The 72,089-nt window shown below is 37.5% G+C and overlaps 2 protein-coding genes across 12 annotated transcripts, besides 1 other annotated feature; one reads left to right on the forward strand and one right to left on the reverse strand.

The window, feature by feature from the left end:
* Positions 16,514–17,098: an enhancer, noted in NCBI's record as "NANOG-H3K27ac hESC enhancer chr4:164238175-164238759 (GRCh37/hg19 assembly coordinates)". NCBI's record gives its function as "activates a minimal SCP1, AML or CMV promoter by ChIP-STARR-seq in naive and primed H9 embryonic stem cells {active_cell/tissue: H9 hESC(naive and primed)}" and the evidence as "EXISTENCE:reporter gene assay evidence [ECO:0000049][PMID:30033119]".
* Positions 23,453–44,180, reverse strand: NPY1R (neuropeptide Y receptor Y1). 3 transcript variants are annotated; one of them, XM_005263031.5, is made up of 3 exons: positions 43,796–44,180; positions 25,347–26,196; positions 23,453–25,249 (listed from the first exon to the last, which is right to left on the reverse strand). In XM_005263031.5, the coding sequence occupies exons 2-3, from the start codon at positions 26,043–26,045 to the stop codon at positions 24,794–24,796; spliced, it is 1,155 nt and encodes a 384-aa protein (XP_005263088.1). In that variant the 5' UTR covers positions 26,046–26,196; positions 43,796–44,180; the 3' UTR covers positions 23,453–24,793. The 3 variants fall into 3 exon arrangements, with proteins under 3 accessions (XP_005263088.1, NP_000900.1, XP_011530312.1); NM_000909.6 differs by lacking the exon at positions 43,796–44,180 and adding an exon at positions 31,973–32,087; XM_011532010.4 differs by lacking the exon at positions 43,796–44,180 and adding an exon at positions 30,191–32,087.
* NPY5R (neuropeptide Y receptor Y5) lies at positions 43,383–51,894 on the forward strand. 9 transcript variants are annotated; one of them, XM_017008256.2, is made up of 6 exons: positions 43,383–43,491; positions 45,205–45,244; positions 46,728–46,855; positions 46,943–47,013; positions 48,789–48,828; positions 49,756–51,425. In XM_017008256.2, exons 5-6 carry the CDS (start codon positions 48,817–48,819, stop codon positions 51,100–51,102), a joined length of 1,359 nt encoding a protein of 452 aa, XP_016863745.1. In that variant the 5' UTR covers positions 43,383–43,491; positions 45,205–45,244; positions 46,728–46,855; positions 46,943–47,013; positions 48,789–48,816; the 3' UTR covers positions 51,103–51,425. The 9 variants fall into 9 exon arrangements, with proteins under 9 accessions (XP_016863745.1, XP_011530319.1, NP_001304021.1 ...); XM_047415745.1 differs by lacking the exon at positions 43,383–43,491 and adding an exon at positions 43,593–44,994; XM_011532017.3 differs by lacking the exon at positions 48,789–48,828 and having other exon boundaries at positions 49,753–51,894.
* Positions 51,895–72,089: the final 20,195 nt, after the last annotated feature.

A 72,089-nucleotide genomic window follows, 5' to 3' on the forward strand; every position in this document is an offset into this window, starting at 1 on the left:
GGATGTTATCAGCAGAAGCACAGTTTCATTTATTTGAAAGGATTAAACTGATATGCTCGAGGCATCAATGCTAGCCTGGATGATGGACAAGAGAATCTTTTCAGCTATGACCATCTGGCTTAGCCATGTCCCTGACCTTTGCACACTCCAGGCTAAGCAGTCTTTGCTAGGCTATGAGCTATGTCAGGACATGAGCAACAACAAATTATAATTCCACTGCTCAGTTGTGAAAGATCTAGGATAATGGATAATGTGACGTGCAATGGGAACATGAGATTGGAGTTAGACCTTGGTTTAAATGCTGACCCACCTCGTACCAGCTTATGTTTATAAATAGATAAGTGGATCTGGCCGGAAGGAGAACCAGGGTAGGTGAACTCTGAACAGAAATCTAAGAACAGGCACAGAGATGGTTTTACTCTCTGCTCCATTTTAAACTGCCTGGACAGAGGTGCTCCTGGACCCAGAGGTGTGATTTCCAGCCAGCCAGAAGCCAGAGGCCTGAGAGCGAATCCTACCCTTAAAAAGTGAAGTCAAGACAGGAAAGGATGACCTCACAGCAGCTGGATACAAGCAATTAGCACAAATGAGTGTCAGAATCATAGACCTTCAGATTTGGGAGAAAACTAACTGATGTAATTCTCAGTATCCTACAATATCCTGACCAGTGATGGTCTATTCTCTGCTTCGGTATGCCCAGTGGTGGATAATTCATCCTCTCCCAGGAAAACAAAAACAAAAACAAACAAACAAAAAAACAAACTTTAATTTTTTTTGCCTTCTGAAATGCATTATTTTCTGAGGACTGTTTAACTTTCTTATGTTTTTCTCGTGCAAGGGTTTGAGTAGGAAGTATAAGAAAGAATGGAAGAAAAAAAACAATAGCATCTATTGCTGAAACTTGGCCTGATGGGTTGCTAGTATCACAGTTTCATTTGTTTTATTTTCAGGAATAATTTAACCTCAGAATCCATGAATTGCTATGGAGAAGCAAATCTTTGTGAGCATTTTCTTTGGACTTATTTTGAATTTCATCACTTTAGAGAGAACAATTTTATATTGCTTAAAAATTCAAATTATTGTGACCAAGTTTTGGAAAAATGCCAGAACAAATGGTTTCTTTTTTATATCTATTTCAAATACATAGTTTGATGTTTTCTCTAAGCTCTTGCTTAAAGTGTGAAATTGTTCCCATGGCTCTGGTAATGCTTCTTAAATTTCTTATTAAAAACAAAGTGCAGAAATATACTGCATGGAAAAAAAAACTACCTTTAATAAAAATAGCTAATCTTACATAGAATCAGACCTACAGTGTCTATATAATATTTACAACCTTCCAGAATAGTTAATGGGAATCATTTTCATTTTTCCTCAAACTGGAGTGCTCTTTAACATTATTTTCTCTTTTCTTAAGTATATAGGGCTTATATTTGATGGTAATTAGAACTATTAGAAATGCAGTAACTGTATTTCATAGGAATAATTTGTGCTCTCTACAACCCAATTGCCACTATATTTTAATATCTAATACACAGTCAGTAGAAACTTGCTTTCACTATTCAATTATTCAGTTTTTATACCCCAGAAAGAGCAAACACTATTAATTCTTCCATGTATGCAGTTATGAAACAGGATTATAATGAGGTTGAAGGGTCTTACTCTTTTTCTTTTTTTTAGATGAAGCCTTGCTCTGTTGCCCAGGCTGGAGTGCAGTGGTGCGATCTTGGCTCACTGCAACCTCCACCTCCCGGGTTCAAGAGATTCTTCTGCCTCAGCCTCCCAAGTAGCTGGGACTGAAGGTGCACGCCACCATGCCCGGCTAATTTTTGTAATTTTAGTAAAGATGGGGTTTCACCATATTGGCCAGGCTGGTCTCGAACTCCTGACCTCGTGATCTGCCCGCCTCAGCCTCCCAAAGTGCTGGGGTTACAGGCATGAAGCCACTATGCCAGTCAGTTCTGACTCTTAAGGAATCATCCATCCAGGAAATTAAAAGGATTTCAAGAGGAATATTTATGCATACCAGTCTAAACAGTGCCATTTATCATCAAGTCATACAAAAACCTACCATTTGAATCTGACTAATTTTTTCTAACAAAAGTGATGAATTTTAAGACAGGAAAACAAAGCAGTGTAGTGTTTGAGAGGGCAGACTCTGGAGCCAGATGGCTCTGAATTTGGATTTTGTCTTCATTATAACTACCTACAATGACCATGAGCAAGCTATTTGGATATAACCTAAGCATTTAATTATACACTTAAAGATAAGCCTAATAAGAATTTTTAACCTCATTAAGTTCTTGTGAAGAATAAATAAGATAATACATACAAAATATCTTCTATGGCACCTAACACAGAGTAGATGCAATAAATATTAAGTGCTATATTGCTCTATTTTTATGCTGCTAATAAAGACACACTCAAGACTGGGTAATTTATAAAGGAAAGAGGTTTAATTGACTCAGTTCTGCAGGGCTAAAGAGGCCTCAGGAAACTTACAGTCATGGGTGAAGGGGAAGCAAACACGTCCTTCTTTATGGGGCGGCAGGACAAAGAAGAGCCGAGAAAAAGGGGGAAAGCCCCTTATAAAACCATCGGAGTTCATGAGAACTCACTCACTATCATGAGAACAGCATGAAGGGAACTGCCCCCAGGATTAAATTACCTCTCACCAGGTTCCTCCCATAACACATGGGGATTATGGGAACTACTATACATATCAAGATGAGATTTGGGTGGGGACACAGCAAAACCATATCAATGCTATTATGGGATTGCTTAATCCTGCATTCCAGAATGATATATTGTAACTGCTATATTCCAGGCCTTGTGAAAGTACTGGGCATATGAATATTCAAAATTCCTGGTTTTATTGGTTCTCAAAATCTAGAAGAGATGAAAGAAACATAAATAAACAGGAGTATAATGAGAAAAATGCAGTGGCAAAGGGACATGGGTATATTGCCTTTGGGAACCGAGAGAGACATCACTCATAAGATTATGTTAAGATGCAGAATTTTAGAAACATTTCTGATCCTTTTCTAGCTATGGCAAAGGCTCTATGGATAAGATTTCTGGGAATAAATCATATGTTTCTAAAATCTACTATAATTTCTTCAGGCTTTTAAGGATGCTGTCCAGGCATTATTCTAGAGATTATCATCAAAGCACAGCATTCACAGCATTTCCAGAAGTGTCAGGAAATTCTATAGAATCTCTTGGGTCCCTTAGCTGATGGGAGGACAATTGTCATCTTATATGATGTAGTGGGTTAAGTGTGGCCTCTGGAATCAGACTCCTGGGGTTGAATTTTGACTCTTCCACAAGTACCAGTTTGCTGTATGCAAAATACTCAGCTTCTCTACACCTCAGTTTCTTCTTCTTCAAAATGGGGAAGCAGAATAACAATTTTATAAAATTTTGTGAGGATTGAAGAATAATATAGGTAAGTCACTTTCAGATGTTAAGGGATAAATGGATGTTAGCTTTTATTGCATATGATGAAAGAGCTAAAAACTACTCTCATTTCAGGAAAGTTGTCATTTTTTGTTTGGTTTGGTTGGACCATGACCCACTAATCAGAATAAAAAGATGCAACTCCTGGTGAAAAGGAAAAATCTAGAGGTGCTAGAAGGAACACCTCTATTTGTTATTCTGTTCTGTCCTATTTCCCTAGATGGTGAAGGGTGAAGGGTTCTGTAAGTGTCAAATAAGATAAGGGGCTAGTTTCCATTTACATTGTTGTGATAGCTCTATTTTCTGTGTGCTCATTCATAATGTTCTTATTTAATGTGTCAATATGTTTTAGTCCTGACATAGCGTGCTCTTGGTTTTATGACCAAATCTGTAGCCATGCTGTCCATAGTTTTGTTTTTCATATTTTAATAAGGATCCATTAGTTTATCCTTTCATCAGGCTCTTCTTGTGAAAAGATTCATGTAAGAATCAGCCAGAGCTAAATAAACAACCCCCTAGCTACCCAAGTCAATAAAAAAAGAAAGCACCAATGTCTTGGAAAGGAAGATATGTCATCCATAGAAATATTAATAATAAACTCTGAACACAGGAAGTGGTGGGAGTGTAATTCATACTAAAATAAACATACTGATTAATTAAAATCTCAGTCACCATGCCCTGCCTGCAGGCACTTCATTGTTAGTGTTACCAGGAGCAAAGCTGTATTGTTATTCTCTGATTTCTAGAGATTATCATATGGGATGTCTTATTATAATTTGAAAAGCAGCTCCAGAATCACCAACTGCTCCACACCACATGAAAATGAAAAAACACACAAACACATTTGATGCGTACTATTATATATATATAATATATAATATATATATATACCATTTCAGCAGTAGACCGAACTTATTTCATTTATCCCATTTATCCTTGTTATTTCTTAACACTAAATATTTACTATACTCAAATTTGATAGTAATAAACGTTTCACAGGAGGTTTTCTGCTTAAGCAGACTTTTTAAAACCTGTTCAGTATTGTGAGATATAACACAAATACAAAAAAAGTATAAAGCATGGTTGAAGAATACAATGAAAAGTATAAAGAGAACACCCAATATGAGAAATAAAATATTGCTACATTCAAAGAGGTTTTCTATATCACTGTGTGTCTCTTCCAGATTCTATTCCTCCTTCCTTCCCACTTGAGACAGCAATTGCCTTGCTTTTACAGCAACCATTTTCTCTATAGTTTCCCAACTATGTGCACATCCCTAGTAATGTAGTTGAATTTTGCATTTAAAAAAATTAATTTGGGCTGGGTGCGGTGGCTCACGCCTGTTATCCCAGCACTTTGGGAGGCTGAGGCGGGCGGATCAAAAGGTCAGGAGATCGAGACCATCCTGGCTAACACGGTGAAACCCCGTCTCTACTAAAAATACAAAAAAATTAGCCGGGCGTGGTGGCGGGCGCCTGTAGTCCCAGCTACTCCGGAGGCTGAGGCAGGAGAATGGTGTGAACCCAGGAGGCGGAGCTTGCAGTGAGCTGAGATCGCGCCACTGCACTCCAGCCTGGGCGACAGAGCGAGATTCCGTCTCAAAACAAACAAACAAACAAAAAACAAAAAAGCAAAAAAATTAATTTGAGTGGATACATGCAAAATGTATTATTATATGTTCTGGTTTCATTTATTCAATATCATATTGGAAGATTGCAGAATACGGCCAGGGTTTATTTTATTTTATTGCTATAAAAGTTCCAATCTATGAATACATGATATTACTTAACCATTCTACTGTCTTTGGACATTTGGATTGTTTCCAGTTCGGGATAATTAGAAGAAATGATGCTATAGACATTCTTTTGCATGTCGTATATTCTGATCCACATAGGAGGAGATTGTATGAGTTTTATTCCAGGGTTTGAAATTGTAGGATGATAAGACATGCATATTTTCAGTTTTACTAGCTAATTCCAAACTGTTTTCCAAAATGGCTGTACCAATTTACACTCCTACTAGCAGTGTATGCAACTCATACTGTTCCCATCTTTCTCAGTCTTATGGCTCTGCAAGGGTGTCATATTGCAGTTTTAATGTGCCTTTTCCTGATTACTAATAATGTTAAACACCTCTTATATGTTTCACAACCATTTGAATTTCCTTTCTTCTGAAGTTCCTGTTCAAATATTTTGTCAATTTTTCTACTGGATTTTCTTCCTTTTTCTTATTGTTTGTTCTAAAGTCTCTGTACTAGTCCTTTGTTATTTATTTAACAAACTTTTTTTCAATTCTGTGACTTGTATTTTTACTCTATTGATGATGTCTTTTGATAAAGGAGTTCTTATTTTAATGTAGTCAAATTTAATAATTTATTTCTTAAATGTGCTTTTTTTGTGTCTCATTTAAGAAATATTTTCCTAACCCCAAGGTTATGATGATAGTCTTCTATAGTATCTTCTAAAATCGTTCTAATTTTATCTTTTACATGTAAGTTTACATCCCACTTGGAGCTACTGTTTTTATATGGTCTAAGGCTAGAGAATAATTTTTTTCTTTCTTAAATCTAGAACCACTTTTTCATATCATTAACTATAGTGAGAAGACCATCCCTCATTCATTTTTCTGTAGAGTAACCTCTCCCATAACAATAATGGCAATAATAATAATAGCAATGACAATAATGATATCAAATATGGTGCTCATTGTATATAGTCAAATATACTAATTTAATAAAAACGTGGCTATCTCTGGGCTCTCTCTTTTGTTCCACTGGTGTATTTGTCTGTGTGTTTATTTATTTCAGCACCAATGTTTTAATTGTAATAACTTTATCTGTGCTTAAGATGTTTTAAGTGATTATAATATTACAACATATTGAGGGTATTATAAGATAGTAAAAAACTAGATATCTCTTTGGTAAGTTTCATAATTGTTAATGATCAACTTGATGATCAGAATCCATGTAAACCAATAATTCTTTTTTTTTTTTTTTTTTCTTTGAGATGGTGTCTCGCTCTGTCGCCAGGCTGGAGTGCAGTGGCGCGAGCTCGGCTCACTGCAACCTCTGCCTCCCGGGTTCAAGCGATTCTCCTGCCTCAGCGTCAGGAGTAGCTGGGACTACAGGCATGGGCCACCACACCCAGCTAATTTTTGTATTTTTATTAGAGACGGGGTTTCACCATGTTGGCCAGGATGGTCTCAATCTCTTGACCTCGTGATCCACCTGCCTCGGCCTCCCAAAGTGCTGGGATTACAGGCATGAGCCACTGCACCTGGCCAATGATTCATTTTTAAAAGATGGTAAATGATTCTTAATGATCCAACTCTAGTTTGAGAAGATAATATGTAATAAAGAAGCAAATGAGGAAGCAGAGTATCTTAACCAGGGGTGCACATTAGAATAAATTGAGGAGGCTTTCAAAGTTCAAATGTTTTACTAGTCTCAAAGAAGTATAAGATACAGGATAGATGTGTATTTTGAGAAAGCTCCATAGGTGATTCCAATGATATTCTTGTTGATAATTACTCCAAAGAGTAACTTTCTGACAATGTTAATTTTAAGTGCCAAATCTACCATACATTAGTTTATGACTTCGAAGATGTTACAGAAACGTTTAGTTTTCTCAACTGTAAAATAGGGATGAATGACACCTACCTGACAGGGTTTATGAAGACTAGCAGGCATCACTAAATCTTATTTCTCATTCTCCTTTAATCTGGGTTTTCTGGCCTGTAAAATTGAACTAATAATTACTTAGTACAAAGAGCGGCCGAAAATATCTAAATAAAGCAAACTATATGGAAGCAGTTAATGAATTGCAAAATATTATTTAAATATAAGTTATTTTCCTCTAAAGAGCTATCAGGTCAAGGAATACCTGGGAACAAGAGATACTGAATTACTTAGTACAAGGAATGAGTGCAAACTTTCAGGGACTTAGTGTCAGTTTCTATTAGAAACTGAAAATGGTGTCCTGTGCGCCTTCTGAGGCACCATCTTCTTGTCAGTGTGGCCATTTATCAGGTAATATAAATGGCAGTGGGAGATATGTGCATGTTCTGTTCCTTTCCTTTCCTTTCCTTGCCTTTCCTTTCCTGTTCTCTTTTCTTCTCTTCTCTTCACTTCTCTTGTTTTCTTTCTTTTCTTTTCTTTTGAGACAGGATCTCACTCTGTCATCCAGGCTGGAGTGCAGTGGCATGATCTTACCTCACTGCAACCTTCACCTCCCAGGCTCAAGAGATCCTCCCACCTCAGCCTTCTGAGTAGCTAAGACTACAGGTGCATGCTACCATGCACAGCCAATTTATTTTTATTTTTGTTTTTGTTTTTGTTTTTATTTTTTGTAGAGATGGGTTTCACCATGTTGCCCAGGCTGGTCTCGAACTCCTGGGCTCAAGTGATCTGCTTGTCTTGGCCTCCCAAAGTGCTGAGATTACAGGTGTGAGCCACTGAGCCAGGCCGTGATATTCCTTTAGCCCTAATATCAAGTCAACCATTCTATTGGTCGCCCCAGTGCAACTAACTTATAGTGTCTGCCCACTTGAACTTCACCTAGTTTACTTGGTTATTATTTAGCAAACAAAGTGGCTTGGACAGCAAATTGGAATGGAAAAGACTTGTTGAGCAAAGCTGGGTGCAAATCAAGATTATTAGAAAAAATAACCTGCTTCGTACTCACACAGATCCCCAAGAGAGCCTCTTCATTCTGACTAATAAACTGGCGTCTGTTTTCAAGTCTGATTGTTTGAATAAAAAAGAATTTCTGCTTGAAGAAAATGAAAGTGTACTTGGGTATCACATGTACCTCACCTTCAAATATCTAACTTACACAATAGACACCCATAATAATACATCTTCCTCAATCAACCTAAATATATTAAACTGGAGTTTCCAGCACTGGCCTAGGTGTTATTCAGGTGCCAATAGCTGTATTCAAGGAAGAAACAGTCCTTAAATAACTGAACTTAGAACCAAAAAGCTAAAAAAAAAGCATGATTCTTAAATGTGGTAATTATTTTTCTAGCACTATGAATAGTAGCCAACATTTTGTTTACACTTATCTTTGATTAATGTTAGTTCCTTCCTTAGCTAAAATCTTTCTAGTTTTATTGTGTTTAAAAATAACTTTTGATGTGAATGCATAAATTATGTATAACATAGGCAAACAAAAAACAAGCAAAAACTCTAATAATTTTGTTGTATGTTATATGAACTGGACAGATTAAGGTTCTCTATGATTTTTTCTGTCAAGTAATTGTAATTCTACCTTGTTTTCGAGGTTTGGTTCAGGTGTTTTCAAGAAGCTTCCTTCAGTCCTGTCTGAGCTAAGAACCTCTGAGAATGCTGTGAATATACATTTAGGGTTATGTTCACCATATGCTACATGCGAAATGATATATTTCTGTATATTTTCCCCACTGAATTTAGTGTCTGTCCAAAGTAAGGACAGTCTCATTTTACTGCCATCATCTTCCGCAGAACTTGGCACCAGCTGGTTTACACCTTAAATGTCAGTTGAATGAACCTGAACTGATACTACCTCTTGCTGTAATCCATTCTTCTCTCATATAAACTGAGAGTGAGATGAACATATTCTACTAAATAAAGATGGGATGAGAATTCTTAACTTCATACTTTGCTGTTTTTCCCTTACCGACCCTCCAGCCAAGAAAACTGTGTTAAACTGTTCAGAAACCCAGCAAATCTGGCTGGAAAGAGAACATTATGTCCAAGCCACAGGAAGCATGAAAAGGAAATAAAAGAATTTCTCTGGAAGTATAAAGTTAGAAGTGTTAAGATGCCTTGGAAGCCAGGAACAATTGAAATATTTTCAAAGCACAAAGTTTCTGATTTCCTCAAAGGCAAAATATTTGAGTAAGACTTAACTATATTCTAGCTTCTAATATATTAGCTTATTTTATTTTCACCCTGTATTTGGCTGACTTAGGTGCAGACATTCTAGTAATAATGAGATATTTGGAGTATTAGCATGGCTATTTAATTATAATTTGTATTTTCTCTCAAGATGTGACTTTTTAAAGCTTTTATACAGTGCTTAATCATATTAGGTACATGTTTTCCCCTAAAGAAATACCCACATAAAAAATTTGCAGAAAAACTTGCACTTTTTTCCAAAAGTATTTTGTGTTCTTTATTTAGTGTTAAATATAGGCTAACCACAGTATCTTGAGATTGATTATTTTAAAAATAGACTAGTATTATGGATGTGCTCAAGCAGAAAGCTACGGATGCAATTTTAAAAATTCCATTTGGCTGTCATTGGAAAGCGTAATACTCTAGTTTTTAAGTAGACATGCTTTGGAGTCACCCAGATGTGGGATTAAATTCAACTTCTGCAGATTAATAAGTGAGACTTTGGGGATTCTATGTAATCTCTTTGAGCTGCATCTTTCTCACCTATAAAATAATAACACTGTATACATATGGCATGTTTTGAGGTTTTAAATTCTCAATTGGTAGCTATTCATATACCCTCTATGAAATAGTTTTTTTTTTTTTTAAACTATTCACTTGATGTCAAGGGATTTGTCTACTTTCCAATTGGGTATTTTCTAATTTCCAACCTATTATAGGAAAGACAGATCACTGTCTTCATTTTACTAACTGTCTTACTAACTGCCATGTTTTCTATTTCCTTCTACCTCACCACAAACTCCTGGTCTCTATGATTCCATGCATAGTATAATCATTGAATGTGAATTTCACCTTTCATATAGAGTCTGGCTAATTTGCTTTCCTCTACTTCATTCATATCCATATACATTTATGAACATCATGTTCTCTTTCCAGTTGCAAAATGTCCTTTATATGGCCTTTAAATGTATTGTCCATTTTGAAAATTAGGTGCACTTTCCCAGGCAGCTCCTCCACACCCTCCGCTCCTTCCAGCCTGCCTCAGTCTTACATATGTTCAGCCAGACTTGGTTCTCTTTGACCACAATTTCACCTCCATTTTCCCTAGTCTGTCCTTGTATAAGTCACAGAGTTCTTCTTATTTTGCTATACCACGCCTTTATATGTTTATTATTTATTGATTTTTGAGACAGAGTCTCGCTCTGTGACCCGGGCTGGAATGCAGTGGTGCGATCTAGGCTCACTGCAACTTCTGCCTCCTGGGTTCAAGTGATTGTTGTGCCTCAGCCTCCCGAGTAGCTGGGATTACAGGTGTGTGTTACCACGCCTGGCTAATTTTTGTATTTTTAGTAGATACAAGCTTTCACCATGTTGTCCAGGCTGGTCTCAAACTCCAGACCTCAAGTGATCTGCCTGCCTCAGCCTTCCAAAGTGCTGGGATTACAGGTGTAAGCCACCACACCCAGCCTTTGTCTTTATTTTTCAGGACACTTTCTCTTACATGATTTGTTGTAAGTAGAATATTTGGAATGAAGTTTGGAATGCTGTTTAATCTGTCCAAAACTGTTTCCTTATCTGTGAAATTAGGATAGAGAAGTGACTTTACAGATGTTTCATGAAGATCAAATGAGATGACATACATGAAATTTTCGGCATATAGTAGGTGCTCAAATTTTAGTAGTTTTCTGGCCTTCTGTACCTTTTTCTCCCCTGTAGAAATCATTGTGAAAATAAAATTCATTTTTTATGATAATTAAATGCCTCTTACGTAAGTTTTCCTCCTAGGAACTTATATTTTAAAATTAAATTATAAAAGGCAACCCAAAGAATAAGAGAAAATATGTGCAAAGCATACGTCTAATAAAAGACTATTATCCAAAATATATAAAGAACTCTTAGAACTCAAAAATATCAAAAAAATAACCCTATTGAAAATGGGCAAAGGACTTTAATAGATGTTTCCCCAAAGAAGATATACAAATGTTCATTAAGCATGTGAAACTATGCTCAATGACATTAGTCACTAGGGAGATGAAAATTAACATCATGCTGAGGTGATAAGCACTTCACACCCACAAGGATGAGCATAATCAAAATGACAGACAATAGTGGAGAAATTGGAACCCTCATGCATTGCTGGTAGGAATGTAAAATGTGCAGCTGCTTTGTAAAATGGTTTGGCAGTTCTTCAAAAATCTAAACATAGAGTTAGCAGACAACCTGGCAATTTCACTTCTAGGTATATATCCAAGAGAAAGGAAAACATATGTCCACAAAAAAAAAGTATGCAAGAAGGTTCATAGCACCATTATTCATAATAGCTGACAAAGTGACAACAATCCAAATGTCCATCAACATATGAAAGGTTAAACAAAATATGGTGCATCCATACATAGAAATATTATTTGTAATAAAAAAGGAATGAAATATTGATATATGTTACCACATGGATGAACCTTGTGAATATTATGCTACGCAAAGTGAGGTAAGTTACAAAAGATCACATATTATATTATTCCATTTATAGGAAATGTCTAGAATAGGCAAATGCGTAGAGACAAAAATAGGACTAGTGGTTGCCAGGAGGTGGAGGGGAAGAAGAATCAGAAGCCATTGCTAGTGGATATATTATTGTTTGTTGGTTTTTGTGAATAGATTTTTTTTTTTTTTACTTATTTTACTGTTTTTGATTTTTTTATTTTTTGTAGAAACAGGATCTCACTGTATTGCCCTGGCTGTTCTGAACTCCTGGCTTCAAGCTATCCTCCTGTCCCAACCTCCCAAAGTGCTGGGAGTACAGGCATGAGCCACCACACCTGGCCTAGACTATTTTTTAGTGCAGGTTTAGGTTCACAGCAAAATGAAGTGCAAAGTACAGAAATTTCCCATTTACCCCTTGCCACCCCCATACACACAGGTCTACCACTATGAAAATCCCACACCAGAGTGGAACATTTGTTACAATTGGTGAAACTACATTAACATATCATTATCACCCAAAGTCCATAGTATACATCACAGTTCACTCTTGGTGTTGTACATTCTATGAGTCTTGACAAATGTATAATGACATGTATCCACCATCATAGTATCTTACAGAGTAGTTTCACTGCCCTAAAAATACTCTGCACTCTGTCTATTTGTCCCTCATTCCCTTTGCCACTGGAAAACACTGAATTCTTTCCAGTTGCCATTATTTTGCTTTCTTCACAATGTCATATAGTTGGAATCATACAGTATAAAGCTTTTTCACATTGGCTTCTTTCATTTAGTAAAATGCATTTAAGGTTTCTTCACATCTTTTAATGGTTTGATAGTTCATTTCTTTTTAGCACTAAATAATATTCTATTGATATAGATATCACTATATCTATATCACTAAATAATATAGCACTAAATAATATAGCACTAAATAATATATCTATTGACATAGATATATCACTGTTTATCCATTCACCTTCTGAAGAACATCATGGTTGCTTCCAAGTTTTGGCAAGTAGGACTAAAGCTGCTATAAACATCCATGTGCAAGCTTTGTGTAGACATAAGTTTTTAACTCATTTGGGTAAATACCAAGGAGTGTGATTTTTGGATCATATGGTAAGAGTATGTTCAGTATTATAAGAATTTCCAAACTATCTTCCAATGTGATTGTACCCTTGTGAATTCCCACTAGAAATGAATGAGAGTTCCTTTTGCCCCCCATCCTTGCCAGCATTTGGTGTTGTTAGTCTTTTGGCCATTCTAATGATATGTGGTAGTATCTCTTTGTTATTTTAACTTTCAATTCTCTAATGACATATGATATTGAGCAACTTTTCATATGCTTATTTAACTTCTGTGCAACTTTTTTGGTGAAACATCTGTTCAAGTATTTTATACATTTTACATTGTGTTATTACTTTTCTTGTTGTTGAGTTTTCAAATTTCTTTATATATTTTTGATTACAGCCTCTTATCAGATATGTCTTTTTTAAAAAATTTATTTTAAGTCCTGGAATCCACGTGCAGAATGTGCGGGTTTGTTACATAGGTGAACATGTGCCATGGTGGTTTGCTGCACCTGTCAACCCATCACCTAGGTATTAAGCCCAACATGTATTAGCCATTTATCCTGATTCTCTTCCTCCCCTGACCCCCTGCCAGCAGGCCCTAGTGTGTGTTGTTCCCCTCCCTGTGTCCATGTGTTCTCATTGTTCAGCTCCCACTTATGAGTGAGAAGATACAGTGTTTGGATTTTTGTTCCTGTGTTAGTTTGCTGAGGATAATGGCTTCCAGCTCCATCCATGTCCCTGCAAAGGACATGATCTCATTCCTCTTTATGGCTATATAGTATTCCATGGTATGTGTGTACCACATTTTCTTTATTCAGGCTATGATTGATGGGCATTTGCGTTGATTCCATGTCTATGCTATTGTGAATAGTGTTGCAATAAACATACATGTGCATGTATCTTTATAATAGAATGATTTACATTCCTTTGGGTATATACCCAGTAATGGGATTGCTGGGTCAAATGGTATTTCAAAGTGGGCAAAGAACATGAACAGGAACTTCTCAAAAGAAGACATTTATGCAGCCAACAAACATATGAAAAAAAGCTCAGCATCACTGATCATTAGAGAAATGCAAATCAAAACCACAATGAGATACCACCTCATGCCAATCAGAATGGCAATTATTAAAAAGTCAAGAATCAACAGATCCTGGTGAGACTGTAGAGAAATAGAAACACTTTTACTCTGTTGGTGGGAATGTAAATTAGTTCAACCATTATAGAAGACAGTATGGCAATTCCTCAAGGATCTAGAACCAGATATGTCTTTTGAAAATATTTTCTCCTAGGTCTGTGGCTTCTCTTCTCATTCCCTCTTCGCATTTTTAACTTTTATTTTAGGTTCAGGGAGTACATGTGCAGGTTTGTTACATGGGTAAATTTCATGTCACTGATGCTTGATGTATGAATGATCCCATCACCTAGGTAGCGAATGTAGCATAAGTAGCCTTCCAACTCATGCCTCCTTCCCACCCTCCCCCATCAAGTAGTTCCCAGTGTCTGTTGTTCCCATCTTTGTGTCTATGTGTATTCAATGTTTAGCTTCCACTTGTAAGTGAGAACATGTGGTATTTGGTTTTCTATTCCTCTATTAGTTGGCTTTGCTGAGAGTTTTTATTATAAATGGATGGTAGATTTTTTTCAAATGTTTTTTCTGCATCCGTTAACATGATCATGTGATTTTTTTAGCCTGTTGATGTGATAAATTACATTAATTGATATTCAATTATACCCAGTTGATTGATGGTATTGTTGAGTTCAACTATGCCCTTACTGAATTTTTGCCTGCTGTATCTGTCCATTTCTAATCAAGGGATGTTGAAATCTTCAACTATAATAGTGGATTCATCTATTTCTCCTTGTAGTTAAATCAGTTTTTACCTCACATATTATGCTACTCTTTTGTTAGTCATTTAAATGTTAATGTTTTTATGTCTTCTTGGAGAACCGACATTTATCATTATATAATGGCCCATTTTATGTCTGATAACTTTCCTTCCTTTGAATTCTGTTCTGTCTGAAATTATCATAGCTACTCCTGCTTTACTTTGATTAGTATTAGCATTGTATATCATTCTCTATCCATGTACTTTTCATCTATGCATCTTTATATTTAAAATGGTTTCTTGTAGACAACAAATAGTTGGATCTTGTTTTTTGCCCACTCTAACAATCTCCATATTTTAACTGGTGCATTTAGATCATTGATGTTCAAAGTCATTCTTGATATTGTTGGATTAATATTTGTCATAATTGCTACCATTTTCAGCTTGTTGCCCTTATTCTTTGTTCCAATTTTTTCCACTTTTATTTGCCTTCGTGGTTTTAATTATTCATTTCGCATAATACCATTTTATCCTTTCTCAGTATGTCAGTTATGATGTTTTAATTTTTTTAGTGGGTTTTTAAAACTGTTTTTAGTATTGTAGTTTTTTTTTACTATTATAATATTTTTTCTAGAGTTTGTAATACACATTTACAACTAATCTAAGCCCACTTTCAGAAACACTATATCACTTGTATTAGTCCATTCCTGCATTGCTATAAAGAAATATCCAAGACTAGGTAATTTATAAAGAAAAGAGGTTTAATTGGGTCACAGTTTTGCACATTGTACAGGAAGCATAATGGCTTCTGCCTCTGGGGAAGCCTCAGGAGGCTTTTACACATGGCAGGAGGCAAAAGGGGAGTGATGCACTTCTTACATGGCAAGAGCAGGACTTGTGGGGGAAAAGTGCTCCACACTTTTAAACAACCAGATCTTCTAATAACTCATTCACTATCACAAGAAGAGCACCAAGAGGGTGGTGCTAAACCATTAATGAGAACGGCACCCACATGATCCAATCATCTCCTCCCAGGCCCCACCTCCAACACTGTGGATTACAATTCAAAATGAGATTTGAGTGGAGACACAGATTAAAACCATGTGATTCCACCCCTAGCACCTCCAAAATCTCATGTCCTTCTCACATTGCAAAATACAGTCATGCCTTCCCAACAGTCCCTCAAAGTCTTGACTTATTCTAGCATTAACTCAAAAGTCCAAAGTCCAAAGTCTCATCTAAGGCAAGGTTAGTTCCTTCCACCTATGAGCCTGTAAAATCAAAAACAAGTTAGCTACATCCAACATATGATGGGGTTATAGGCATTGGGTATACATTGCCATTCCAAAAGGGAGAAATTAGCCAAAAGAAAGGGGCTATAGGCCCCCAGCAAGTCCAAAACCCAGCAGAACATTTATTAAATATTAAAGCTCCAAAATAATCCCTTTTGACTCTATGTCTCACATCTAGGGCATATTGATGCAAAGAGGGGGCTCCCAAGGCCTTGGGCAGCTCTGCCCCTGTGTCTTTGCAGGATCCAGTCCCAGTGGCTGCTCTCAAAGACTGATGTTGAGTGTCTGCAGTTTTTCCAGGCACAGGGTGCAAGCTGCTGGGGGATCTACCATTCTGGGATCTGGAGAATAGTGGCCTCTTTCTCACAGGTCCACTAGGCAGTGCCCCAGTGGGGACTCTGTGTAGGGGCTCCAACCCCACATTTCCCCTCTGGACTGCACTAATAGAGGTTCTCCATGAGGGCTCTGCCCCTGCAGCAGGCTTCTGCTTGGACATCCAGGCATTTCCATCCATCCTCTCAAATCTAGGTAGAGGCTTCCAAGCCTCAACTCTTCTTACATTTTGCGCACCTGCAGGCTTAATGCCACATGAAAGCAGCCAAGACTTATGGCTTACATCTTCTGAAGAAGTGGTCCAAGCTATACATGGGCCCCTTTGAGCCACAGCTGGAGCTGGAGCAGCTGGAATGCAGAAAGCAGTGTCTAGAGTTGGCGCAGGGCAGTGGGGTCCTGGCTCTGGCCCACAAAACCATTGTCTTCCTAAGACTCTGGGTCTATGATGGGAGGGGCTACTGTGAAGCTCTCTGAAATGTCTTAGAGGCCTTTTCCCTATTGTCTTGCATATTAGCACTTGCCTTCCTTTTAGTTATGCAAATTTATGCAGCTTGCTTGAATTCCTCTTCTGAAAATGGGCTTTCCTTTTCTACCAGATGACTAAGCTGCAAATTTTCCAAACTTTTAGACTCTGCTTCCCCTTTAAATATAAGTTCCAGTTTCATGTCATTTCTTTGCTCATGCATATGAGCTTAGGCTGTTAGAAGCAGCCAGGCCACATCTTAAATACTTTGCTACTTAGAAATTTCTTGTGCCAGATACCCTAAATCATTATTCTTAAGTTTAAAGTTTCACAGATCCCTAGAACAGAAGCACAAGTTCTTTGCTAAAGCATAACCAAAGGGAGCTTTGTTCCACTTCCCAATAAGTTCCTCATTTCCATCTGAGACCTCCTCAGCCTGGACTTCACTGTCTATATCACTATCAGCATTTTGATCACAATTTAACAAGTCTCTAGGAAGTTTCAAATTTCCCTTCATCTTCCTTTCTTCTTCTGAGCCCTCCACAGTCTTACAACCTCTGCCTGTTACCCAATTCCAAAGCTGCTTCCACATTTTCAGGTATCTTTATAGCAATGCCCCACTTCTCAGTACCAATTTTCTGTATTAGTTCATTATTGCACTGCTATAAAGAAATATCTGAGACTACATAACTTATAAAGAAAATAAGTTCAATTGGCTCACAGTTTTGTACACTGTACAGGAAGCATATTGGCTTCTGCTTATGGGGAGGCCTTGGGAAGCTCTTACTTATAGAAGAAGGCAAAGGGGGAGTGAGGCACTTCTTACATGGCAGGAGCAGAATTCTGGGGGGTGGGGGGAAGTGCTACACACTTTCAAACAACCAGATTTTGCAATAACTCACTCACTATCACAAGAAGAGCACCAAGAGGATGGTGCTAAACCATTAATGAGAAATACACCCACATAATCTAATCACCTCCCACCAAGCCCCACCTCCAACACTGGGGATTACAATTCAACATGAGATTTGGGTGAGAACAGAGATTTAACCATATCACCACTTCACAGGTAATGTATCTTGTAATAAAATAATTTAAATTATTTCCTCCCATCCCTTGTATCATGGCTGTCATTCATGTTACTTGTATATAAGCACACTTAAGCATATATTATATATGTATATATACAGAAATGTATATATAATCAAATAAATTTTTTCTATTATTATTTTGAGCAAACTGTTATCTGTTAGGTCAATTGGGAATACAAAAAAATAAAGTTTTATTTTACCCTAACTTATTCTTTCTTTGATGTTCTTCCCATCTTTATGTAGATTTGAGTTTCTCACCTATAATATTTTCCTTCTCTCTAAAGAACTCCTTTTAATATTTTTTTGTTAAAACAGGCCTATTTTGATTTCTGATGATTTCTCTGTTTGCCTGAGAAAGTATTTATTTCTCATTCACTTTTAAAGGATAATTTTAAAGGATACAGAATTCTAGCTTGGTAAGTTTTTTTTTTTTCTTCTCAAGATTTTAAATATTTTGCTCCACTCTATTCTTGCTTACATGGTTTCTGACAAGTCAGATATAATTCTTATCTTTGCTCCTCTATAGGTAACATTTTTTTCCTCTGGCTTCTTTCAGAATGTTTTGTTTATCTTTGATTTTCTAAAATATGAAATGATATACCTATATATAGCTTTTTAAATATTTATCTTGTGTTCTCTGAGCTTCCTGGGTCTGTGGTTTGGTGTCTGTTATTAATTTGAGAAATTCCTTATTGTTATCACTTCAAATATTTCTTCTGTTCTTTACTCTCCTTCTTTCTCTTCTCATATTCCCATTTTGCTTATGTTATACTTTTTATAGGTGACCCACAGTTTTTAGATATCTGTTCTTTTCAAAATCTTCTTTCTCTTTGCTTTCCTGTTAGGTGTTTCCATGCCATATGTCCAAGCTCAATACTCTTTCTCAGCCATGTCCATTCTACCAATGAGCATGAAAAGCATTCTTCATGTCTGTTAGTGTTTTTGCTCTCTAGCATTTCTTTTTTATCCTTAGAATTTTCATCTGTCTGCTTGCATTGTCCATCTGTTCTTGCGTGCTATCTACTTTATCCATCTGAGCCCTTAGCATATTAATTATAGTTGTTTCAAAGTATTTGTCTGATAGTTCCAATATCCCTACCATATCTTAGTCTGGTTCTGATGCTTGCTGTCTCCTCAAACTGTGTTTTTTTTTTGCCTTTTAGTATGCCTTGTAATTTTTCCTTGATGGCTGGATATGAGGTGCTGGGGAATAGACTTGCCTTTAGTAATGTAGTGGGAAGGTATGGGGGATGGGAAAGCATTCTATAGAACTAAGATTTGTCCTCAGTCTTTTAGTAAGCCTTTGAACTGGGAATTTCAGAAGTGCTTCTCAGTTTTCTCTCTCACAAAGTGAAACAGGATGACCACAGGAGGCAGGAATTGGATATTTCTCTTCTGCCAGGTCACTTAAGTGCTGATAAAACTGTAACAGCTTACACTATAGTAAAACAGTGTCTGTTGAGGGCAGACCTGTTAGGAAGAGCAGAATGCTTTGGTCTGTTTCAGAGCATTGGTTTCTTTTCTCCTCTCCCTGCCAGAAGCACATGGAATTTTTCTCCAATATTCATTGTGATAATTTAGTTGAACTCCTAGGGGTAAAACTCACAAAAGTGGGGGGATCTCCCTATGACTGGTTTCCCTGGGAGTTTTTAATGCTCACACTTGCCCTATTGTAGGAACCACTCAGGTCTCACACTCAGGCACTGGTTGGTTCCAATGGAGGTTTCTTCTTAGGGGTTTCTGCTATGGTGAATTATGAATTTTTTTTATATTGGTCTGCCTCTCTAATTTGGGGGACAGTGGATTTTCCTTCTGACCTCACTTTTCTGAAAGATCTAAGAAGAGTTGTTGATTTTTCAGTTTGTTCAGGTTTTTGCTTGTTAGGACAAAATGACAACTTTCAAGCCCCTTTCATATGAGACCAGAAACCAAAACTTGGAAATTTGTTTTTGGAGTAGTGAAAATTCTCTGGAGCTAGATAGGGATGATGATTTAACAACTCTGTTAATATTCTAAAAACTACTGAATTGTATACTTTTAAAAAGTGAATGTATGTCACTTTTTAGTATGTCAATTGTATCTCAATAATAAAATCATACAACAGATTAGCCTGAAATACAAATAACCTTCACAGTTTTCATTCCCGATGACAAAACAAAAAGATGCTCGAGAAATGCTATTTACGACAAAAGTAGTCCTATAATAAAATGTATTTAAATGCTATGTCACAAAGCACAGACCACAATATAATGCTGTTAGGTGACAGGGCTGTAGTGTCATTTTATCAATTACTTTGCTTCAGTATGTTTTTTTACTTGAATAAAATAGTGTTCACCATTAGTCAACAATTTTAACTGATAGCCCTTTTTGTTATCTTCCAGACAATATTCAAGATTTAGAAGTCAGATAGGCAGCAGTGTTTGTTCTAAAACTGAATTCATAGATGTTTTTCTAGTCTGTGGGCTAGAATATGGGACCATGTAGAGTAATACTCTGGACTCCAAAGGAGAGAGAGTTGATCAAAACTAGTCAGATTTCAAAGCCCCAGCCATTTACTGGGAAAATGCTCCCAGAAGATGACTCTGACATTGACTAGGAAACTAGAAAAATAAGGATTGTGTAAACCAAAACGACAGAGGAAATGAAGACCTGCAGCTTTGCAGTGATAATTTTTGGATGGAACAGATTTGTGTCTCAATTCTGCAACTGTGTCTAAACCACCATGATTAGAAGTTTGTCTTAGATCTCAGAGGGTGACCTTAAAAATATCTTTTATTTTTTTGAAATTATTAAGGCTCAGAACAGACCTGGACTGCAGATGGGGTCATATGTGGATCCAGTAATGGAAAGATATGAGATGCAGAGGTTGAGGAATTCAGGCAGAGGGTGGCGTGTGGGGAAGATTTTTAGTGTGTGCTAGTTAAAAACTTATTGTCATATTAAGACTCAGGAACCAAACTGCCTGGATTTGAATCCTAGTTCTATCATTTACTAGCTGAGTGACACTGGGCAAGTTCATGCTGAATTTCCTTATCTGTGAAATGAGAGAAACAAAAGTACTACTTCATAGGGTAGTTTGTGATAAGCACTACATATGTAATAGCTTTGATAAGAGATCAAGAAGTGAATAGCAATGAAAATAAACTCACTGTAGAATTATATAGGACATATATCTATATATACAAATATATATATTCTTAGCCATATAATATGTAGCATGTGCACACACATTTACACAAAAATATATTAATAAACGAATCATTAAAAAATACAATTTGAGAAATCTTACTAATTTGCCCTGGTAAGTCATGTTCTCATTCTCACTAGCTGCTCTCGCCTGCTCAGAAACTTAAGTCCAACATGTTGTTTGATGGATCATGGAGATAAGTAGACAAAGAAAATATGGAGACTATCAAAGAATTCAAGACTCCCTGAGAAACTACCTTAATTCCAGCACAATCCTTGATTGCTGAGGAAAGCAACCCTGGCTGTGATGAAACACCTAGCAGTACCCATAAACTCTGAATTGCGGTAACGACACAAGGCCAGACATTCCTGAAGCCCCAGCTTAAACTGCCTCTTTCCACCATTATTATTATGTGTATATATTTAAATTGTCAAAGTCTCTATTTGACTGTCAAAATTGGAAATTACAGTATGTATTTATATTTCCTTGAGAATTTGTGGAATAAATTTCAGTATAATATGTACTTATATTTTCTTGGAATATGTAAAATAAAATGAGACTAAAGTTAACAGTACAGAAATAAAATTAATGTGAATAATGAAATTCTATTTTTAAGCAGAATTGTTTAATTCAGAAAGGGAGATAATGGGTACATATAATCAAAATGACCATTTTCTCTCAACTCTTCTACTTCACTCCATTCCTTCTGCAGCCAAAAATCAGAAAGAAGGTGGATGGCACTGTTACGCCCTAAGATTGTAACTTGTAAAGAGAGAAGAAAATTATTTTCTAAACTGTTGCAGGTATAGTTCAGTCATTAGTTTAGTAGCACTGGACAGGCCTGGGTTTGATTCCTGCTTTACCTATTATTCAATGTGTGCCTCATACAGATATTCCAACTGGAGCTTCAGTCTCTTCTTATGTAAAGTGGCAGTAACATTAGTCCTCACAGGTACTTAAGTACTTGACACAGTACTTGGCACATACTAGTTTAAATATTCTAGCTATTATCAAATACTTAAAATTCTTATAAGCCACATTATCATCACACTTTTCTACTAACTTAATTTTTTTTGTTCTTGGGTTTAAGAAAACCCAGTGGTTCGTTCCATAGTTCATGTTTAATATGGCCATTTTTTTCTTCTTGAACTCCAATGCATCTGTGGCTGACCCTTGACTTTACTAGTAGCTCATCAACATATTTGGACAGAAGAAGAATTTGATGTTTGGTTCATTATTTATGTGAAATCAAGGAGTTGGCAGCATACACAACTGAATGAGAATTCTAGAAATGGCCTTTTCAGCAAATGTATGACAAAGAAGCACTTACTTATTAAGACTCTTCCCAAGTAACAACTTGTTTCCATATTACCTAGACAGAGAAAGAAAGAAGTTCCCATTTGTCCCCAAAAGCAGAAAAAACATCAAGTAGTTCAAAAATTCAGGCTTGGGTAAGGAAAAATTATGATATTTTCCAATAAGTATTAAAAGATAATTTTATAATTTTATTTTATTTTATTTTTGAGATGGAGTCTCGCTCTTTTGCCCAGGCTGGAGCACAGTGGCACGATCTCAGCTCACCGCAACCTCTGCCTCAGCCTCCCAAGTAGCTGGGACTACAGGCACACAGCACTACACCCAGCCAATTTTTGTATTTTTAGTAGAGACAGGGTTTCACCATATTGGCCAGGGTGGTCTCGAACCCTTGACCTCGTGATCCACCTGTCTCGGCCTCCCAAAGTGCTGGGATTACAGGTGTGAGCCACTGTGCCCAGCCGAATTGTTTTTTTTTTTAATTTGGTTAACTAAAGGACATTCTTAGGCCATAATTTTATTTCATATTACCATTCAATGCAAAAAGTGTGACATTTGAGTTACAGGACTGATCATGCAAATTTCTAAAATCTAAAATGCCCTTTTGCTCAGTTTAGAAATGAAAATAATACATTGAAAGAGAAAACATCTTCTTGGTAAAGAATAACTTAGGAGGAAGGATCCAAGAACACTGCAGGACGTGAGTTCAATAAGATTATCAACGAGAAGGAAGGAAACTTGGTCATTAATCATTTGTTTTGGAAATATATTTTGAAAATGCTTCTAAGTATTTGCACTGTGCTATATGCACTGGGGACAGTCATATTAAACAATTCTTGCCTTAAAGAAGCTTACGATCTAGCAAGAGAGGGAGACTGAGCCATTAATGGCTATACTACATCAATGGTTATAACCATTGATGGTTATACCACAGCCATCAATGGTTATATCACATCAGTGGTTATGTTTCATTAGCAAGCAGATACAGGATGCTTTGGGAACACCATGGGAGGGAAGTCATGGGATGAGAAAAAATGAAACTGAAAGAGACTCCTCAGAAAAAGCAAAAACAATATTGATTTTAATAAAATGTCCGCCCTTTTAAAATCAAACACATGTAATACTTTATCTGTATAATACATTGAAGTATGTCTTGTTCTTTAAAATATAGTTTCTCCAAATGATTCTGAGGCTCAATCATGATTACAAGATACATGAAATTAGGCACATTAACATGACACAACTATTCAGTAATCTTTACAGTGCATTATTTATAAGACGCCACAAGTCACACAGTTTATACAAGTTAAAATGGGCTATATGAAGTATCTGCAGTTTTTGTGTATTTTTCCCTGCTAGGTAAAGTGAATATTCCTTTAACATTGTACCTTGGTGTTACTTCCTTTGAAAGATGGACATTGAAAGTTAAAAATCAGTCACTATATAGGCACTGCTGTATGGAAAACGCATTTTGTGTTTCTACAAATTGTAAGCGGAAATGCCTTTTGAGTACATATTTATGCCAGAAAGCTTGACAAACACTGAACAGTCTGTAAAAAAAATGGAAAATCTCTTGACCATCAATTCAAATAAATATAATTTAACTATTTGCAGCAATACTAATTTACTTTATTAAATTAATTACTCTAAAATGCTCTTGTTGTCAGGTACCAAAATGGTTTTGAAGTTAGGGAGCTGCTTTCTCTCTTCATTCCTGTGGGTGCCCCAATTCTCCATAATATTTGCAGCTGAGAAGTATGTCTTTTTATTCATTTTTAAATTTTCATTTAAGTGACAATCAGTTGGGAGCAAATTAAATCCTCCCTTAAGGTGAAAAAAAAAAAAAACAAACAAAAACCACCAAAAAACAGAAACCTCAAACCACTTCTGAATGACTTCAGACTATCTTTCGGCTCCTGAATGCTGCTTTTGCATACTGTTACTATTGTAACACACTAAAATGATGCCTATCATAAAGTAAGGATGGCCCAATCTGTTGACAATCTAATCTAATCTAATCTAATCAAGATGACCCAATCTAATGACCGTATTGGATGGCAGGTACTTCTGAAGTCAGTTAATAGTAATACTTTAAAGAAATTTCATTCCAATAAGTACAGTATAAAAGTCTTTATATTATATGCATAAATTCACAAAAAGCACTTCAAAGATGTCTGGTCAAAACTATTTCCAGAAGACCCCAAAGCCCACACCTTTTGTTCCAAATGTAATTATGACAACTACAACAAAAGCAGTAAAAAGCAAGACAAGAAAATCTTAGTCATTTTCAAATGATTTCAACCCCATTCCTTGGGAGAACAGGTAATCAAAGTATGTTGCAGGTTGTGCTTGTTTTTAAACAGATGTCATCCGGGACCATAGGCTATAAGTAGTTTCAGATTTTTTCATTATCATCATTGTTGTTGATTTTTTTAAATGCGACTGGGCTTGCTTGCTTCAAAGAAGTTTTGGAAACATCTGTGTGCATCGTGGACATGGCTATTGTTTCATAATCATCATCCCGAGACCGGAAATCACAAAAGTTGAAGAAGAACTGCAAGTCTCTCTGGAAGTTTTTGTTCAGGAACCCATAAAATATGGGGTTGACACAAGTGGATATCATTGCTGTGAGGTGGCAGAGCAGGAATAACAGATTGTGGTTGCAGGTAGCAATGATCTGATGATTCCAATCAAACACAGTGTTAAAGATGGTAAGAGGGAGCCAGCAGACTGCAAATGCTACCACAATGGAGAGCAGCATGATATTGATTCTTTTGGTTTCACTGGACCTGTACTTATTGTCTCTCATCTTGTCCATCATGTTGTTTCTCCTTTTTAGGCGTATATATATCTATGGAAGAAAAAAGTTTAAATAGAAACACTCATTTGATGAGGAATTCTGTGTAAAGAAGGTAAAAATGGAAATGATAGAAAAAAAGTTTTCTTACCTTGAAGTAGCAAATAAATATAAAACAAAGTGGACCAAAATACTGCAGCACCAAGAGGAGAGTGGTATAAGACAACCTATGAGAGTCCGATGGAAATTGATCAAAGCACACGTATTTGTCTTTGTACGCATCAAGTGTTACATTTTGGAACGGCTCATCAGTCATTACTTGGTAGATCAGGAAAGGCAAAGAAGAAGCCACAGCAAGGACCCAAATCACAGCAATACCTACATAAGCATGTCTATTATTTGGTCTCCACCCTCGAGGGTTGATTATCAGCTGATGTCGTTCCACAGCAATGAGAACCAGAGAGAAAATGGACACAGTGATTGAAACACATTGCACAAAAGGATTCAACTTACACATCGCCTCACCAAAGACCCAGTGGTCCATTAATGTGTAGACAAATGTAAAGGGGAGACACATGATGGCAACAAGCAAGTCTGAGAAGGAAAGGTTCACAATCAGGATGTTGGTAACATTTCTCATCTCCTTTTGTTTCAAGATGATTATGATCAAGGCCAGGTTTCCAGAGACACCAAGAATGATCACAGCTCCATAAGCAAGAGCTAAGGTAAATATCATGGCCAAGGGCAGATGACAATCATCATTTTCAAAAGCCAGAAGCTGGGCATTCTTCTCTGAGAAATTAGAGTGGACTGAATGATTTTCAACCTGGGAAAATAATGTTGAATTCATTTTGATTGGTTTGGTTGTTATAGATTATTTTAGACAAATGGACAGTATGTTTCTTCAAAGCAGGTCAACTGTTCAGCTTATTCTTATTCCCCATATTGGAATCCATTTACCAAAATTATTCTGAATTCTTCATTCCCTTGAACTGAACAATCTGTAAAGAGAAAATGACCAATTGCATTACTAATTTTATTGAGGGCAGTCAAAATGACTTCTGACTCACAGAACTCTTTAAAGTGAAAACACTGAAATAAATAAACAAAATGTAATCTTGTAAACATCTTTCTAAAATAGCAGAAATGGTGAAAACATACTGAATAAAGAAAAAATAAAATTTTTAATTGGACTTGCTTACAGAACAAGTCTTAGTAAAACATAATGGTCTATAAGTTAGTAAGGAATATAAATATTATGCCCCAAGTCTTACATAAACAGTAATAACAGCACATTCCTAAACATTATAAGAATATGAATGTATAAAAACCACTTAATGCACAGATTAAAACATAAGAAAAATAAACAAACAAAGCAAAAGAAAATAAATTACCTAATTCTGCCATATGCTATAGAAATGGAAGAATTAGTGTCAAGGTCAAGTTATAGCAATAGCTCCACCATACATACACTGCACTGCTTTTTAGGGCAGATGTTATTCAGCACAAACATATTCAACAAAAGATGATCACTACAGTGAAACATCAAAAAACTTTGCCATGAATGACTATTGAGAGACTAGACAATGTTTAATCCGGAAAATACTTAGTAGGAATGGTACAGATGTCTTCTTGTATTTTAATGGGTAGCATGTAGAACACAGCGTTGAGCTTAGAATGTTACATCTAATTATATGTACAAGTTAAAAGTAGGACCAAGAGGTGCACATTATTTTTTTAATCACATCATTGTGAGGAACAAAAGTTTAGTAAAATGGAATTATTTGCCTGCAAATCTAGCAAGTGTTCCATATACAAATTTTATAACCACCATATGAAAAACCATTTCAGAGAGTTTCTATATTGTGTGGGAGATTCTAACTTTAAGAGTCTGTTATTTTATTAATATGTTAGAAGCTTTCAAGGATTTCTAAGGTATTATTTATGTAAATATCTTCCCTACCCACCAGACTATATGTGTGCCCAATGCAAGGATCTAGATTTTAATTGTAATTTTGATTTTTCACAGCACTTTGTGATACATTTTTCTCTTATTAACAACACAAATCACAGACTTGTAGAGTTTTAAAAAGTTTGAAATTATTTTAAAAACTCCTTTTCAAAAATAAGTCTGATATTCCCTAGATTACTAAGTAAATATGTGAGACGGAGTTTCTTATGTTAATTAACAGGCCATCATGCTTGTATTAAGAAACTGAATTTCATTCTTTTCTTTCTTAAATAAGACCAATAAAGAAAATCATGCAGAGTTACTTCCATTGAAAGAAAGATAAAAAACTTAATGAACAAGAAATGCATTTGCCTTTTACTTAATGCCTCTAATAAACCTTTCCTTTAATTTTTGTGCTTTCTAGAACATGAGTTTTTTTTTTTTTATTATGAAACCATGATTTGGCCTTAAAAACTTAAGAAGAATAAAGTAAGAGTTGCTACAATGAAGTCAGAATGAAACTATTAAAGAATGGTAATGGAATGATTTCAGGTATGAGTGTTATTAGAAACGTGGCTCTCTCTTCCTCTATGCATCAACCTGTAATGACTCCCTAATACTTATGTGATAACCACACTTTGTCTCTCAAGAATTCCAAAGGCAGAGAGAATGATCAGCGATTGTCAGAGTTTGAAAACAATCTCAAAAGAGCAGTAATAACTTCAAATTATTTGGAAATCTCTTATTTTAAGAATTCAAGAAAATTTAGCATCATATTTCCTATTTAAGTTGCTACAGAGATATTTAACATGACTTATCAATTAATTATAAGTTTCCCTTCATTATTTGAAGTAAAACTAGCAGAGTAGGGAAAAGCTTTTTATCCTTGTCACCAAGTACCAACAGGTGAATGAGGACCCTGGTTTGAGACACATGAGAGACAGAATACTAAGTACATTCCCCAGCCTGACACATTAAGACCTCTGCATTATACCTCTTGTCCACACTTTACTCTAATAATCCCAATGTGAATACACTGCTCTAGGCAGGTGAGTCTGTTCACAGTCTACCAAATATAGCTCTGCGTCTCCACCTCCGCCATTCCTCTTGCTGGGTGTTCTCTCTCTCCCACCACCAATCCAAACTCTACCCATCTTTCAAAGCACCATTTAGTCCCTAGAATCCTTAGTTGGCTCCTCTCATTTTTAATATAACATCTTTGAGGTAGGCATTGTGCATACTTCATAGTACCTTGCAAGTATTAGACTTAGAATAAAACTGTGTTGACTGATATAACTGATGCATGGTTGGAATAGTAGGTTCTTGGGTAAATTAATCCTAACATCAATAGCTCAATTCCATCATAGTCCTTGAACAGGCAAAATGTATGCTAATCACAACAGCCGTACTCCTAGGTCATGTATATAGGGGAAAATGTTACACTTTATATAAAAATATTATTTCTGAAAGAAAATTTATTCATTCAACAAATATTAATTAAACATTTATTTTGTGTTAGGCATGGTTTTACTGGAGATAATGTGACCTTCTCACTGTGTTTCTAGTCTTGTGGGCAGAGAAAGACAAGAAAAAAATTAGTAAAAGATATAGTATGCTAGATGATAATACATATTATGAAGTAAAACAAAGCAAGAAAGAGGGACTGGGGCCGGGCGAGGTGGCTCACACCTGTAATCCCAGCATTTCGGGAGGCCGAGGCGGATCACCTGAAGTCAAGAGTTTGAGATCAGCCTGGCCAACATGGTGAAACCTTGTCTCTACTAAAAATACAAAAATCAGCCAGGCGGAGTGGAGCACACCTGTAGTCCCAGCTACTCGGGAGGCTGTGGCAGGAGAATTGCTTGAACCTGGGAGGCAGAGGTTGCAGTGAGCCAAGTTCAGGCCACCGCACTCCAGCCTGGGTGACAGAGCAAGACTCCGTCTCAAAAAAAAAAAAAGAAAGAGAAACTGGGATTTGGGGGAGCTGCAATTTATTACTTGACTGTAAAAGATGGCCTCTGACTGTCTGAGAAGAAGGCATGTAAGTTAAGACCTGAGAGGAGTGGTGAGTAGGGAAGCTATGCAAGTATCTCAGGGATTGCATCCCATATGGAAAGAACAAAAATCCCTAAGGCCCATGTGTAACTGGTGTGCTAAGTAGCAATAAGAAGTAGGATAAATAAGGGAGGGACTCTTAGGAAATTAATTAGGAAGGCTAAAGAGGGGGGTACAGACTGTAGAGCCTTTTTTTTTTATGGTCTGTGCCTATAATCCTGAGAGAGCTGGGGAGCCTCTGGAGAGTCTTTGGCAAAGGTGTGAAGTTTTATGACTTTTGATTTAAAATTACTATTCTCGCTGCTGTTTTCAACACACTCAAGGAAAGAGAAGAAATGGGGAGATTCATTAGAAAGCTAGTGCAATAATTTTGGCGAGAAATAATAGGGACAGAGACCAAGATGTATACCATGGAGAAAAAGAAACAGAAATATTCTATCCACTGACTGATTTTGGCAAAAATGAATACATATAAGAATTCACACAGACATTAAATTATTGCAAAGTACAGGCTACAAACATAGCTTTCTTACAGATGAGTTCAGGTAAACGTACTGAAGCTCTAGCCTGATACCTTTGAAATTGTATTTAATAGGCATGCCCAATGAGGAAGCATTTTTCTTACTAGGTAGAAGTTAATTTAGCTATAGAGAAAATGAAAAGTTTATTTTTTTAAGGTGTTTTCAAGCCTATTTTACTAAGTGCACATTTGATAGTTATTCCAGTTGTGTAAACCAATTCTGCATTGGATAAATGTGTATTTTCAGTTTACCTTAGTGTAATTTCAAGAAAGAATAACTGTCAGAAAATAACAATACTAAGAGAGAATTTACACACTTTATCTTTGCAAAAGAAAATAATTTGATATTTACTATTCTAATATAATTTGTAAAATAAGCTATGCAACTGCAGAAACTGCAAAAATTAAAGACTGTTAAATCTCAGTGTAGCTGCCATGTGCATATAGAGACAAAACAGACATTACATACATCACCAGTTGGCAAATTAGCCCCCTTGCAGAGGGAAATTTCCTCTTCTTTCTTTCCAATTAGAATGCTGGCCTTTCATTGCTTGCTCTTCGCAGTGCTGTTACTACTTGAAAATACAGCTCCCTGATCATAACCTGCTGCAGATACATTTTTTCAAATACTCAGGATTGGCTGGCTGTTCACCTCACTTGTGTTGGAAAAGAAATGTCAGCCTTGTTACATACAGCCTCCCAAAGTTACTGCTAGCTTATCTAAATGAATTACATAATTCTCTGCTCCTTCCTTGCTGGGGAGGGCTTGTTCAACAGACTGCTGCCTTAAGACAATAAAGACTAATAAAGTAGTAGTCACGGAAGAGCACTCGGTCTAGTCCTGGGTGGGGAACCTGGTCGGGTTAGCTTTCTGCTCCCTCGCTTGCTTCGCCAGAGAGCCGGCCCAGGGTCGAGAACAAACAGCTACTGCTTTTCTGTTCCAGACCTGACAGACAAGCTCCACATGTCCCCTGCCTGTGTGTGCCATCCCGCCCGTCATGCTTTCTCATAGGATGGGGAGTGGGGGAAGCAATGCGTGCTCTGTGTGTGTGTGAGTGTGAGTGTGTGTACATGGAAACACACTCTCTTTTGCTCCTCTCCCCTAGGTTTTTCCTGTGCTCCAGAAGTTATCAAACAACGAAATGGGAAATGGGACATGTTCAGTCAAAATTCCTGTTGGCACGCTTACCCACCCACCTTTTTCATATTGCGTAACTAGGTGAATCGCCCGAAATTTACTCCATTCCTGACTCCCTACTACACACACATACACACACTCTCACTCTCTCTCTCTCTCTCATCAAAAAACCTTTCTACCAGTGATAAGAGACTGGCAAAAGAGAAAAGATATAAACAACCAAAACCAAGCAGATCCCAAACCGAAGTCAATTCTCTCTCTTTGGCCCAACATCAGACCTTAAAACATTCTTATCTCTCCAGTCTACCTGGGAACCAATGGCACACCCTATCAAGACACCTCCACCTCCTGTCCATTCCCAATCTCCTAACCCAGCCACGTTCCATCATTACTTTTCTAAAAGAAAGAGCTAAAGAGTTCCCTGATTAGAACTCCGATGATTAAAAGCTTCGGGTGTCTATCGGGGCGCAGCGCCACACTCGAAGCGCCCGGTACTGCGGAGCGCGGCTCGATTGCAGCCGAGAAGCGCGGAACCCGCAAGTGGGGGTGGGCTTGCGCGCTGGGGTCCGCGCCGAGGGCTACTCCCACCTCCGCCAGCTCCCAGCCCGACACCTGCCGCGGGACCCGTGCGACGCTGGGCGACGCGCCAAGCCCACCCTTCTCCGGCTCATCCCAGCCAGTTACTCCGCGAAAACTCCGGTGCGGCCAGAGCCAGCGCCTCCAGCCAGCTCAAGACACGTAAGGAAAATGAGCGGGTGTGGGATAGGCGAACTCGGGCGCCTTCCCAGTGCCTCGGCCTTTTAAAGAGAACCGGGGTAAAGGAAAACTTGGATCCCCATCCAGAAATTCCCCGGGAGCAGGTGGTGGGAAAGCCCGAACTCCGCGTAGGGTACCCTCTCCTTTCACCCGCGTCGTCCCCATACCCTTCGGCAGGAGCCCGCGAACGGTCCGGTGATTTGGAGCAACCTGCGACCTGCCTGCACTGGAGACCCCACCTTGGTCCCCCAGAGCCAGTTTCGGACACTCGCATCGTTTTTCTTCCCCTCTCATCCTTCACCTTGTCAATGAGAGATTTCGCAGAAGTCTCTGGAAAGGCATAAACTCGCAACTTACCCTCTTTGGAATTTGTCTTTTTCGCTCCTGCTTATTAAAGAAGGAAGGGTGGGAATGGAAGGGAGCAGAGTGGGGAAGATCCGCTGGTATTTCTCCTGCTCAGATCCTAAAGATTGATGAAGCTAGGAAGAGACGCCTCCTTAAAGCCGAACTCCACCTCATCCCGGATCACGTGACGGCGTCCCGCGAGTAGCGCCTGAAGCTCCCCCAACCCCACAAACACCTCACAAAGGTGCACACCTCGGGGAAGCATTGCCTAGGAATTTTGGAAAGAAAAGCAATCCAACAGAAGCCACACATTATTCGACACAGACCTCCCGCGCAGGGGAAAGGAAGCCCTAATCCCCACAGTCCTCGACTCCGGGGAAGGCAGGGCAGTTTCCCGAGGCTTGAAAAAGTCGGTGCCACTGTGCTTTTCTTTGTTTGCAGGTCAGTGCCATCTTGTGGCCGAAGTCATACCCGGCTGGAGAGCTCGAGCGCCAGCCCAAACCAGGAATCAAAGGGCTCGCTGGGAAACATGAAATTCGCCACAATAATGGCACTAATATTTTCTTTTGCTTTCTTTTGTGACGCTCAAATAACTCTCACGCCAGTGCCGAGAATTTGTTTTCCTCACTTTATAAGTGAACAAAGAGAAGACCTTTAAAAAGTCAAAGCAGTCAATCGGCCCTCCTTTCTTTGGCCCACTGAGAAAATGCATTAAGTCAGATTTGTTCCCAGCGCTTAGCTGCTTTTTAGTTTTTTTAGGGGAGAACCATGAGCTGAATATTTCCCTGGTGGTCGAAAAGCGTCAATGCAATTTTCTCGGTGATTAGTACTACAGTACTGAACATTATGAAGAAAAAAATAGAATGTACACCGAGTACGTTGAAGGCGGCCAAACCCATCATGGTGCCCGATGATTCAGGCCAATTACTGGCACACTGATCTTAGATGTTTTACCTGATTCTATTCTAGTTTCAAAAGTCAAAGTTGTAAACACACACATACACACACACACACACAAATTATGTAGACGATGAACTGATGCAAATGAGTAGAACTTCTTCCAAATAAAATTGTTAAAAATAAGAAGTCTTTCTAATAAAGATACAGGGCACTGCCCAGAGAATTTATAAAGATTTCATTAGAAAACAATTCTAATGGCAGTCTTTCTTCTAATTAAAATCAAAATAAAATTCCAAGACAAGTGGACTCATCTGAACTTTATACTGTTAAAAAACGTTTTCTTTTTCTGATTGTTAGGCTGAATAAACATATTTAAGGTTCAGTATAAGCTCATTTATATAGATAGTGATGAACACAATCTCTGGATGTTTTTCCAAGAAAGCTTTCCAAAATATGTGTCACTAGACATATTTTTATATAGTTGGAAAGGCATTGTAATTAAGAATTAAAATGTCATGATTATGTAATGATTGTACTATTAGTGTATAACAACAGATATAAGCATACATATAAAAATCTCTAATGGTTAAGCAGAGTAAAATGACAACAGATTCATTTATACACACACACACATATACACACACATACTTTTTTTTTTAACCAAGGCACAATAATTTTTACCAAGGCACAATTTAGGAATTTCAACTCTTTCAGGGAAGAATAACTAATATTCATTCAGGTTTCTATGCATCCTCTGTCTACTCTATTGCCTTAAGTCACATTCTGTTCTTAGAAGGAAGTTTTCCCCATGGTTTTGATCATCAAATTGGCTATCTTTAGCCTGCTATAAGAATTACAAATGAAGTAATTTAATTCTCTACTAAGAATATATTTTTATGTAGAAACTATTATTATGTCAGCAAATATTTTGGACTTGAGAATATAATTTGGACTCAGGTACTATGCTTTCTCTATTTCCCAAGAATACTAATAAAGGCATGTCTGCCAGAGTTCTGAACTATTATGGCCATTGTATTTTATCATTTTATTAACTCAATTTTTATGAAGTGTTCTCCCTAAGGAAAATTTGTGAAACTGCATTCTTGAGTTATTAATGTCAGATACCAATCTTTGAAAGATCATTGGTCTCAAGGACTCTTTTCTATGACAACTTTATGATACAAAGAGAAGTTCTGAAATACTCAACAGTGGCTGGGGGCGGTGGCTCACGCCTGTAATCCCAGCACTTTTGGAGGCCTAGGCAGGTGGATCATGAGGTCAGGAGTTCGAGACCAGGCTGGCCAACATAGTGAAACCCCGTCTCTACTAAAAATACAAAAATTAGCCAGGTGTGGTGGTGCGCATCTGTAATCCCAGCTACTCAGGAGGCTGAGGCAGGAGAACTGCTTGAACCCAAGAGGCAGAGGTTGCAGTGAGCCGAGATCGCACGACTGCACTCCAGCCTGGGCAACAGAGCAAGACTCTGTTTTGGAAAAAAAAAAAAAAAAAAAAAGAAATGCTCAACAGCAAAATTATATAATTCTTTAGGAATACCATTTACTAGGATTCTTTCCAATGTGAAAAATAGAGAAATTAGACATGGTCCAATGGCCAAACACAACATAAAATTCTCCAATAATGTAATCTTATAGAAGATTTAAAATATGCAAAGTAGTTTGAATTTCTTAGAAAATACTTATTAAAGAGTTTCCTCATTCCAATTTTAAGATCATATATTTTTCTACTCTTCAGTGAATAATCAGCTGCCTACTTTCCTATCTGGGATTCAAACTAGATAAAACTTCATCTTTGCTAGGGAGAATTTTTTCTTTATTTCTGTGTATTTCTTTCTGTAGTTTCATAACAGCCTGACCTATAAACCAAGGGGAATTATGTTAATGACCTAATCTCATGCTCTCTTGAACAACAGTCTTGCTCTGTGATATAAACTGAGGGATAGGATCTACTCATTAAATTTCTGTAAATCTAAGTTTTGTATTCTAAACAATGGAACAAACTTATGGCCTGGCTCAGCCTTTAAATTCCATGATTCAGTAACTGCTTAAATAAAAGTGTGACAGTATGCTTGCTACTGGAATTGAAACACACTAATTACTAGTCTTCTGAGGAATTTCTGCTACAAGAGTTAAAGTTTCTGAAATGCTATCAGGCCTTGATACAGGTAAATTACCATGAATTGTCACTCAGAAGAAACTTAATAGGCATTAATACTACACGAGAAAACTGAAATGTATATGACATTGATAAGGGGGTAATTCCATGGGGGTAGAACTATGATGAAGCACGTCAGTGAATCAGTTCATATTCTATGAATTGATTTTGTGTCAGGATTTTCCTTCTTTCTGTGACTTACCTGCTGCATTTCTTTGGATCTTTGACGCCCAAGAATGTAAAGCACAATTTTATTTTATGGACCACCAAGAAAAAAATGCTTTCAGTAAAGCAATGGCATACCATCAATAGCAAATGAATATTAAAATATTAAAATGCTTTTTAAGCCCACATTTTAAAGCCAATGAAATATAGTTGGTAAAGAGTTTTGACTTAATCAGCACAATCAAATAGTCAGTACAATCATTTTATTCATCTGACTTTTGGAGAGCATTAACTAGCAGAAAAAAAGTGATGATTAATTTAGTTAAAAATGTGAGTATACAAGTGCACAGACAATTCAATGATCTCCTTTGTGCAGAAAACACACAATACTATTTGTGGATTTTCTCTTGATCTTGATTTGAAATGTGAATGCCTTTCAGTAAAGTTCTCATTTTGTTACATGGGCTGCATATTTCGGGGCATTTTTAAAAACTCTGTCACAATAAGGCTCTAGACAAGTAGGATCTTAAAATTTAGTAAATAGCCAAATCTTTTTCTGCATGCCTTATACTTTCAGATACCCTTTAGACATTCAAAAAAAAGTGTAATGTTATATTACAAAACCATAACATTATGTTTTTACTATATGATATAATGAAAGGAGCTTTGCCACTGTTACTATTACTGTTTTTAATAATTATTATTACTATTCCCTTCATATATTCTTTTGAAGAGACAAAATAAAAATAGCTGGCAAAAAGAATAAGTATGAATGCCACCACAACAGCTCTCATCATCTGTGACAAACATCTCTACTTGGTCGTCTTGCCCCTGACTCCCGCTCCCCAAAATCTCAAGCTTGGTATTAGACTTTCTCACAGCACAACACTTCAGATGGCCAATGTCAATAGATCAGACTTTGCCTATGAAGAAAAGCTATGAAGGTATAATTTTTTCTAAAGAAAGGAGAAAGACTGGGTGCAGTGGCTCATGCCTGTAATCTCAGCACTTTGGGAGGTCAAGGCGGGTGGATCACCTGAGGTCAGGAGTTCGAGACCAGCCTGGCCAACAAGGTGAAACCCTGTCTCTACTAAAAATATAAAAATCAGCCAGGCATGGTGGCATGTGCCTGTAATTCCAGCTACTCGGGAGGCTGAAGCAGGAGAATCACTTGAATCTGGGAGGCAGAGGTTGCAGTGAGCTGAGATTGCACCACTGCATTCCAGCCTGGGCAACAGAGTGATACTGCATCTCTAAATAAATAAACAAATAAATAGGAGAAAGTGTTTTTTTTTTGTACACCTACATAATAGCACAAGCAGGTGCATGCAAAAATGGCACGAAATGTTCTGAGGCATCATTTTGCTAAGGTAAGTATCCTCCTTTCATTCCTTTGTTTAAGGTCTAGCTATTGCTTCCTTTCCCCAGATACAAATACATCTAGAAAGAGTACACACATCTAAGGATGGTCAATGGTATAATATGACCCACCTGATCTTATGAGATTGTTTAGCTGCCACTCTCCGCTAGCATAGCATGTAGGTTAAAGCTCAACTGTGCAGATTATTGCAACTACAAATTCAAAACCTTCACTGAGCCTTAAATATTACCCAGAAATGCCTTGGCTTGGGTGATTACCAATCTCTCTCCTTTTAGAAGCTATTTTGAAATTCCACCCCTCTCCCAGCCTCCTACCTCATACCCTCAGTCTCAACGGACTCCTTCTTTTTGGGATAATTAAACGCCATAGGGTATTTACCCCCTAACTTTCAAGTCCCTCCTTTTGGCAATAGTTCTCCAACCCAGCTGTTTCAACCCCAGGCTTTGAGTCAGCCTGTCCCGCTGAGGTTTCCCAGCCGAGGCCCCAAGCACCATGTGACAGACAAGCCATCTCACTCTGCTCCTCTGAGGTGCTGTCCCACCACGCAGTCCATAAGCATAAAATCCATGAGTTGTATTCCACTAAGTTTGAGGAAGGTTTATTAAACAACAATAAAATAACTATAATACCTGTTTAGTCAAAAATTCACTTTTCTTAGCTTAGGACTAAAATAAAGACCAAAACAAAATTGCTCATCTCTTTCTCATAGTAACTCCCTTACTGGAGTCACATCTTCCCTAGCTGCTTCTCTTTCCTGGCAAGCTTCTTTGAGGATAAGGTACATATACAGTCACCTCATTTTTTCCTCAAATATGACCCACCTGAAACTGTTTCTGCCCAGGACACTAATGATCAAAGCCAATGAACACAATTCAGACTTGCTTGTATTTGTTCTTTATGTAGCAATGGACTCAACTGAGCATCCACTGTTTCTGGAATCTTTTTTTCCTTTGACTTCACCAACTCCACACTTCAGGCTTTTCTTCATTGGCTGTTGCTCAGTCATCTCTCCCAAGATCTACTATTTCCATCTACTTCTTAGGCTTTTTTTTCCCCCTAGGATCCTGTTATGTAGATGGGTGAGAGATGGCCCATGGGTGATGGCCTAAAATGGTCCCCATACTGTTTGCTTCTTCACAGCAGGATAAGGCCCTTAGCCCAAAGCCTGCCAGCACCACCTCAAAATCTCACGCATCTAATTGCTCTAAATATAGTCAAAAATAAATTAATTTTAGCCCATTTAGAGCCTACCTTCTTAAATGCCCCATGAAACTCCACCCAACATCTGCTAACGATACATAAGACAAATCTTGTAGCTGTGAAAGACACCAAACCACAGCTCCCTTCAGAGGACTCTGACCCAGAGGCTCCCCCGTTTGTTGCTGAGTGACATCACCCACACATGTAAGTCTCCTCTCTACTTTCCCCTTCTGCCCCTTCTAGGTGGTACCCCACATCATTGTCTCTAGAAGTTCTCTTGCTAGGAGGGACTACTCCTGTCATGCAACCTCCTGCAAGTGCCACCCAAATAAACTTGTGCTTTTAGTGGTCTTGTTTCTTCCTTGACCAACCCCCAAATTACCAGAATCCACCAGAGATCCCAATCTTAATCTTCTCCTTTTTTCATTCTTAACACACAAATACACCCTCTGCTATCAACTACATGCTTGCATGTACCCAACCCTCAATCTTTACCAAAAGTACAGATCCCTCTCAGGTTTCCTTGGACATTGTGCTTCTCTGCTTATGGACCTGATCAGTAGCATCATTCTTCTCCCTCAAGCCAGAACCTAAGAATTGTCCCATGTATTCCCGTCTCTCACTCTCACTCACAAATCCAACTGGTCTCAGATTGCCACTGATTTTATCTCCTAAGTATCTCTCACGTGTGTTCTTTCACCTCTATCAAGCTCTACTTATTTCTTTTCTAAATGGTCTAAATCCATCAGTTTCTTTCACAGCCATCCAGTCATACAGCTTCCCAGTTTAAATCTTTTAGCTGCTTTCCATCCAGGTGTCTCAAGTGAAGGGCCAAAGACATCCTTTTTAATCAACATTTTCAGTATCATCCTCTACCCTATACACTGCAGTCATACGAAACCATTTACATGATTCTGAATGCCTCATACTCTCTCACCTTCATGCTATTACAACACTTCTCGATTCTCCATCCCCTCCATCTGCCTGTTTAACTCTTACCAACCCTTTACATTTCAGTTCAAGTGTCTTCTCAGGTATAAAGCCCTCTGTTACATCCCCAGTTTATTTTTAAGAATGAATTACCCAGGAATATAAATAAGAAATAAACCTAGAGTTTATTTCAATTGCAGAACTTATCACATTGTATTGCCATTAATTATGTAGCTGCACATATCTACAACTATACTCTGATTTCTTACTGACAGTGACTGTTTTTTTTTCATCTCTTAAACTTAGGAGCCTGGAAGGGCATCTAACACATTATAAGATACTGAAGAAGTTTTGTTGAAAGATTGAAAAACTAGGAATAGGGTAGGACTACAAAAATTTTTGAATATCACAAATCAAGCCCATTTGTTCATCTCAAACATTAAAAAAGTGTCTTCAGCATTTGCAGCTATGATGGATGATTGCTACTTTATGCATATACATTTTATGCATAGTCTGCTTACTAATACACTCCTTCTGATGATCTGCCTCATATTTTTGGATATTCTTATGTGTTAGCTCTGCCTCCTCTATTAGGTATAAACTTGAATATGGACCCTACTTCCTTTGAAAATGCTTATAATGTCTACTTGAGGAACGGTCTCATATTTTTTTCTACCTGTTCAATAACATATTTTAATAGCTGTATTACGTGTGAGAATAAGACTAAGAATGTGGTAACATACATTTTAAAAGGCATATCATTCAACTTTTGGTCCTGAGCTTATGCTTTGAACAGTTCTGTAAACATTCTTTTTAAAGATTAAAACAAACCAATATACCAAATATAAACAAACCGTTTCCCTTTCATTTCCACTTAAATATAGTAAAGCTATATTTAGACTTATAATTAGATTTAAAATATTAACTACAAAAAATAGATAGGAAATGGAAACATTTTTAAAAATATTACAGGATACTTATCTTTTCTCAGAGGAGTTTTAAACTACAAAAGGAAATAATTGTATGGCCTATATATGGATTGACATAATAAAATGTTATATTTTCAAAGGAATCCATGCTCTCTTCTTGTACATATATATATATATATATTTGTGCTGCAAAACTGAAAAACAATGTAATTAAAGAATGAAGTACTGATATGTAAGACAGCCATAACTTTTTGAAATGAATACATGAAATATAGTTAATACTAGCTGCAGAGAAGAGAATGTGCCAATAATAATGGAAAACTTTAGCATCAGTATTTTCTTTGTAAATTTTAATATAGAGGGAAAATAAACAATGCCTATGGCTATCAAATTTTTCTGAAGATCTAAAAATATGATTTTTCTACACATATGTTTGTAATGCATGCTAATTAATGGCATAAAGTCATAAGTAGTCAGGTCTCAAAGGGGACTCCAGATCTTCGATTCAAAATATTTCATTTTATAAAGAAAACGAAGACTGAAAAATCAAGTGCCTATCTAAAGCCACACCATTAATTTGAGATCAAGCCTGGCTACAACTCAGGTGTTCTGATAAGTGTCTATTATAAAAATATGTATGTAATACATGAACATATAAAATACATCTGTATCATATCTATGTGTGTATGTATTTTTAACATGAGTATTTGCTAGTAAAAATAATTATACATTCTCTCTGAAAGTCAGTCACTGTTTTATGGTATAATCATTAGGGCATCAAAAGGATAAATAAAGTGTTGCTTAAGGAGCACAGTGTTTATCAGAAGTCAATACAATGTTAATGATGCCCCCGTAGGACCTCACAATTATCGTTAAGTTGCCTGGGAAATGGACTCAATGCACACAATACTTTGGGCTAAACTTCTTTTCAATAGCTTTTGGGTTTTTTTTTTGTTCAAAAAAAAATCATGTATTTCATAATAAGAAGTTGGCTCCTCATTTGAAGTCCTAAATATTGATTTATGTGACAAATTATTACTATTCCAAAGAAATCAATGCAGCATAGAGCATCATAAAATATTTTTGATAACACATCTTTTAAGTATTAAGGATTTAAATTTACCGTGATAGAAAAAGTGGATGAAGAAACATTTACCCTTAAGGAATACAACGAAATTCTCAGAGAAATAAATGCATAAAGTAAAATAATACTGTTTTCTCTAGTTTATTTACCTCTACTTGTTCTATAACTAATATATCAAAGTCAAATATCATTTGAGATTATACCAAAACACTTTAGTAATTGCTTTCCACAAATAGTAGCTGTTATTAAAATGCAGCAGTAGCTTTGACAAGAACCACAGCCATGTTCCTCAGCAAAATACTACCCCAGGAATTGTTGGGTGACTGTTTTATCGTTCAATAATTTGTCTTAGGAGTCCCAAGTCACCTTTAACTTTTACCTTTACAGATAAGCTTTCTTTCATAACTGATAATGAACTGTAATAACAGGGCAATAGCCAGTTTAATTTTGTAACATGCATAAAATCCAACTTAATTTCCCAAATGAGCATTTTATAAATAGTGAGTAGGAAAAATACATAAAACAGAGGTGGACATTACTACTTCTGTTCTGGTATTCCCCTTCGCTAAGATGTTACTCCATAAAATAAAAATAAAATTATTATGTTCTACAAAGAGTAATGATGATCAGTCTCAAATCCCCCCTGGGAAATTTAAAGGTAAAAACACACTTATCTTCATATCTTCCTCTTTATGTAGCATATTGCTTAAATTTGTAAATTTATAATTTCCTCAAAAAAACTCTTAATAACTTGTCCACTCCAAGTGTTCTTAATACTGTGTATTGTCACGTGTATTTAAAGAAGAAATGCCAACTCCTGTTTTTGAGACTTGCTTGTTTGTGGGTGCAGTGGGAAGGGAAAATAGCCAGGTTAATTAGAATCTTTGTATCAGTGGCAGGTAGCCTTTTATTTTCAATACTCTAATAACAGTGACTTCAACCTAAAGGTTCATATCATCAAAATAGAAAACAAATTTGTGGAAAATAAAAAATAAGATTTTTTAATACTTTTAATATGCAAAAGCCTGTAGCATAGACTAGTGTTTTGAAAGTCACAATGGGGTTCACTTGGAATTTGTTTTAAAGACAATGTGTATTTGAAGTGTACATGTTATGACTGTGCAAGAGATGGAAAGATAGAAATTTATGTGGCAATGTGTACTGCATTAACCGCAGAGACAGTGGAGTTAAGAAAGTCTAAAAAACAAGCCTTATTTTCTCAAGGTCATCCCTTCTTGACACTTTCATCCCCTACTCCTTACTGCAGAATCCCAGGTGCCTGCTCAGACGGCCTATTCTGTTAAGCTTTTGGGGAGAATATATTAATATTTCAGAAATAACACACAGAAGAATAAAACAGGAACTGTGTTTACTTGAGTTCTTTAAAAGCTCTTGGATGACTCTTTGACTGATGAAATAGCAATCTATACAGATCCCCTGAGTATTGAATGCTGAAATCCAGCAGAAAGGGGACACAAAAAATTTTCTTTGACCTCTTCTGTAACAGTGATGTCTGCCCCAGATGTTAGAATTACAAGTCACATTGCTCCCAAGGGGTACAGTTCTCTTCGGTTTATCCCACACGACTCTACTCAGCAGGAGATGCTGTCTGTTACATAATAGTTCTCAGTATTAAAGGGTACAATAACTACACCCTTTCTCATGGTAAAGCTATGTCCAAAGACACATGGACATCTACCCAATGTCTCTTTTCTCCCTTCTCTCCTTCTCTCTCTCTCTCTCTCTCACAGACACACACACACACACACACACACACACACACACACACGCGCGCGCGCCTAAAGTACCTGCCACCTAATGATTAGCTAAAAATAAAGCAAACCTGCGCAATACAGATTTGGAAACATTAGGGATGGAAATCATGTTGGGAAGGAACAGAAGGACAGGTTTTCTCTTCTTCTTTTGTGTGGGCTTTTTTCCCGTCTTTTTTTTTTTTTAACCTGTGACAATTCGTTTTTAGCCCTTCGTCTTCTCTTTGCTATTGAATATAGTCTTGAGCAGCGTTGATTTCATTTCAGCTTCACTCCCCTGCTCCTGCCACTTGCCCACACCCACAGCTGCCACTCCTTGGAGTGGGGAAACTTCCCTTCTATTCTGCTGGGCTCATTACCGCAGACGCTGTTGCCTCTCCTGAACATTGGGTCAGCCTCCCCACCTCCACTCTTCCTTACTTCAAAGAGGTGCAAAGGAAGAGCAGTGTTTTGTCTTTTTTCTTTCTTTCTTTCTATCACCACACCACCCCCCACCGTCCCCCACCCCAAACAAAGATAAAACCTGAGAGTCGAAGCTTGTTCTCAGGAATACTAAGAACTTAGGGGCACAGCCATCCTCACACCAGTCCAAGACTTCTCAGAGTTCACTACACAGGGTTGAGGGCTGGACCGGCAAAACTCGATTTGCCCATCAAGTTAACTTGGTCGGCCTGGGACCCGAGGCCAGGGTGAAGGGACGACATCCCGGGGCCCTGTGGCTTCTCCCTAGAGCGCCCAAACAGCGGCGTAGGTCTGGGACGCCCCCGGCCCCCGGCTTTGGAAGAGGCTGGCGCGGAGCAGGCGCCTTGGAGCAGGGTCTCGGGGGTCCCCGGAACAGTCACGTGTTCTCGAGACGCCGTTAAACCCCCGCCCCCTCTTCCCCACCGCCGCCTCCAGGTCCTGCTCCCGCTGCTGCCGCCACCGCCGGGGTGCAGGAGCGATCGCGCTGGGCCGCGCTCCCGGGAGCCCAGGGCCTGCAGCGGCCGGGGCGCCCCGAGGTACGGGCTCCCGCCCCTCCCTGCCAACCCCTTTCGCGCCGGGTAGGCCTGCACCGAGGGGCCGTGGCGGGTCCCCGCGCGGGCTGCGAGTCTGCGCAGGTCCCTGGGAGCCCGCACCCGTCTCTGGTGCCAGGGCGTTGTCGGGGGTCCCAAGAGAGCGGGGTGGGGAAGGTGAAGGGAGCGCGGCTGGAAAAATGGGGATTAGGGTGGCGGAACAGGCACTTGTCAGGAGTGAAGAGACAGCGGAGAGGGTACTGGGCTGAATTCTTTCGTGCCGAGCAGGTCCCTCCGGTTCCCAACTCACCCGGGTGGAGCAGGCGCGGGCCGAACCCGGGAGGAGAGTGTCGGGGATCCGCGAAGGAGCCTCCTGGGGATGGGGCGGGGGATGGACAAAGCGCTGCCCCCGGCTGGACGCGCTCTGGCTGCAGCCCGGCTGGCATCCGGAGCTGGGAACAGCAGCCCGCGGGGTGCCCGGGTCAGGGCTCAACCCTAGCGGGTCTCTGGCGAGGCCGGGGGCGCAGCCCGCGGGGCGCCACTCAGGCCGTCCAGCTGCCGCGCGGTCCAGCGCTGACCCGAGCCCGGGAGGCAGCTGCGCTCTAAGGTTTGCGCTCCTGTTTGCGAGGTGTCTTCATATAACAAATGCGAGCAATAACAAACATCCATAGAACTCGAATTCCAGAAACGGGAATTCTTTTTTCCAAGTTCACAGACCTTTAGTTAATCTTTTAAAGGAACTGAGGCGTTGTGTTGGACCAAAGCCAAAACGATTTTACCTTAGACCATGGAAAATAGCCTAAGGCTCTTTCAGCAGAATTTTGCAGTCCGAATGCAATTTTAGATTTCAGATTTCTCAAGGGAAGAGAAACTCTGCTGTTAGAATTTGGAAGGGAGGGTGGTGCATGCCTGTGTGTTTGTCAGCTGAGCAGAGCTGTATTTATCTTTCCAATTCAAATTGTGCCAGATTCTGGCTTTAAGAACAAACCATGGGAATATTTGAGAACATGGAATCATGCTGCTGTTCCACGATCACAGCAAAACAGACAATAGTTGATATTGTATCATTGCAGGAGGAAAAAGAATTACATATATTTTATTCTTTTGTGTGATTGTCATCCTTTGTGAAAAGAATGATGTGTATTTTCATAAAGCAAAAAATTATTCAAACAAAGAAACCTTATTTAAATGTACAAGTCAGACTTTTAATATCCTTTGAATTCCCTGCAGTTCCTCCTATTATTCTTGAGAACTATCTACTTTCTTAAAATACTTAAAATCTATTCAGAAGGTTTCATTTGTCTAGGTGTCAGATATAGAAGAGTTTATAAGAAAATTCCAGTAAACCTTTAAAAAGATATTATTTTTTATAAGTTGCCATAGTTTAATAAAGAACTTTTATTTTTCACACTTTTTACTCAGAGATTAAAGTTCTGTGTTTCAGCCTGGAAATTCTGATGGTGGGAGATACAACTAATACAAAAGAGAATGAGTAAATATAGTAATTAGGTATGACAAAAGTCTCATGCTGTCAATATCAGATTTCTTGTCAAATAATATTCCATGTTAAAATATTTTTTCTCTGGCTATATTTCATAATTTATATAGCAATTTCAGAAGATTCACATATATCATTACTTTTATAATAGATAAAATATGTTGCATAAAAATGTACAGCACTCGTAATAACACTTGTTGAAATTTGGATTTCCATTGTAGGTCTGCTCATTGTGTTTTTCAGGAAAAAGGAAGGGAAAGGGTAAGTTTAATGGAAAAAATCCTGCTTTTTTGTTTGTTTTTTCATTTTAAGTGCGTTCCTGTACCTTAGATTTTCAACTTAAATCTTATTGTACAAAATTTTCCTAATGTTTAAACTATCCCCTGGCTACCAGGAGGCACTTTTAAAAAAACTACACGTCCACCACCACCCCTCCCCCACCCCCCCTCCCTGCCTCCAGCATTTGCAATATTCATTATTTAGTCGTAAGAAGAAATTCTTCCTTCATTGGAGCAAAGATTCACAGAATGTTCATTCTGTGCAGACTATATATTAGATATTACATGTGTGTATGTTTATGTGGTAGATGGTGTGGGGTGGGGCTAGAGGGAGAGCAGGAGAAAGTTGACTACAGTCACACCAAAATAAAATGAATAAATGAATGTTGAATGAATGAATGCTAAGAGAGAATTTTTTAAATTTGCTTATCAATCTATCAGTAGCTACATAAAGTATTCATTATATTCAGCAGTAATGCATGTGTCCATGCTATAGAGAAATAATATATTACTATCAGTCAGGAGAATGCCATTCATTTATTAATTCATTCATCATCCAATTTGGGGCCTTTTATATCTCAGCAATCTACAGTTACTCAGGGTGTGAGCTTGAATTAATCTATATAGAATATTCTTGGCATAGCACCTTGCATTAGTCGTCTTTATGCTTAGAGCAGAGCAGAGCACCTAGCAGAATATATGTTCAATAAATACTTTTTGAATGAATAAAAGAAGGAACAACTAATCATTCTTAGCTGTTCATTAATAGAAGGAGCCTACCCTTTAAAATTATATATAAATTATCTACTTTCTTAAAATACTCAAATGTTTTAAGGAATGAAAGAAGCATCCTCAGTTTTTTCTCCAGTGTCCAATGAATACTCAAGATGGCATTTATTTCATCTTCTTACTAAGGAGATGTGGTTTTACAATTTAATGCATTCAATATTTTATGTGCATATATTTAAAATAAAAGTTTTAATAACAGACTGCACAGTCGTGGAAATGGATATACTTCTTTTTTCATTTACATTTTTTAAATGTTGTAAATATATCTTACAGTTTTAGTTGCATGTTGCTTGTGTGATAGCCTTTATCAATGAAGTTATCCAAATTTAAAGTGCTAAACTATCTTTATTGTCTGTCTAGGTATCTCCTCCTCATTGCATTTTGGGGCCATTTGAAACATCTATAATTTCAATGGTTCTCTATAAATGTATATATAAAGATACATATACACACATATATATGTACACACAAAAATATAGTCATACTCTATCCTGAATTTTCCCACATTGCCAGAATGATTCATTTCTGTTATTTTAAAGCAAGGGAAATTAAACTGCTTTTCTAAAACGATTGGTAAGAAATATTTACTTAGCATCCACTATGTGTAATATGCTTTATTAAACATCATTTCTAGAATGAAAATAATTAAGAGTTTTATCTCCATTCGAATATAATAGAGAGGTCTAACCACATGGAATGGAGAAAAATCTGAATTTTAGACTCAAAACTACATTGTTTCTATTACCACAAATTGTGCTGCATCTTCTCTTTCTTCAAAAAATTTTGGACAGCAATTTTACACTAAGTAAGTATCATCCACAGTTACATGTTCCAAAAAGGCACAAAGCCGTTGTAGAAGGGGCCATCTAATTTCTCTCTTGTTCTTGCTTAGGTGTTACAAGGAAAGGCTATCGGTAACAACTGACCTGCCACAAAGTTAGAAGAAAGGATTGATTCAAGAAAGTAAGTCAAGAGAAGAACAACTAAGCAGGATTGCAGTTACAAGCAGCCTGTACACAATTATAAATATAAATAGGATCATGAATAAGCTGAATTGAGCCAGGGGATCATCAGAACTCAGGAAATTAGGCAAAAGCACCAGTCAAAGCTGTTTTGATTAGAAGCTTGCTGACCTATCCAGAGTAGGTGCTGAGAGGCCATTGACTGGGAATATGATGAATAATATGATTCAGTAGGTCATGCGAGTCACTTTTGTACCAGGTGTTCTTTGTCATTGAGGCAATATCAATGTAAATTGTTGGCTAGGGTCTAAGAATGAATGAATACAATCCTAAGTCTTTGAATTAACTTATCCTTTAAAAGGATGTAGTTAGCTTCCAGAAAATAATTTGGTCAACATAGAATCACTTGTAGAAGTTGTGAAAAACTTGTAACTTTTCTCATAGCACAATGATGACTCTGTCATCCTGTTTGAAACTTGCTACACATAGAACTGAAGTTAAACTTATTTGTAATGAATGTATGTACACAATAGTATTTGCCATTTGGAAATTTATTGAACGAAGACCTGCAGGTCCCTCATAAATTAAAGATAACAGTGTTTACTATTAATTTAAATAAACATGTATTTTTATAGTTTTAGTATAATTATTCAATTATAGATCTAGAAATAAGTAGATAAACATATATTGATAGGTAACAAAAGTGGTTTTTTAACTATATATATCACAATCTCTACGACAATGTATTTATTGGAATTAATTTCTTTGTTGGTTTGTGTTTTCTGTAGGAAATTCTTGTTAAAAGAACATTAAAGTGGCTGGGCACAGTGGTTCATGCCTCTCATGCCTATAATCCCAACAGTTTGGGAGGCCAAGGTGGGAGGTTTACTTGAGGCCAGGAGTTTGAGACCAGCCTGGGCAACATAGCCAGGCCCCATCTCCACAAAAAATAGAAAGATTAGCCAGATGTAGTGGCACGTGCCTGTAGTCCCACGTGCCTGTAGTCCCAGCTGCTTGGGAGGCTGAGATGAGAGGATTGCTTGAGTCCAGGCGTTCAAGGTTACAATGAGCTGTGGTCACACTACTGCACCCCAGCCTGGGCAACAGAATGAGACCCTTTTTCTAAGAAAAATAAAAAGGTAAAAAAAAAAAAAAGTCCTTTTTTTTTTAAACGAGAGGAGGGAGTCCTTTTGCCTCTTATTGGTATGTTATAGGCAATTTAGTGCTTCATCAGGCAGTAGCATCAAAAGTCTAATATGTAGAGGTAAATACGTAATGCCATTGATGTATGACATTAATTTAATTTGAAATGAAGAAAACTTATTACCGGGAGTTATATTAATATCACTGCTACATTTACGTTTAAGGTATAATGTTTTCCTTGAACAATGAATTCATTGACTCGTTCATAAGCCAAAATCTATACACAGTTTTTAAATTAATCAACAGGTGAAATTTGATTGTTTGTTTTTTTAAAACGCCAACAGCCTGCTAGTCTGTCAGTGGTTGTCCTAATCAGAGATAATCTGGCACATCTCAAACCATTGAGGATTGGTCACAGAAAGATGTCATCATCCAGCATTGCGTCCACACAGTCAACAGTAGAGTTTGATAAATATATTTAATGAGTGCCTACTATATGCATCTGGGTCATGAGATAGTGATCCTATTCTCAAGGAGCATAAATTTGAACATTGTACGAACTAGGTGATATTTGTTACTAGAGTTTTGTTTGAACGTTTTATTCTCTCATAAACATTTATTTAATACCTGCAGTGATGAAGTTACTCTGCCATGTATTGGGATGGATTCCAAAGTGAGTAAGAGATAGTTTCTGCTTTTCCATTGCTTGTAAATAAACAAGGTAGATGGGTAGGCATTATAATGCAATGAAAGCAGATTATGATATGTAGCATCAGACAACTGTAAACAGAATGTAACAGGAGTTCTGAAGAGGAGATCATGTCCAGCCGAGTTGACCAGGACAAGTGACTTTTAAGTTTGGCCTAGATTGAGATAGAAATAAATGGAATTTTTATGATAAGATTATGTGACTATACTACATACCAGGTATATTGACTTGGAGAATAATATTAATGAGTGATTGCAAAGCATGTATCTTGAAGTTCTTGTCTACATTTGCCTTTTTCTTTCCTTACGTTATTTACTACAGAAATTTTAAAAATGCAATCTACTACCTTAACATAAATTAATACATCTTAGAAGTAATGATAAAATTAAATTTACTATAATCATTATTGGCTGATACTTGAATTGCCCTTGGAACGAGTTAAAGGTATCATAAACTTTCTGGGCTGGGCACGGTGGCTCACGCCTGTAATCCCAGCACTTTGGGAGGCCGAGGCGGGCGGATCACGAGGTCAGGAGATCGAGACCACGGTGAAACCCGGTCTCTACTAAAAATACAAAAAATTAGCTGGGCGCAGTGGCGGGCGCCTGTAGTCCCAGCTACTCGGGAGGCTGAGGCAGGAGAATGGCGTGAACCCGGGAGGCGGAGCTTGCAGTGAGCCGAGATGGCGCCACTGCACTCCAGCCTGGGCGACAGAGCGAGACTCCGTCTCAAAAAAAAAAAAAAAAAAAAAAGATATCATAAACTTCCTTAGGAGATTAATAAGGTCACGGGAGCTGATTGTAATATTTAGTTTCCCTCTGAATAGATTAATTTAAAGTAGTCATGTAATGTTTTTTTGGTTGCTGACAAATGTCTTTTTATTCCAAGCAGGACTATAATATGGATTTAGAGCTCGACGAGTATTATAACAAGACACTTGCCACAGAGAATAATACTGCTGCCACTCGGAATTCTGATTTCCCAGTCTGGGATGACTATAAAAGCAGTGTAGATGACTTACAGTATTTTCTGATTGGGCTCTATACATTTGTAAGTCTTCTTGGCTTTATGGGGAATCTACTTATTTTAATGGCTCTCATGAAAAAGCGTAATCAGAAGACTACGGTAAACTTCCTCATAGGCAATCTGGCCTTTTCTGATATCTTGGTTGTGCTGTTTTGCTCACCTTTCACACTGACGTCTGTCTTGCTGGATCAGTGGATGTTTGGCAAAGTCATGTGCCATATTATGCCTTTTCTTCAATGTGTGTCAGTTTTGGTTTCAACTTTAATTTTAATATCAATTGCCATTGTCAGGTATCATATGATAAAACATCCCATATCTAATAATTTAACAGCAAACCATGGCTACTTTCTGATAGCTACTGTCTGGACACTAGGTTTTGCCATCTGTTCTCCCCTTCCAGTGTTTCACAGTCTTGTGGAACTTCAAGAAACATTTGGTTCAGCATTGCTGAGCAGCAGGTATTTATGTGTTGAGTCATGGCCATCTGATTCATACAGAATTGCCTTTACTATCTCTTTATTGCTAGTTCAGTATATTCTGCCCTTAGTTTGTCTTACTGTAAGTCATACAAGTGTCTGCAGAAGTATAAGCTGTGGATTGTCCAACAAAGAAAACAGACTTGAAGAAAATGAGATGATCAACTTAACTCTTCATCCATCCAAAAAGAGTGGGCCTCAGGTGAAACTCTCTGGCAGCCATAAATGGAGTTATTCATTCATCAAAAAACACAGAAGAAGATATAGCAAGAAGACAGCATGTGTGTTACCTGCTCCAGAAAGACCTTCTCAAGAGAACCACTCCAGAATACTTCCAGAAAACTTTGGCTCTGTAAGAAGTCAGCTCTCTTCATCCAGTAAGTTCATACCAGGGGTCCCCACTTGCTTTGAGATAAAACCTGAAGAAAATTCAGATGTTCATGAATTGAGAGTAAAACGTTCTGTTACAAGAATAAAAAAGAGATCTCGAAGTGTTTTCTACAGACTGACCATACTGATATTAGTATTTGCTGTTAGTTGGATGCCACTACACCTTTTCCATGTGGTAACTGATTTTAATGACAATCTTATTTCAAATAGGCATTTCAAGTTGGTGTATTGCATTTGTCATTTGTTGGGCATGATGTCCTGTTGTCTTAATCCAATTCTATATGGGTTTCTTAATAATGGGATTAAAGCTGATTTAGTGTCCCTTATACACTGTCTTCATATGTAATAATTCTCACTGTTTACCAAGGAAAGAACAAATGCTGGGGTCATATAAAATATATTTATGATAACTATTTACATATAATAAATAGAAATTTTGTTAACATGGAATTTAATTTATGTGAAAGAGTTCTGGATTCAAATGTCAGTTCATAATATATGGAAGATAATTTTATGTGTTATAGTAGGATTAATTTATTTAGTTGTGCAGTCAGTGTCAATCCAATCTGTAATTTCACTTTAGAAGGTTGTATTACCTTCCACTTCCATGTTGTCTTATAAACAAATGAATTGTATTTTTTGTTGAAAGTAAAAGTTATATCTAACCAACTCAGTACTTTTGTCCAAAAATATAATAAGAAAAAATTTTTCTCGAGGAACTTTTAATTTCAAACTTGAAGAATATCTACCAGCTATCTATATTCATTTCTACTCCATAGGCTTCTTAATGTTTAGTTTGTGAAGTACAGAAAAAATTTAATATGCCTGGAAAATCACAACTAAATGACAGATGTATGCCCAAATTATGATTATAATCTTCAACATTAAGTACAGTTTTGGAAGTCCTGTAGGAAAATGCTATTGCCTATTGAGAATTGGTCAAATTGTCAATTTAACTCCACTGTCCTAGTAATACACAAGTAATTTACCAAATAAAGAATTTTAAATCCTTTCCAGACTCATTATACAACATTAAACACTACCAATAAAAGTTGTTTTCATATACATCTTTTCTATTCTAAAATGTGAAGTCTAAATGGTATCTGTATTTCCAATTATTAAATAATTTTAAAGAATATTTTAAATGTGCACAGATAATTTTTTTTTGGCCAACATATAGAATGATTAATATACTTTATACTGTTTCAATACTGTAGTCTCATATGCTGTCTTGTTAAATTGAGGTCAGTCTTTTCAATTGTTGAAACTTTGTTTTAGCCTAGTCTTTTAAAGAACCAAGTATCTGAAAAAAAATAGCATATTTTCATATACGATTCAGATGTTCATAATAACATTGACATCTTCAGTTCCTATAACTGATTTAAGCCTTTTCCATATTGATTCCTGTTCATAATACGGGAAAACAATGAAACAAAACAAACACAAAAGCTCTAAGTTTACAAGTAATAAGCCATGCTGGTAAGTATTTAATTAATTAAAAATCCAAAATCTCTATGGGGCATTCTTTATGCCCTTCTTCTTCCCTGGATGATATCCACATACGGGAAATTGGTGTGATTTCTTGCCACAGGGAAAATAGTGCTGGTCTACAAAATATCCTCTACTGGTTCCTGCTGAACTCCAGTTGAGGCACGATAATGTTGCCTTGTTTCTGTGTTACATCAGGCTCTGCTGTACCATGTATGCTCTGTTCTCAACAACGTTAAGGCCTCAGAGTCCAGCTCCAGAATCCCCAACCCCTGCTGACATGGTAGGATTGATATTCTCATTGACTTAAACTGTCGTTGCTTGAGTGTCAGCCACATCCTCTGTTTTGTTCAAAGGTTAGGCTGTCTACTCTGTGGAGTCTTGCTATGCAGTCAATGACATTGCCCCTTGCCAAACCTGGAAACTATTGGAGAACTTTACATTCATCACTGGAACTCCACAGGAACTTACGAAACACTATTCCTCACATAGATAACAAAGAACTGAGGCAACTTGGGCTTACTCAGGCTTTCTCTCTGCTCATATGTGATAAGCTGCCCTATCAACTCTGTTGTGTCCAGTCCATGTTGGTACAATAGCACTCTGCCTCTCAGTCCTTTTTTAGACTTTCAAATATAAATCTGGTCACAAGCCCCCTCTGCTTTTAGCTTCCCTCGAATCTTTCTGGTGCTATATGAGTGCCTGTCCCAAGTTTTTATATTATAACAGATGGAAAAGGTGAAAAAACTTGGTTCACTTTTGCTTTTCTGTTTTCCTCTTTCCTTTTTATTCTAAGGGATTCTACTTTTTTCTGCCTAGTAAGAATGTCCCTCACGAATATCATCCCTTTTCTCTGCACTATGACATAGTAGAACTATGTTAATCAAGGCTTGCTTTTGGAAGGGAAGATTTTTGTGATTAAAACTTTTTTTTTCTTCTCTCATTCTCACCATGGACAAAAGAAGAAGGGAAAGGGGAGTAATCTGAGGACTGACCTCTCATTTAAAAGCAATTGGCATTTGCACTTTCACTAGCACAATTAATTTCAAGGTTCGATGTTAGTGGCTGAAGGGAGAAAAATCTCACCGATAAGGGCTCATATAAATGCATAGGGAGGTGTTTTATCCTGTTAGAAAAACTTGCATTAGCAAATATACAATAACTGCCAAACTTCACAGGTTTTATGGCTGTTGATAGATGAGTTTACTTCAGCTGGATAAACTAATTTGAGGCTCTTAAACTATTGAACTCGAAGCAAGAAATTTATCTTTCCTAAACAGAAATAACCGAATGTTCTTAATAATTGAAAGTTGAGAACTTTGGATGGGCTGGTGGACAGAAGTCATTGAGATTGGGATTAATGGTTTTAGAAGATTATTATGAATAATGATTTATTTTATAGACACTTGCTTAGTGAGTTAAACAATTTATGTTCATTCAACTCTCCATTGCTCAAAGGCTGATTATCTTTTTCCTATTCTCTCCTGGTGTCTGACTTGATTACTTGTTAGCATCTTCACAAAAGCATGGCTAGGGGAAATGAGATGAAATTATAAACAGTCAACCTCATTACTTTTTTGCAATTATTTAGAAATATTTAATTCAGGAAGAGATGTTACATTGGGTGTTACTGGTTATTTAAATTATTCCTGACCAGACATGGTGGCTCACGCCTATAATCCCAGCATTTTAGGAGGCCAAGTTGGGAGAATTGCTTGAGCCCAGGAGTTCAAGACTAGCCTGGGCAACATAGGGAGACCTTGTCTCTACAAACATTTTAAAAGTTAGTTGGGTGTGGTGGTGCATGCCTGTAGTCCTAGCTGCTCAGGAGGCTTAGTTGGAAAGATTGCTTGAGCCCAGGAGTTGGAGGCTGCAGTGAGCCATAATCATGCCACCGTACTCCAACCTGGGGAACAAAACAAGACCCTGTCCCAAAAAAAAAAAAAAAATTATTCCTTCCAGCTATGTTGCCCATTACTGTGAAAAATAAAACACCAGATTTTTTTTTTAAAAAAGCTGGCAAAAGCACAAAGAGCAATTCAATTAAATGATGAAGAAATATATATGAGGATTATTTTAACCAACAGATGTCTATTGAATATCTAGTGTGTACTAGGGACTCTTTTAGGTAACAGACCAAAAAGATCCCTACTCATTTGATGCTGGCTTTCTGGAAAGTGGGGAGTCAGTGGCAGGAGGTGAACAAGCAATAGAAATAAGAACAATAAAATGAAGTATATAGTAGTGGTACACTATATAGATACATGTATTGTTTCCAAAGGCTGCCAAAACAAAGCACCACAAGCTGGGTGGCTTAAAACAACAGACGTTTATTGTCTCACAGTTCTAGAGGCTAGAAGCCTGAAATCAGTGTGTCTGCAGGACCATGCTCCATCCGAAACCTGAAGGAGAGCCCTTCCTTGCCCCTTTCTGGCTTCTGGGGCTAGCTGGCAATCTTTGGTATTCCTTGCAGCTGCATAACTCCAACCTCTGCCTTGTCATATGATGTTCTCCCTGTGTCTCTGTGCTCCAGTCTCTCTCTTCTTATAAAAACACCAGTCATATTGGATCACCCCCCAAACCCATCCACACTCTAGCAGAACATCATCTTAGTTGAACTAACCACATCTGCCATGTCTTTATTTTCAAATGAGGTCACATTCTGAGGTATTGGAGACTAATATTTCAGTATTTTTTTAGGCAGGAGGACAATTCAACCCAATAACAGTATATTAGTAGTAATGATTAGAATCTTAATACAATACAGAGCAGGGTCAGAAGTCACGCGCATGTGGCATGAGGGAAAAAAAGAGATGGATGCAACTTCAAATGGGATGGTTCCATACTTTCATTGAGAAGATGACTTTTGTGCAAAGACTAGGAAGAGGTGAGGAAGTGAGCTGTGTGACTACTGGGGAAAAGAGGACTGCAGGCAGAAGGTACAGCCAGTGCAAAGGCTTTGAAGCCAGGAGCACACTGAATGTCAAAGGAACAGGAAGGTTTCACTGTAGCAGAAGTGCAACAGACAGAAATGAAGCAAGGAGCCGGTTTAGGGACAGATGACACAGGTCCTTGTAGGTATTTGTAAGGATGTTGAATTTCACTTTTGGTGAAATGAGGAGTTATTGTGGATATTGATCAGCGAGAAGACATAATCTGTCTTACACTAAAAAGATAGCTGTAGTTATGAAAACAGACTGTGTTCCTCTAACTTCATTTGTGATATTCACCACCATGGATGCTTAATGCCAATATATATGTTAGTTCACTGGGGGTTGCAAAAATGGTGAAGTTTTAATTCTATTATTTATTTCACATTTATTAGATTAAATACATTAATGAAAAGATACTTTCTTGTATCTATAATTTGGTTATGCAATGGTACAGTTCATTTAGGAAAGACAATGAAAGTTTGATACTATCTCTTTATTTACGAATTGTTAGAAAGTGATCAACTCATGGATGTAAACACATTTGATTGGCTTTGATTCATTGCCTTTATTATCATTATTGAAGCTCAAATAGTTCCATCTTTGGCCAGTAGGAGCTCCTTCAAGTTACCTCCAGGTCATTATGTTTTTTTGGTTCAGTATTTATAATTTTTACCTGTGAAACAGTCTGATACAGTAGAAGCTACTTAATCACAACAGAAGAAGGTGTCCATTATGTGAATTCTAAATCATAAATGATAATGGGAAAATTTGAAAGAATGAGAGTTTCTCAACCATGGGATTTTAGGTTTCTCTCTCTTTCTCTCAATAGGTTTCCTAAAGGGGTTGAACGTCAAGAGCTAGTCAGCATAATATTGAACTTGGATAATCCTGAACACTTTTAGTAATTTTATTATACTCCATGTAATTTGTTTTAAAGGCAGGCTAATGCAACGCATGCAGTTCAATGTAAATCAGAAACATTTATCAAAAGTGTTAAAAGCTAGGACTGTTTAGTAGTGGATATTCAGGAAAATAGCTTTTCCAGGTGAAATGGTGGTCAGTCTGGCACTAACTACTCTCAAATTCACCATAGAAGTGTTTGTGAGGATGGTGATAAAAAGGATGACAAGATATTACAATTATATTCTTTTACGTTTTCCATGAAAATTCTTGTTCCTAGTATTGCATCCTAAATACAGGTTTATCATCCTTTATAAATCATTACTGAGCTGACCGGAACTCATAAGATGCTAATTATGGTCTTTATTTAGCCCACTTGGCAGGTATCGTCATGCATTTTGCTACGGAAATATTAATATTTTTGATTATAGACAGCGACCCCAGACCACACTGGGGGTAGTAAATAATGCATAGCATGGATATCCATATAATATTTATATCCAATATGAAGTTATATTAATATTTTTCTAAATATGCTGGATCTCAGAATTTTAGATACAGGGTTATGGATATACAATCTATATATCTACTACTTACTTATTCCCCATCAACTACACTTTAGTAAATAATTTCTTTGGACTTTTTTATTCCTTATGTATGTAGGTAGGTATCTATTTAAAAAAAGTGTCAGTAGATCTGTCACATAAGTCTAAATTTTCTAGTTCTAAAGTTCATACCCTTTTCTTAGATGCTAGCTTGGAAAACCCGCCGTCTAAATTCCCTAATCCTTGAGATAAGAGGTCTAGAATAGCAATAGTTTTTGGCAGGCATGGCAATTCTGATTAGTCTTGGGTGCTTGGATACCAGGTAGCAGGGACTGTAAAGGCCTCTCTGGTCTCTGGAGATGGGGGGTGATATGAATGATGTCCAGTGCCTTCCCTGGAGGCAAAGAAGCAAAATCAGAGCAGCACTGGTGTGGACCTTGCTTCAGTCCATTTTCCCATCTAATCCAGGCACAGTCTCTAGGCTTCCTCTTTTCAACAATTGAATCGAAACCTAACAATTAGAAAACATTATAATGATTATTGGTATGATAAAAATATGAAGTGTTATTTTATCATCATAGTTGTTGTCATCACTGTCATCATAGACAATGGAAGCTTATTATTTGCTAGACACACTGAAGGCACTTTACGTGAGTGATCTCATTTGCATCCCTGCCTTCAAGGACAGTGCCATTGGTGCTGCTGTGTGTCAGTGTCTCCTTAGTGTGTTCTTTAGACCTTCGGGTAGCCCATGGAAGTATTTTGGGCCATTAAAGTCACTAAAGACACAATTAGGTGCTATTTAAATATCCACTAAAATATTATTTATTTAATCTCCCTTCTTTTAACAGAGCAGTTTTGAGAGTTCCTATGTGCACATTGAGTGGAAGTTTAGGATGGTTAATATAGTCCAGAGAGCCTGCTGGTGACGCAGTAACTCAGCTGATAAAGCACTTAGCAGAATGCTGTAAACCACAGTGGTACTTTTGACCATTATACAGTTTGTAATTATTTTAAGACTTAGGCTTAGGTTGTTTAATATGGACCACTGTTGAATAGGAAACATAGGGAACACTGCGTTAAACTACAAGTTAATAAGGAGGATGATTGTGGTGATAAACCTGCAAATTTGTCTCAAGATGCTGTATAACAGCTTTAGAAATTCCATTATCTAATTTAAATGTTTATATAGCATATTAAGATACTTCTATACCTAATAAAAACATTGTTAAATGAGAAAATAATTGGGCCTATTTGGTGTTTGATTTATTGGGAACAAAGATGATCAAATCCATAGTAAAGCTTTGAAGAGAAGCACTAAACTGCTAAAATATTGAATCATTTGGAATCAAAATGCAAAAATATTATAAAGTTGAATTTATGAAGTACAAAATGAAACAACTACAAACATCAGATTGTGAAAGTAGGTTTTTGAGGGTTTTTTGTATATTATTAACTTCATCAATATTTAGTTTCATCAGAATCTATAGTTTAAAATACATCTACCATCAAAGATACTATTTTTATTTGGGAATCGGTGAAGTTATTTCAATTTATTTTAAAGTAAGTTAAGTACCATGTGTATGTGCAAAAAAAATCAAAATCTCTCTCTCTCCCTACAGATATAGTGAATATTGTTAAAGGTAAATGAAAATAAGATCCTCCTCCCCCTAAAATTAAAAAAAGAGAATATATTAAACAGCAGCTTGGGCGGTCTCTATAGACACCTTTGTTGTACACTCGTACAAAGTGTAGAGCTAAGAGTTTGGTGGCAATTCAAGAGATAGAAAAGAAATAGGCAATAGAGGTCCACTCTGATCTTGGACTTTATTTGTTCTTGGTCTTTGTTAAAGTCTGCTGACAGCCTTCCCACACTCAATGCTAACCAATTTGCAGTCCTCTTCTCCAATTAGCTGGTCTCACTTCTCTTTTCCCCTAGAGTTAACCAAGCATCTTTCACTGATTTTTTTTTTCTATCACCTTTTGTACACATTTTCCTTTTTTTCTATTGTGTATCTTGATTAAAATGGTGACAGATTATCCCCTACCCTAACTTTAATCATTTTTCTTAAAGGACAATTTGATTCTTATTAGAGCTTTCTTTTTTGACTTATTAGAACATGATGGTGAAAAGATTTGTTTCTTGTTTGAACCTAATTCTATTATCATAAGAGGTCTCTGTCAGAAGCTTTGCCACTTTTCGGATCACTGTATTTGTCTTCTCAGGGTTTAGGCAGCAGACACCTACATTTAGATTATTCTTTCAATTCCTGAGTCCTTTAAGGAATATATGTCCACTTTTTCTGCCTCCGTTTTACCAAAACCCAAGTTTTTTTGTTTCTTGTCCTCCAATAAGACAGATAATTTCAGATACCTATATGTAGCTGTAATTTGCTAATCCTGACATGTAATCAAAAGGAATAGGAATGGGAGAGGGAGGGATGTCACAGGTAATTCAACGAAAATATTTGGCTGACTTTGCTATGCCTTTTTCACTTTGGAAAATTTACTGTTTTTGTTATCATATTCACATAAGTTCTTGATAAAACAGGTGTTTACTACCCTGAATACACACTATTCCAGGATTACAGTGATGAGTAGCAAAGAAATGACTTCCTAATCACTTAGGTGGGTGATGAAGGGTTTATGGTGGTCAATACAATAAACTGATATTTTCACTGTATCAATTTCAGGTGACCACAGAAAGCTTTGAAGTGCCTGATTTTAAAAAGTCATTTCCATTATTCTCATTGTACTCTTATTCCAGCAACCAGGTGAAGATCTATTTTTTGTAACAGCTTTATTGAGACATAAGTAATATACTGTAAAATTCACACTTTTAAAGTGTTTAATATATAGTCACAGAGTTTTGCAATTCATACTCCTCTCTGATTTTAGGCTATTTTCATCACTCCAAAAGTCCCTGTGCCCATTAGCAGCCACTCATCATTTTCTCCCTCTCCCTTCCTTTGGCAACCACTAATCTAGTTGCTATTTCTATGAATTTTTCTTTTCTGGACATTTTATATAAATGGAGTCATATAATATGTAGTCTTTTATGACTGGCTTCTTTCAATAGTATGTATTCAAGTTTAATTCATGCGGTAAAATGGATAGTACTTCATTAATTTTTATTGTCACTTACTATTTTATTGCATTGATACAATACACTTTGTTTATCCATTTTCTGCTGATGGACATTTGGGTTGTTGGCATGAAGTGGTACCATCTGTAGTTTTGATTTGCTTTTTTTTTTTTTTTGGATATAAGGTCTCACTCTGTCGCGCAGGCTGGAGTGCAGTGGAGCAATCGCAACTCACTGCAACCTCCACCTCCCGGATTCAAAAGATTCTCATGCCTCAGCTTCCTGAGTAGCTGGGATTACAGGTGTGTGCCACCATGCCAGGCTCATTTTTTTTTTTTTTTTTTTGTATTTTTAGTAGAGATGGGGTTTCACCATGTTGGCCAGGCTGGTCTCGAACTCTTGACCTCAAATGATCCCTTACGCCTCAGCCTCCCAAAGTGCTGAGATTACAGGCATGAGCCACCACACCCAGACTGATTTGCATTTCTCTAATGACCAGTGATGTTGAACATCTTTTCATGTGCCTATTGGACATTTGCTTATCTGCTTTAGAGAAATGTCCATTTATCTTTCCATCGTTGAGTTGTAAGAGTTCTTTCCATATTCTGGATAAAAGTCCTCATCAGACAGAGGATTTGCCAGTGCTCTCTCTCATGCTGTAGGTTGTCTTCATTTTCTCAATGGTATTCTTCAAAGCTCAAAATTTTCTAGTTTTGATGAAGTACAATTTCGCTAGTTTCTCTTTTCCCTTGGGCTTTGGGTATCATGTCTAAGATGCCATTGCCTAACCCAAAGTCACAGAGATTTATTTCTAAGTTTTCTTCTAGAACTTTAATAGTTTTAGGTCTTACATTTCTGTCTGTGATTCAATTTGAGATACTTTTTGTATATTGTTTAAGGCAGAGGTCCAGCTTCATTATCTTGCATACTGCTATGCAGTTGTCTCAACAACATTTTTTAAAAAGACTTCTTTCCCTATGGAATTCTCTTGGTACCGTTGTCAAATATTAATTAATTATCAATGTAAGGATTTATTTCTGGACTTGGAATTCTACTCCACTGATTAGCATTTCTACCTTATGTCAGTACCACACCATCTTGATTACTGTAGCTTTGTAGTTAAATTTTGAAATCAGGAAGTAAGTCATCCAAATTTGTGCTGTTTCAAGATTGTTTTGGGTACTTCTGTTTGCATAAATTTCTCACTCTCTCCTCTCTTTTTGGAACTCCTATTATGCCTATATTGATCTCATAGTAAAATGAGTTTGTTTTAGAAAATTCTCTGTATTTTAATATATTTGTTATTTTCCCAAGGCCATTTTTCATCTTATTATGAAATGATAATATTCTTTAATTCTTATGCTTTTAAGTATTGTCACTTTTAAAGTCTTTTGTGTATTTCCTTTGATTTGTGTGTTAGGTAAGCTAGGTGTTACAGAAGCATATCATTTTCTCTTTTCTGGTGATTACAAATAATTGTCATAATCATTTCCTGCTCAAGCCCAACTTGCTGGTATGATGACAACAGCAGAAGTAGCAAACTAAATAATAGACCCTCAACTCTGGGTAACTTGTGTAGAATTCTTTCTTTTACTAGGAAAATTAGCCTCTGCTTTTCCCATGCCACAGGAAACTGTGGTATGGGTAAACACCAGCAACTACTACATCATAAAATGGGTATAGTAACTGGAACTTCCCTGAACTGACCAGAGAACCTGTGAAAATTCTCCAGGACCCAGAAACACATGTTTAGATTTACTTTTTTGTTGTTGTTATTGTTGTTCCTGTTTTGACTCCAACTTTCTTTTATGTTTTCTCTACTACCCATGGTAGAAAATAGTGCTTCCTATTTCAATGCTAAGATTTAGATGTGCAGATCCACTATTTTAAGGTGATGTCATTAAATATGGGAGTAGTAGAAATCTCTAATGCCAGTTTACTTTCCTCTAAGTATGAGCAAACCATGTATTCAAAGAACCAGATGTATATTTTCAGTATTCTGTAGAAACCAGTTGGAAGTGTTATACTGACACCACTTATTGTTTACTCTCCTTGTAATTTTGTTGGTGCTAATCTTTTCCTCTAAGATCAGGTTAATATTTGTAAAATGCTATTTGAACATACTTATATATTATAGTGTCAGTTTTCATTCATATCATTTTACTCCCTAATATTAGGAATTTCTGATTTCATAGTCTTTCTTTTCCAAAGAGTTTGTTTCAGGTGATTTTTACATTCGTTTAGGTGTTTTGATTATTTAGCCGTAAGTATGTAATTCTAACAAAAATCAATTTTCATTCCAACAGAAGTTTTAAAGAAAAATTTTCTTCTTATAGTAATCTGTGGATATAAAGGAAAATATGTAAAGTCTAACCATATAAAACTGCCAATAATCAATCATTTTGACTTACAAAAAATGATCATATCGTAAGCTTCAACCTATAAATAAAAGCCTGGAAGTTGTCCAACATTGGCAAGTTATAGAGGTTTAAGACTATTCCGGGAAGGAGATTTATTTTCTTCTACTTCTTTATATTTGTATAATGTTTCATTTATGTTTATTGGTTATAAAAAAACTTAAGCTATATTAAAATACTATGGCATTCACTTTAAGAATATATGTGACAAGAGGGAGCTATGGAATCTCTTGAGAGCATTCCACTAAAATATAATCCCCATGAAGGCAGAGACTTGTCTAAATTATTCATCAGTTTCTCCTCAGTGTTTATTTTGGTGCTTGGCTAAGCGAGTGATAAATAATTAAGTGTTGTAAGATCAAATCTATGAGCAGACATATAACAAGCCTTCTCAAATAATTAAATATATTTTTAGAATCAAGAGGGTTCATGAAGCACTGGGGCCTCAGTCACAAGACATTATGAATCTTCAATCTTGGGTTTTGCCACAGAGGTGATTTAATTATTGTCCATGTATCTGCTTTTCTTCTGAGTAACTATCAACTCTTTATGAATTTGGTCTTCTCTATATATTATTCTCTTCTGTTTCCTTCCTATTTTCTCCACTTGCTATGACACTCCTCTCTTCTCAACATCAATTTTATCTCAGGATCCTAAATTTAATATCTGGTGTTTCTTAATTGCACCCCATTCACTTTGCTTATATTGCTAACTGCTTCATTTTTTCACAATAGGGACTAAGCATAGTACCTGACTAGATAAATGGTATTTTTAGACACTGTGGGAAGTAAAAATGGTCACACAAAAATGATGTATCAGGCAGCTTTTATGGCCATTGGTCTAGAGATAGGAAGTCCAAAGTGGTAAATCCAGTGATGAAGAGAGAAAAAGTTGCCTAGTGGAAAAGTCCCTGTGGCAAGGGAGAAACTTTAGAATAATGATTACACTGTATGGTATTTAGTTTTCTACTGGTGAGTATGCTGTGCTATAATGTTGCATTCTTCCTCAGTATCACCTATCCCATTTTCTCCAGAAAATCTACAATACATAATAGTCTTGATTAAGTGGCTGTTTTAGGGGATGAATGAAGTGGGATGGGGAGAGGGTGGCAACTAGAGGAGCCCAGAACAATGGTGAGAAGACGGACAATACTGGGAAGCAATCCTCAGCACATCTTCACTTAGGAGCAGACGTGATGTGAGGGAGAAACATTTCCCCCCATATATGAGATGAGAGTGGCCCTTGAAAAAGTTACACTTAAGACTCAGTGCTCCCTGTGTTTATTATCTCTGATGGTGACACAGTTGTAGTCACCCCTATGTCCTATTTTGCTTCCACTTTCCCAATTCCTTCTCATTCCTGATGTTCTCACTGGGGAAAATAAAAATAAAATTTTCTGCCAGTCCGCTGAATTCTCTCCACAAAGGTAGAAAATAATTAAGCAATTTCATTATTAGATAAACATTAAACCAGATTGCAATGCACATCACAGGCAATTTGCTAAAGCAATTTTAAGAACAGAAAGAAGTCTCACCATTTTATAAAAATAGGCAGATGCGGCTGGGCGTGGTGGCTCACGCCCGTAATCCCAGCACTTTGGGAAGCCCAGGTGGGTAGATCACGAGGTCAGGTGATCGAGACCATCTTGGCTAACACGGTGAAACCCTTTCTCTAATAAAAATACAAAAACATTAGCCCGGCGTGGTGGCGGGCTCCTGTAGTCCCTGCCACTCGGGAGGCTGAGGCAGGAGAATGGCGTGAACCCGGGAGGTGGAGCTTGCAGTGAGCTGAGATCAGGCCACTGTACTCCAGCCTGGGTGACAGAGTGAGGCTCCGTCTCAAAAAAAAAAAAAAAAAAGGCACATGCAACCCATTGCCTGTATGTTCTCAAGATAAAGGATAACTTGTCCACCAGTAAGAAGACTTGACAGAACCATTCGCTCTACGTAGTTTATCCTAAGTTCACTTGGTACTGCGTGGACATCTGTGTTGGCTGATTGTCTTTATCCAAAAGGTCTTATTCTGCTATGCGATGCGATGCGATGAGGTGCGGTGCGGTGCGGTGCTATGCTATGCTATGGTGGTAATTACAACTGAGAGCCAGGAACCTAGTTAAACTCCTATAGACAGAAATATAGGGGTACTATCTTCCTTATGTGTACAGTTCAAAGACAGGGCTCCAAGTTTCTTCAGGTAAAACACTCCTGAGTAATAAAACCGTTAGGACGCTTTTAGCTTTTTGGAAGATTTACATCCAAATAAAAAAGACAGAAATAATTTACAATTACTTGTTTTTTAAAGAAAATGATGTAAGAGAAAAGAAGGGATATCTTTCTTTCTTGGCACCTAAAAAACCATGTTTGTTGTGGTTTTTGTTTTGAGATTTGTTTTTACCCTTACACTGTACAACATTGGTTTACAGAAGGAAGCAATTTTGCTCCCTATGGGTCACTTGACAGTGTTGGGAGATATTTTTGGTTGTCATAACTGGGAGATGGGAGGCTACCAGCACCTAGTGTGTAGAGGTCAGGGATGCTGTTAACCCATCTTACAGCGCATAGGACAGTCCCCTGCAACAAAGAAATATCCAACCCAACATGTTAACAGTGCTAGGATATATTTATATAACTCTTCCAAGGGCCACTAGAGTCTCATATGTGAGGGGAAATATTTCTCCATTCCACTTCATTCATCCCCCAAAACAGCAAATATATTTATATTTTTGCTCCAGTCTAATTATTAACAGCACCCACTTTTTATATATTTATATATTTGCTGTACAATATATATATGTATATATGCTGTCCCAATGTAATTATTTTATATATATACTATATATATAATATAGTATAGTCATCTTGTCTATAAGCCGATTGCCACTAATTTTACTGTCAATAATTATCCTCAGAACACTTATGCCATTAACAGAGCCTCTCAGAATGTTCTGGTGAACATTTAAAAAATGACTTTCTGCAGGAGAGTTGGAATGCCCTGACTTGGAGTGTTCAGGATTTATGTAGTGTACATACTTCCAACATGGTCAATATCAGGCTATCATTTAAAGTTCAGAGGATTTGAAAACAGGGCTAGTAGTGGCTCTGTTTAAAGATCTCAGGAACCCATTTTCTACTTTGTTGTTCTGCCATCTCTAGGTATGGCATTGAGCCTTTATCTCATGAGCAAAGATGACAACTAGAACTGTAGTCATCACTGGGGCAAAGAGCATGAGCCAGAAAGCTTTTAAAGAAGGCTGACACGTAAGACTTTTACTTAGGTTTTGTGGTAGGCTAGATTGTTTTGCAGCAAATATTCATTACCCATCTCTCTTCATGGGAGGAGTTTATTTCCTTTTCTATTGATGTTGCACTTGGCCATGTGATATGGTTTGGCTGTGTCCCCTCCTAAATCTCATCTTGAATTGTAATCTCCTTAGTCTCCATGTGTCAAGGGAGGGACACAGTGGAAGGTGATTGGATCATGGGGTCGTTTCCCCCATGCTGTTCTCATGATAGTGAGTGAGTTCTCACAAGATCTGGTGGTTTTATAAGGCAGTTTTCCCTGCTCCAGCATGCTTCTTCTCTCTCCTGCCACCTTGTGAAGAGGTGCCTTCTGCCATGATTATAAGCTTCTTGAGGCCTCCCCAGCTATGCAGAATTGTGAGTCAATTAAACCTCTTTTCTTTATAAATTACCCAGTCTTGGGCAGTTCTTTATTGCAGTGCTAAAATGGACTAATACACCATGTAACTTGCTTTGGCTTCATAGCAGACAGAAAATATTTCTCTGCTCCTTGACTTTAGATTTGACCATATGACTTGCTTTGGCTAATGAAATATTAGTGAATGTAATATGAACAGAAGCTTGAACAGTGCCTGTGTAATTGGGTTTGTTCTCTGTCTTTTGTCATGAGAAGAATATGCCTTTAGAGAACTGCTGGTTCAGGATAAGAGACAGAGGAAGCTGATCTGGACCCTATCCATACTTAGAGCCAAGCCCAGAAGTTCTAAATCAGTTCTATATTAGCTGAACTCCGGGAGACTTCACAGATATGTGAGTAAGAAATGTATGCTTAGGCCAGGCGTGGTGGCTCACGCCTATAATCCCAGCACTTTGGGAGGCCAAGGTGGGCGGATCACGAGGTCAGGAGATTGAGACCATCCTGGCTAACACGGTGAAACCCCGTCTCTACTAAAAATACAAAAAATTAGCCGGGCGTGCTGGCAGGCGCCTATAGTCCCAGCTACTCAGGAGGCTGAGGCAGGAGAATGGCGTGAACCCGGGAGGCGGAGGCTGCAGTGAGCCGAGATCGCGCCACTGCACTCCAGCCTGGGTGACAGAGAGAGACTCTGTCTCGGAAAAAAAAAACAAATGTATGCTTATACTTGTAACCATGGAATTTTAGAGGGGCTTGTTACACAACACTATTTTGGCAATACCTGACTAATCCTGTTTGCCACATTCAGTCTAATGATTACTCCTATCTACTAGAAAGACTGTTAAGTGGAAACTTTTTTCTGTCATACACTCTTAACAAAAAATCAGAGTTTTAAAAAATTGCTAAAGGAGGAGGGTAATGGATATTGAGGGCAACTAACAATGTCTATTACGATTTTAGACTTTGCCTTTTCAGTAAGCATCTATCCTCCTCACTGTTGAGATTCGCAAAGTGGTCACAACAGAGTCTTTTATAGGAGGAAGTGTGTCTGTCTCCTTTGTTATTTTTAAGTCCTGAGCAACCTGTTTATTGTCAGACGTTGAACATTAAGATATAGCCACCCTTCATATAACTGCATTATAACACAATTTATTAAATATAATCATCATTATTTGAAATACTCAACTTAATAATATAATTAACAACATAAAAATGTCAAACTGTGTCTTAAAGGGAAGTTAGTCATGAAAAACCTGGATATATTTATAAAATATATATATATGTATATATATATAAAATCATGTTTGAAACATCTCTTAAAACTGCTAGTTCCTGGGTTATTCATTTAGTCAAATGATAGAAATAAAATCATTGGATTTAACATTGTTTCCAAAGGGAACTATTAAATCTGCCAGCTTAGAGACAGGAAGAGGCTGCAAACAAGAATGACACACAAGTCGGCATTTGACTCATGGTGCTTGGTTTAACTGTAAGTGTGTATGTGGCAACTGGAGAACACAATAAAGTCATTATACTTTTTTATTGCAGCTCTCGACCAAAACAGGGAACTGGGGAAATCTAGTTCAGAGTAGACAAAATAAATACAAACTGTACAGCCTACCTCCTTGCTCCAGCAGAGCCCCAGGTCACCTGCAATAAACTGTAAACTTTCACAACCCGCCTTGGATGGACTTCCCTAATGACAATCCCATTGAAGAATGGACTGAGAAGAAAAGAGTGAAATGGAAAATTTGGAATTTAGAAGTGGAGTTGGAGAAAGACAGTTGAGAAGACTGGAGTCATTAGTCTGATTATGACAACTAGAAAGCTGAGAACACCTGATTAGGCTAAGGGCATAAAATAGATTAAAGATTGCAGCTAGCCTGGCAACAAAGTGACACTATATCTTACTGAAATAAATTTAAAAACTAGTCATGCACGGTGGAGCTTACCTGTAGTCCTAGCTACTTGGGAGGCTGAGAGAGGAAGCCCACTTAAGTCCAGGAATTCAAGGCTGCAGTAAGCTCTGATCACCCCACTGCACTCTAGACTAAAAAAAGAGAGAGACTCCATCTGTAAAAAATAGATAAATAAGCAAATAACTTTCATAAATTAAAAAAAAATTTCAGCTGCCCAAAGAACGTAAGCTTTCTTATTCTAAGAGCCCTGAAATATGCCAGCACCAAAATCATTTAGTTTATCTAGCCACTTAATCCATTTTTAAATTTAGTACACTATGTTTCCTAATTATCCTTTATTATCAAGAATTTTCTATGCGAAAATCCTCAATAAAATACTGGCAAACTGCATCCAACAGCACATCAAAAAGCTTATCCACCATGATCAAGTCAACTTCATCCCTGAGATGCAAGGCTGGTTCAACATACGCAAATCAATAGACATAATCCATCACATAAACAGAAGCAATGACAAAAACCACATGATTATCTCAATAGATGCAGAAAAGGCCTTCAACAAAATTCAACAGCCCTTCATGCTAAAAACTCTCAATAAACTAGGCATTGATGGAACGTATCTCAAAATAATAAGAGCTATTATGACAAACCCACAGCCAATATCATACTGAATGGGCAAAAACTGGAAGCATTCCCTTTGAAAACCGGCACAAGACAAGGATGCCCTCTCTCACCACTCCTATTCAACATAGTATTGGAAGTTCTGGCCAGGGCAATCAGGCAAGAGAAAGAAGTAAAAGGTATTCAATTAGGAAAAGAGGAAGTCAAATTGTCTCTGTTTGCATATAACATTACTGTATATTTAGAAAACCCCATCATCTCAGCCCCAAATCTTCTTAGCTGATAAGCAACTTCAGCAGTCTCAGCATGCAAAATCAATATGCAAAAATCACAAGCATTCCTATACACCAATAACAGAAACACAAAGCCAAATCATGAGTGAACTCCCATTCATGATAGCTACAAAGGGAATAAAATACCTAGGAATACAACTTATAAAGGATGTGAAGGACCTCTTCAAGGAGAACTACAAACCACTGCTCAAGGAAATCAGAGAGGACACAAACAAATGGAAAAACATTCCATACTCATTGATAGGAAGAATCAATATTGTGAAAATGGCCATACTGCCCAAAGTAATTTATAGATTCGATGCTATTCCCATCAAGCTACCATTGACTTTCTTCTCAGAACTGGAAAAAACTACTTTAAATTTCATATGGAACCAAAAAAGAGCCCGCATAGCCAAGACAATCCTAAGCAAAAAGAATAAAGCTGGAGGCATCACGCTACCTGACTTCAAACTATACTAGAAGGCTATAGTAACAAAAACATCATGGTACTGGTAACAAAACAGACATATAGTCCAATGGAACAGAACATAGACCTCAGAAATACCACTACACATCTAAAACCGTCTGCTCTTTGACAAACCTGACAAAAACAAACAATGGGGAAAGGATTCCTTCTTTAATAAATGGTTCTGGGAAAACTGGCTAGCCACATGCAGAAAGCTGAAACTGGATGCCTTCCTTACACCTTACACAAAAATTAACATAAGATGGATTAAAGACTTAAATGTAAGATCTAAAACCATGAAAACCCTAGAAGAAAACCTAGGCAATACCATTCAGTACATAGGCTTGGGCAAAGACTTCATGACTAAAACACAAAAAGCAATGGCAATAAAAGCCAAAATAGACAAATGGGATCTGATTAAAATAAAGAGCTTCAGCACAGCGAAAGAAACTATCATCAAAGTGAACAGGCAACCTACAGAATGGGAGAAAAATTTTGCAATCTATCCATCAGACAAAGGGCTAATATCCAGAATCTACAAGGAACTTAAACAAATTTACAAGAAAAAATCAAAAAACCCCATCAAAAAGTGGGTGAAGGATATGAACAGACACTTATTAAAAGAAAACATTTATGCAGCCAACAAACATATGAAAAAAAGATCATCATCCCTGGTCATTACAGAAATGCAAATCAAAACCACAATGAGATGCCATCTCATGCCAGTTAGAATGGCGATCATTAAAAAAGTCAGAAAACAACAGATGTTGGAGAGAATGTGGAGAAATAGGAATGCTTTTACATTGTTGGAGGGAGTATAAATTAGTTCAACCATTGTGGAAGACAGTGTGGCAATTCCTCAAGATCTAGAACTAGAAATACCATTTGACCCAGCAATCCCATTACTAGGTATATACCCAAAGGATTATAAATCATTCTACTGTAAAGGCACATGCACACTTATGTTTACTGCAGCACTGTTCACAATAGCAAAGACTTGGAACCAACCCAAATGCCCATCAATGATAGACTGGATGAAGCAAATGTGGCACATATTCACCATGGAATACTATGCAGCCATAAATAAGGATGAGTTCATGTCCTTTGCAGGGACATGGATGACGCTGGAAACCATCATTCTCAGCAAGCTGACACAAGAACAGAAAACCAAACACCACATGTTCTCACTCATAAGTGGGAGCTGATCAGTGAGAACACATGAACACAGGGAAGGGAACATCACACACTGGAGCCTTTGAGGGGGTGGGGGGCTAGAGGAGGAATAGGGTTGATGGGTGCAGCAAACCACCATGGCACGTGTATACCTATGTAACAAACCTGCACGTTCTGCACATGTACCCCAGAACTTAAAGTATAATTAAAAAAAGAATTTTTTTATCTGTTCTTATCCATTTAATTTTCCAGGTGAATTTTATAAAGTGAAACATGAATTGCATCAAATATAAAAATAATTTAGGTAAAAATTGAGTCTCTCCTGCCAGGATCATGATATTTTCTATAATGAGACAATCTTCAGCAATCTCTCTCACTCCAGATAAGCGCATCACCCCGACGAGGATGCAGTGTGACTCTCAAGGAAGTCTACATGTTTTCATTTGCAGATTTAAGTGTTTATTTCTGCTTAGCTAATTCAAGTCAGTTGCAAAGTTGGTTGAGGCTCTTCCTTTCTCTCCAGTAGGCTTCACCTCAGTTTAGTTGGGGGATAAGAGTCTGGTAAAGGAAATCAGAACATGTCTATGCAGCCCCTTTCGGCCCGTCTTACATTACTATTCTTTGATGTTGCATGATTAAAGTTCACTTTCTTCATCTTTGTATGTGTAAACTAAATATAAAATCCTAAGCCCCCTCACTGACTGAACAGACAGACCTCCTTGCCACCAAGGAGACCCCAGAAAAGCCTTAAAACTGAGTTTCTGGCCATGACAAGACAGGAGGTCAGACACACCTCATGATAACTCCCCTCTCTTTATTGTTCAGATACAACAATATTAATGTTAAATTAATTAAATGTTAATGTTAAATTAATAAACCTTAATAAACAACAACATTAATGTTAAATTAATAAAAACAGCATTAATGTTAAAACTGAGATCATAAGATTCACAGAGCAGACTCTTCACGGCAATAAAGAAACAAATTATAAATGGGACTTAATGCCATGCCAAGCAAGGGTTAAGTCACACACTCCTACACTTAGAGAATAAACTATGTTCTGACTGCCACAAGGTTTTTCTTTTTCTCTAGCAGTTAAACAAGCACTGGCCTCTAGATCAGCAACATTAAAACAATTACAACCCTCCCAGTCACAGACACTGACAAGCTGTACCCCCTGTTTCACCAGCCATAACTACAGCTTACTTTGGACAGGGGACTGACTTCAGTCACTTTCTCCTGACCATGGATTGGTTCTGGCTGGTTTACAGAGGCTGCACACTGGAGTGCCTTCATGTCCAGAAAAGACCTTTCAACATATAAGGCCTAATTGTAATACATTTAAGTGTTAAGTCGCCACCCCAAAATGAACATGGGCCTTACGGTACATGCATGTTCCTTCAATACACATGCAGCAGGACTACCTTCATGAATATTCAGAGCTCCTTCTGTAACCTCTTGAATACACAGGTTTAGCCAGTTCTTTCAACATAAAGCTCCTACCCCAACCCCTCCTCCTCTGAAGAGCCTATCTCCGGTCTTGGTCGGAGGCTGTGCTTCCCAGCCTGTGGGGTGGCCACCTAGCACGCTGTACACCTTTATAAGAAATAAAGTCTTCTTTTCCAAATGTATAAATTGTGTGGGTGTTTTTTTAAGTTGACATACATCAGCACAGCTTGGTGATTTCACAACTAATATGATTGTCTTACAGATGTCAGAGATTTAGCTAACACTTATTTCAACATGGCAGTAGGTGTCTGTATACTTGTTTGGAAAAAAACACAAGCCACTCATTGCTTCGCTTTCACACCACCACCACAACAATCATCAACACAGAAGACTTCTGTGACCCATTGTGTGGGG

Source organism: Homo sapiens, chromosome 4 (genome assembly GCF_000001405.40).
Source record: "Homo sapiens chromosome 4, GRCh38.p14 Primary Assembly".
In the NCBI taxonomy this organism is placed as follows: Eukaryota; Metazoa; Chordata; class Mammalia; order Primates; family Hominidae; genus Homo; species Homo sapiens.

Excerpts from the sequence above, each read along its gene's own strand:
- NPY1R (XM_005263031.5), bottom strand. The coding sequence starts at position 26,045 with ATGAATTCAACATTATTTTCCCAGGTTGAAAATCATTCAGTCCACTCT. Across the intron at positions 25,250-25,346 it reads TATTTATTTGCTACTTCAAG|ATATATATACGCCTAAAAAG; the intron begins GTAAGAAAACTT and ends TTTCTTCCATAG.